This window comes from Mesoplodon densirostris, chromosome 3, assembly GCF_025265405.1.
Source record: "Mesoplodon densirostris isolate mMesDen1 chromosome 3, mMesDen1 primary haplotype, whole genome shotgun sequence".
Taxonomy (NCBI): domain Eukaryota; kingdom Metazoa; phylum Chordata; class Mammalia; order Artiodactyla; family Ziphiidae; genus Mesoplodon; species Mesoplodon densirostris.
This window is the reverse complement of record NC_082663.1, coordinates 142,838,346-142,899,293: the sequence shown is the minus strand read 5'-3', so window position 1 is coordinate 142,899,293 and position 60,948 is coordinate 142,838,346. Positions and strand designations below refer to the sequence as shown.

General features: G+C 41.4%; 1 protein-coding gene across 1 annotated transcript; it reads left to right on the top strand.

Moving 5' to 3' along the window:
* Window positions 1–10,460: 10,460 nt before the first annotated feature.
* On the top strand, window positions 10,461–28,887 carry LOC132486923 (zinc finger protein 709-like). Its single transcript, XM_060094465.1, has 6 exons — window positions 10,461–10,550; window positions 18,372–18,535; window positions 18,579–18,831; window positions 26,280–26,406; window positions 26,611–26,671; window positions 27,069–28,887. Exons 1-6 carry the CDS (start codon window positions 10,461–10,463, stop codon window positions 28,885–28,887), a joined length of 2,514 nt encoding a protein of 837 aa, XP_059950448.1.
* The last annotated feature ends 32,061 nt before the right edge of the window (window positions 28,888–60,948 follow it).

The window sequence follows — 60,948 nt, the reverse complement described above, 5'->3', positions numbered from 1 at the left end:
CTCTGGCCCATCCAACACAAATGTCCTCTTTTCCTACAGTTTACAATCACAGACTCATCGTCGTTGGAGCCCCTGGCACTGACCTGGGCACACATGATGTCATTCAACAAACATATCATTAATGCCAATCAAGAAATGTCAAAAACTTTCAAAATACATGTAGTAGTCAGCTAATGCCTCAGGTGTTTTCCATGAAGGACAACTCTCTAGTGGACATGGTAGCTGATGACCACTTGGCTTTGTGCTATTTATGAGCCAGAGAGGGAGAGTTCTGTTCCCTTAGGAGGGCTGCTTGCTGCATGTGGGTGGAATACACTGGCAAGGTGCCACCAGTAACACAGATGAGACAACAAATTAAAATAACATTATTGAAATATTTGAACAGAATTCCAGAACCATACTGGCACACTTTCCTGGATCCCTCAAAATACCTGGGGATGACAGGATTCCAATGTTGTTTTGAAGCTTCATCATCTTATTTATAATGTGTTGCTTGTGTCACGTGGCTTTTCAGTTAATATTCAAATTCATTTAAATGAGATGTGGCATCATTACGTCTATAAACAACAGGAGTGAACTTTCATAAAGAACTGAACTCGTTTTTGATATTTCACTCTTAAGGCTTTGGGTACCTGCTCACCTGTCTGGCTTACAACGGATAACTAAGTTAGGAAGGATGACACACGCTCCTTTTCTTTTTGTGTCAGCAGGTAGGAGGATCAAACCTTGAAAACCTGCAGCCTCCACTTGTACACACATTAAGGTGCCAAGCCATTCTTTGCACAAGCCTTCTGAACCAGCTACCTTTGCCCTATTGTTAGAAAGTACCTTTGAGTAATAAATATCTTTCTACTGATGCACGTGACAACATTAGTGTTGACATCTGATCCTGTTTTAGGTATGGGGTTGATCCTGCCCTCAAAAGGGCAATGATAAAATGAAAGGTAACTCATGGAAATCGTCTTCAGGGTGACAAACATTCAAGATAGGAAATTTTCAGAAGTGAGGAAAGAAATTCAAATACAGAGATACAAGCATGATCACAGAATAAAAACTTTGAAACCACCGACATGGTCACCAGCAGAGGAATGAATAAGTGAATTGGTGTACAATCTTATAAGGGAAAAATACAGAGCAACACAACTGAATGGATGGTTCTGCTCTGATATGTAAAGAGCTCTGAGTGATCATTAGGTTTACAACAAGACAAGAAGCTGAACAACCTGAAAAGCAACACCTGTGCTTAGAGTCATGAGAGAGTTGAGGTTACGTGGCAAACAATGCTCCCCATATCAGAGACAGACAAATAGAATTGTCACCCGGAGGTGAAGCAACTGGAGCCAGCAACCTCTAGGAACACTTAAACTGGTAACTTGAATTTGCTGGAGACACAGATTAGATTAGCTTGAGATTTAAAACCTCTAGTGAGTCCAGTCTCAGGAAACTCCCCCCAATTTATCAATTTTTCTGCAAGAGCCCAACCAGGTTCTCATCATGAATGATGGAAAAACACTGCCTCATGCTTCATGCAGGAATCTGGGGAAACCATTCTGATATGTACACAAAGAATTCTTTTCCCTGTAACTCAGGCTCTCTCTTAAAGAAAACTAATTTGTCAAAACCTTATCTGAAATAGGACAGAGCACGCAGACAACTCCCTGACCCTTCAGGTTTTCTCTGTGACAAAAGAGAAGGAATGAATACTAAGAACCTGTTCTGAGTTTCATAGTCCAGGGATTCTGTCCTGCCAAAACATTACAGGCTTAATTACAAGAGAACATTCTTCCACACCAGTACCTTCCTACCATACCAACAGGGCTCGGTATAAAAAGAGTGGACTAGAAAAAAGAGCTGGAAGCCACAGACTACTTAAGATTGAGTTTCTAGGGATACCCAAACACAGCAGGAGAGACATAAACAAGGACAGTTGTATATAGCTTAAGAAATAGTAAAAGTGAACCTTATAATCACCTATATTAAGAAAGACAGATACCAAATTAACGATCAAAATTTATACCTCAAAGAACAAGAAAAAGAACAAGCTAAACCCAAAATATAAAGTGAGTACTCTTGGGCTTCCCTGGTGGTGCAGTGGTTGAGAATCCACCTGGCAATGCAGGGGACATGGGTTCGAGCCCTGGTCCAGGAAGATCCCACATGCAGAGCAACTAAGCCTGTGTGCCACAACTACTGAGCCTGTGCTCTAGAGCTCACAAGCCGCAACTACTGAGCCCACATGTCGCAACTACTGGAGCCCACATGCCACAACTACTGAAGCCCACGCGCCTAGAGCCCGTGCTCCGCAACAAGAGAAGCCACCACAATGAGAAGCCTGTGCACTGCAACGAAGAGTAGCCCCTGTTGACCACAACTAGAGAAAAGCCCATGCACAGCAACGAAGATCCAACGCAGCCAAAAATAAAAAAATAAATAAAAAATTTAAAATAAAGTGAGTACTCTTAAAACTACAAAACATGGTGCGAAGAAGTGAAGACAAGTGTAAATAAGGGGGGAACCATCCCAATTTCATGGTTCAGAAGAGTTACCATCATTGAACTGGCACTACTCCACAAAATGATCTGAGGATTCAATGTAATAACTATTGTAATGTCAGCTATAATCTTTGTAAGAAATTGGCAAGTTGTTTATATATGGAATTGCAAGGGACCAGAATAGCCAAGCCACTCTTGAAAATGAAAAACAAAGTATTAGGACTAACAAGTCTTAATTTCAAAAACTTTAAGCAAATGTACTCAAGGTAGTGTGGGGCTGACACAAGGATAGATATAGAGATGTATGTATAGATTGAGATTTGAGAAATAAAACCCTACAGGGACTTCCCTGGTGGTGCAGTGGTTAAGAATGTGCCTGCCAATGCAGGGGACATGGGTTCAAGCCCTGGTCCGGGACGATCCCACATGCCGCGGAGCAACTAAGCCCGTGCACCACAACTACTGAGCTGGCGCTCTAAAGCCCAGGAGCATAACTACTGAGCCCGTGAGCCACAACTACTGAAGCCCGCACGCCTAGAGCCTGTGCTCTGCAACAAGAGAAGCCACCGCAATGAGAAGCCCAGACACCGCAACAAAGAGCAGCCCCCGCTCACTGCAACTAGAGAAAGCCCGCACACAGCACTGAAGACCCAATGCAGCGAAGAATAAATAAATAAATAAATAAATATTTTAAACTCTAAAAAAAAAAAGAAATAAACTCCTACATTTAAGGTCAGCTAATCTTTGACAAAGTTTTCAAAAATGGGAAAAGAATATTTCTATTCATAAATTGGTGCTGGGCCAACTGGATGGCCATATGCAAAAGAAAGAGATTGTACCCTTGTCACACCACATACAGTAATTTTTCAGTAAGGATCAAGGATGTTAACATAAGAGGAAACCTGTAAGAAACTTAGATAAAACATAGGAAAAATTTCCTGAACTTGGATTTGGCAAAAAATGTTGTCTATGACATCGAGGGCATTACATGAAGAAAGAAAATTGGTAATTTGAACTTCATCAAATTAATGAGTTTTGTGCTTCAAATGACACCATCCAGAAAGTGAAAACACCCTTTGAAATCCTTGTGTACTATTGCTGGGAATATAAATTGTACTTTTGTTATGGAAAACAACATGGCAGTTCCTCAAAAAATTAGGTACTGAGTTACCATCTGATCTTGCCATTCTACTTATGGGTAAGTACTGTAAAAGTAACATAAAATCCCCTAAGGAAAAGTAAAAATAAGAGAAATTCCCTAAGCAAAGAAAATAGTGGACCAGTGTTGCTAACGGGGACCCAGAATAAAGTGAAACCAGGTAGTTATGACAGACCTGGGGTTCAGTCAAGTATTCTGTGTTCTTAGAAAAATCACAAACAAAAACTATAAGGACTTTGATTCTGCTAAGGATCCTACCTGGAAGAGCCCCTAAGGAGAACCTCCAATGACAGCCAATTATTGAAAACTTTTTTGTCAGGCTGCAAGGACCATCCAGTCCCCTTACAAGTCTTTCAATTTTGGTTTCTGAGGTGTTTGTTTTTATTTTTACTTATAATTAAATTAATTAATTAGTTAAAATTTTACTTACTAGATCACTGATTTATTATAAAAAGATGTAAGTAACTCAGGAACAACCAGATGGAAGAGATACATAGGGCAAGGTATGGGGAAAGGACCAGGAGCTCTCTCCACGTGCCCCAGTCTCCCCAAATCTCCATGTGTTCACCAACGAGGAAACTCCTGAGGCTTTTTTTTTTTTTTAATCTCTCACCCTATCCCCCGTTCCCCAATGTACTTCCCCTTAGAGACACAGACTCTGTGTATCCTGGTTTGCAAACATTGGGAATAATAATGCTGTCCTTTTGCTTCAAGATAATCCTGATTCTTTTCTGGAAATTATTTCTAGTTTAGGACAACAATACACAAAAAATTGAAAACAGGAACTCAAATAGAGGTATTAGCATTATTTACTATAGCCAAAAGGTGGAAGTAACCCAAGTGTCCATCAGTAGATAAATGGATAAAAAATATTTGGCACATATATATATAATAGAGTATAAATCAGCTTTAAGAATAAAGCAAATTCTGACAAATGCTGCATCATGATTGAATCTCAGTGACATAATTGTAAGTGAAAGTAGCCTGTCAAAAATAGTCAAACACAGTATGATGCCATTTTTTTGAGGACATAGAGTAGTCAAATTCATAGAAAAAGTGGTTGTTGCCTGGGGCTGGGGGAAGTGGCTAATGAGTTTTCTAATGGATATAGAGTTTCAGTTTTGCAAGATGAAAATAGTTGGAGATTGGTTTCACAATGTCAATGTACTTCATACTGCTGGTTGCCCAGGGCTGAGGAAGATGGTGTTAAATAACAAAAATTCACCTAAGTAAATTTTCAAGATCTGATTGGCCTTATTCAACAATTTATGAATCGGACAGCATCCTATCTAACAAATAGAAAGGAGCTCCCAAGAGCTATAAAAAATGAAAGGTTTTTTAAAGGCAGAGAGGATGTGGACAAGGAAGTCATTAAAAAAAAAAAAAAAGGATTATTTCAAGCACAGTCATGTTCCTTAGGGCACAAAAGGAGTCTATTAGGCCAATTACCTCACTAGCGTTGACCAGGAAATTCCAGATTGACCAGTTAGGATTACATTCCTGGAGGAGGTTGAAACTGCAATTTGGTTAGGTATTAATTTTGATTTGGTTACTCTGGCTTAGCACAAGTGACTCCATTTTGGGCCTGTTGTTTCTTTTTAACAGTGGGAAGATTGGGAGTGATAGCTAAAGGGGAGAGGGATTTCTTTGTGAGGTGATGAAAATGTTCAAAAATTGTGGTGACAATAGGCATATCTGCAAATATACAAAAAACCAGTGAATTGTACACATTCACGAATTGCAATGTATAGTATGTGCATTACCTCTCAATAAAGCTGTTGGAATAAATAAATAAATGCATAAAGAGCTTTGCAATGTAAAGGAGTTGCAATTTAGTCTCTTAGGCATATTAGAGTTTTCAGGTTAATTAACACAACGATTTCCTCCCATAGTTACCTTTGTGGTGTCTGCTGAGAATGTTTATTCCACTCTCAGCAAATTTCAAGCATACGATGTAGTATCATTATATGTATATCAATCATCACATTGTTATCTTTAAATATAGACAGTTTTATTAGTTATACTTCAATAATGCTGGAAAGGAAGAGTTTCCAGGTGCATCCCGTATTTACATAATGATTTATTGTTTTTTAACTGGTGAAAATAGGAATCAATTGCCTTAGAGATATTCTAGTCCTTTGCATTTCAAAGTTCTCTAAGGACATAGGCAAAAACTGATCTAATATAAATTTTCTCCTGTGTAAAATGTACACATGAGAATTTAATGAACACATCTCATGCACTGTGATTGACTGAAAAGAGTCCTTGGGCCCAGGTAGAACTAGGGCTGCAGGGTTCAAACCTCCCAGCAGAGCCAAACGTCTGGGATTCTTTCTCAAGTACCAAATGAGTGGGGAAGGGTCAGGGATGGATGGAAGGCTCAACGCTGTCAAGGATCAAAGATTAAAATGGAGCCAGACTCTATAACAGTTAGTGAGGTCTCATTAAGTGTCTCTCTCTCTCTTTTTTTTTTTTTTTTGGCTGTGTTGGGTCTTCGTTGCTGTGTGTGGGCTTTCTCTAGTTGCGGCTAGCGGGGACTACTCTTTGATGCGGTGCGCAGGCTTCTCTCATCGTTGTGGCTTCTCTTGTGGAGCATGGCTCTAGGCGTGCGGGCTTCAGTAATTGTGGCACACGGGCTCAGTAGTTGTGGCACGTGGGCTGTAGAGCGCTCAGTAGTTGTGCCTCATGGGCTTAGTTGCTCTGTGGCATGTGGGATCTTCCTGGACCAGGGATTGAACCTGTGTCCCCTGCACTGGCAGGTGGATTCTTTTTTTTTTTTTTTGGCGGTACGCGGGCCTCTCACCGCTGTGGCCTCTCCCCGTTGTGGAGCACAGGCTCTGGACGCGCAGGCTCAGCGGCCATGGCTCACGGGCCCAGCCGCTCCGCGGCATGTGGGATCCCCCCGGACCGGGGCACGAACCCGTGTCCCCTGCATCGGCAGGCGGACTCTCAACCACTGCGCCACCAGGGAAGCCCGCAGGTGGATTCTTAACCAATGTGCCCCCAGGGAAGTCCAGCAAGAAAGTATCTTTAAATTTAGGTATGTACATTGTTTTTTAAAACATAATGCTATTGCACACTTAATAGATTACAGTATAGTATAAACATAACTTTTTTTTTTTTTTGTGGTACGGGGGCCTCTTACTGTTGTGGCCTCTCCCGTTGCGGAGCACAGGCTCCGGACGCTCAGGCTCAGCGGCCACGGCTTACGGGCCCAGCCGCTCCACGGCATGTGAGATCTTCCCGGACCGGGGCACAAACCCGTGTCCCCTGCATCGGCAGGCAGACTCTCAACCACTGCGCCACCAGGGAAGCCCTCACCTATTCTTAAACCTGGAAAAATGAATGACACCTCACAATGGATTACTGCAAACTTGAGGCTGTGGTTACATCAAATACACACCTATTTTTAGTTTCCAACATTATGGAAAGTACTAACTCCATCCAATCAGCAAATGGTAAATATCCTGCTGTCACAGGATTGGATAGAGCTGGCTAAGTCTTTTCTGTTAAGTGCCTGTTTCCACAGCCTGTCAGCTGCAGATAGCCTTCACCTCTAAAGGGACATGAACACCTTTACTGGTTACCCTCCAGTAACCTCAGTACCATTGCCACTGCACACAGTCTCTGCAGGCATAGTCTGACCTGCATCCACCAGGCTCCATGAGCAGAGGTATAACATTACATTAATGACATCTCTTTGAGGAAGTTTAGTTAACATTCATTCGGGACATACAGATATTGAAAAAGGGAGCTCATGAAAAGTGGATGGGCCATTAGCTCACACATACTGTGAGGCCCTGACACCATGGTTAAATTTCTAAAAGTTATTTGGTAAATTCCCTCCCTGACACCATGAAGAAGGATCGTCCTTCTCAGCACCCACAGCATCTCCTAGGTTGTTATGATGTTTGAAGGCAACATATTCCTTGTTTACCAATTTTACTTCTATTCAAGAAACTGCCCCGTCTTAGCCCACACTTTATGCCATTGAAGCTGTAATTTCCACCAGGTACTAGGCTCTAGTGGAAATATAAGCTGTCCTAGGACGTGACCATCTGACCCTCCACGCAGCTGCTCGTTGTGGCTTGGGTCCTGGAAACAGCCCCCCATGAGCTCAGCATGTCTACTGAGATTTGAGACATCATGGCAGAGTGCAACCTGAGCCCTCTGGCGTAGCCTACCTGCAGGAGGGGGCACCCTCCCCCTCAGTCCCTTTCTAGATGCCACAGTTCTGGAAGAGGTCTCTTTGCCATTCACTATGATGTTGTTACCTAGCATCTGAGAGGCCCAGGGGCCTGGTCTAGACTGTGGGGTTCATCCTCCCACCAGAACCAAGTGCCCCTGAGGTCCCACGGGAAATGATCAAAGATCAAAATGGAGCCAGACTCATTATTACATATGGTGAGATCACTTCTAAGTGTCCGTGTTTGTGAAGAAGTGGCAGAGTTCCGTGAGGGCCTCTTGGCCTCATGCTTCAATGCAGTGTCGGTGGAGGGGACAGTTCCTGTCCGCGGCCAGTACCAGCTCCGCTCTGAGACCTGACCTCCCGCTTGCTGTCACTCAGGCACGGGAGGGCGGGGCCTTGCAAACTGTCCAATCAGGGGAGTCACTGGTTACAGACGTGTGGGCGACGCTCCAATGACTACGTGGGGCGAGTGGTCTGCGTGTTCTGTTGATCTTCAGTCGGGCCTCAACCTGGGTACCTGATTTCTGCCCTTAAAGTCCTCAAGTGGCTCAGCAGCGTCCTCTGTTGCTGTGACCTGCACTTGCCACGAGAGTCGTGAGGTGGACAACGCAGAACCAGAGAAACTGGGAAATGGTGAGTTGGGGAGATGGGTGTTGGAAGACGGGGGCGGAAGGACCGGTTGGAACTGGCCGTGGTGGGACCCGGGCCTCCCCGCAGTCAACTCCGGAGTCTGCAGACCAGAGTCCACCCGGGGCGTGGCCGGCAGTTGGGACCCAGGGCGGCCTCTCCGCTCACTGCTGCGGCCGTGTCTACTCCAAATTGTGTGGTGTCCACGGGGAGGGTGATCACTGGACAATCGGGGATTCGGTGTCAGGGCTTCATGCATAGGTGGAGCTGTGGTCTGTGGGGTCCCCAGTCCCTCCTTTCTCCCTGGCAGGGGCGGGGACTCTTCTTCCCCTCACTTTATCGAATGTTTGAGGAACAGGGTCACAAATCCACGACCCTGTTCTTGCGCCCCAGCTCTTCCCAGAGCAGGCAGTAAATGCCTAAATTTCCAGATCTTTCCCCACGTTCCCAAATGCCATCTTCCCCTCTCCAGTTCATAGCTTCATTACTAATATTTGTCCTCCATGGTGCATTTTGAAGTACGCAGTATTGTTTATCATTCCTCCACAGAGCTGTGGATGGTTCTTTTTAAAGATATATTTTTTGCCTGTGGATGTTTTACATGAGAGGAAATCAGAGATTAACCGCCTGGAACTATGTTGCTTAAAAGCCTAGTGTCTATGTCCCCAGAATCTCCCTGGGCACAGACATTCTATGGGAATCCTTTGGGTAGAGTTTCCTCTTTGGTGACTTTCCTGGGTGATCTGTCCTTTCCTCACAGTTCCACGTCAGAACTGCCCCTGCGTGAGTTTGCCCCTTATTCACTTTTTAAACTCTGTTTTGAAGGAAACATTTAAATATTTAATCATAGATCTTGATAGAAAATATAAAATATTTCCAAAGAAGCAAGAGAGTCGTGAAGATAAGAAAAAATAAATATTTTTTATTACATTCCATTTGTTTACATTTTTGTTTCTTCCCCCCCCCCCCCCTTTAGCAGTGTAGGAACATTCTGAATTCTGCCCATTTATTTTGGGTGATTTCAAATTACAATATCAGGGCTTAGACTCGCAACACCTAGAAGTGTGTTCAATGTGATTGTTTTCCGAACAATTTCTTTTTTTCACCTTTTTCTTTTTCTAATTGAAGTATAATTGACTTACAATGTTATATTGGTTTCAGGTTTACAACATAGAGATTTGATACTTTTTTTTTTTCGGTACGCGGGCCTCTCACTGTTGTGACCTCTCCCATTGCGGAGCACAGGCTCTGGACGCACAGGCTCAGCGGCCATGGCTCACGGGCCTAGCCGCCCCGCGGCATGTGGGACCTTCCCGGACCGGGGCACGAACCCGTGTCCCCTGCATCAGCAGGCGGACTCTCAACCACTGCGCCACCAGGGAAGCCCTGATACTTTTATACATTACACAATGATCAGGGTAAGTCTAATTACCATCTGTCATCATATAGAGCCATTCTAGTATTATCGACTATATTCCCTCTACTGTACATTACATTCCCGTGACTTATTTATTTTATAACTGTAAGTCTCTTCATCTCCCTCACCTACTTCACTCATTTCCCACCCCCTTCCCCTCTGACAACCACTAGTTTGCTCTCTGTATCCAGGCATCTGTTTCTGTTTTGTTTGTTTTGTTTTTTACATCCCACATATAAGTGAAATCATACAATGTTTCCAAACAATTTCTTAGCATAGAAATAATTATTAACTGACATATTTAATTTCTGAAAGGCATAGATATTTGTGGGGTTTTTTTGAACTAGAAAATTGCCTAAAAATTTCCTTCCATGCTTTACACATAAACACTGGATTGAATGATTTTTCTGTATTGTTCAAACCCTGGGTTTCTGTATTTAAAGTATCAGTGGTGGTCCAGATCAACTATGTGGGAAGAGAAGCCCAAGGTCAGTTTCTCTAAGCTAAGGCCCCCTTGAGCCTGCAAAGGGAAGTACTTGAAGGCCCAGTTTCTTCCTGGGGAGCCCCCCTCTGCACATGTCCTACCTGCTCACACTCAGCACAGAAGGAAATTTTGTACCGAGAGAAGCTACAGAGACCTGGAAAGCTGGGGATGAGCACGGGATGGTGGGTAGGGGGATGGGGAGGTGATGCCCTTTCTGAGGTTCTAACTGTGGCTGTAGAGGTAGGCTTGAACTTTGCATCCACAGTGTAGGTGCACTTAGTAATCTGAGTACATTGAGAAAGTCTGTGAAGGTCAGGAGTTCTGTGTTCTAGACAAAGGGTTTATGAGTTGGGGAGTTCATTTGAATCATAACCTTAAATTGAATCTGGCCAAGAGTTTTCTCACTTGTGAGAACTGAAGCCTTAGAGAGGGAGTATTTTCATTATGCCCTGAGAAGAGGGTGTGCAGAACTCCCAGAGTTCGTTCCTGTGGTTGGTCAGGTGTCCCCCCCCCAACCATCCTCCATCACCAGGGATTGACTCTAGGGGTTGTATTCCAGCAGGCAGAGACTGGACTGCAAGCTTGGGAATCTGGGTTTTCTTCTGAACTATAGGGAAACACCTGATTCAAACATTTGCACTTCTTTCCTTGTATACCTTTATATATTGAATATTGTAGCTCTTAACTTTATTTTCCTTTGGTAATTTGTGATATTATTTCCTGTGAATGTATGAGGTTTTTCTTTGTTAGGCTTTGAAAATGTAGGCTGACTGAGAGATACAATGGAGGTAAGTCAAGAAATTCTGGAACCAAACAGAATTTTATTTTTATTTTAATTGCTATGAGAAAAACTACTTAAAACTTATATAAATCTTTGAGAGGTCTAATATATTTTATGGATTAGTCCCAAATCTTGTTACCAACCAGGGTTCTTAGCCTCCTTAACCAATAGAAATTGATAAGAGGCCAGACAGGAAATTCAGGCAAGGCTTTACTGGGGCCCCTGCTGTAGCAGGAGGGAGCGAAAACAAGTAACAGGTTCCCTTGCTCGCTCCCTGGGGGTTGGGGGAGTGGGCAGCTGGTACCTTATATTGGGGTCATCCTGGATGGGTGGCTTAGGTGGTCTGCCTTCTCCTTTGGTGGTGCCGTGTGGGTTTTTGGTTTTTTTGTATCTTATTGTTCAGAATTTGCCCCAACTTCACATACATGCATTTATGTTAGTCCCTTAAGTTTCTTTGTATTTTGTTGCTTGTCCCTTACAGTTTGTATTTTGTTGCTAGAGGTTTGTCCAGATGCAAGCACTGCAGCAAAGGGTCCCAGGTCCCAGCCTGTCTCAATCCTTAGTGCATTACATTACTCATAATAATAATGCACAATAATAATCCCCCAGAGTAAGATATAAGGAGAAACTATAAAGCTTCTTATGGTTTATAATGTTTATAAAATTTGTAGTTTATAGTGCTTCTTAGAAAGAGATTTGAAATTTTTCTCTTTTTTATGGTTAAAACTTTTTTAAGAGTTAGTGTTTAAAGGATTAAATCTTAGAATGGTGTCCTTATAGAAAAGTAAAAATTGAATGAATTAAAAATTGTTTTAAAAAACAAAAGCAAGTTAATTAAAAATAAAGTCTATTGAATAGACAAATATGGTTTATATAAATTACTCCGCTTATTTTAAATAATCGTGCAGCAGTTAGCAAAATTCTGTAAGATAAGTAGGTCTAAATTAGACTCAGTGTCTGAACATTTTGTTTTCCTCCAGTGTTGTTGCTTCAGCCACCCCGAAAAAACTAGTGGTGATCATTTCTTGAGTATCCTGTGTTTCTTTATCTAAAAAGAAGCATTTGTGAATGCATATTTTTCTTACCCATCTTTGTACTTGTAATGAGCCCACACTTTTTGATATTTGACTGCTCTCAGCTTAAGCCTCATTCCCCACCCCTCCCGAACCCCACCCTGTGCTGCTTGAGAGGCCTTCCCTGCCCTCACCTGAAACTTCAATTATGTGAGTCATAAGTCTTTTCCTACCCTCTGTGTGTGTGTGTGTGTGTGTGTGTGTGTGTGTGTGTGTGTATTTATGCCAATATGGCATCATTCAACATGGGAACCACAACTCTACAGGTGACCATACAGTTGGTGCAGTGAGCAATAGCATGTCCAGACATGACCACCACCCGTGGGTCTGTCTTCTCCTGCTCTGACTCCTGCTCTGACTTGCTCACCTGCTCTGCTGCTTGATGGGGGCTGGCATTGTGGGCTGCTTCTTGCTGGGGAGCTCAAGTTGTGAGCTGTGCTGCCCTGTGTTGCATTATTGACCATACCAAGCCTCAGTTCTAGGTTAAGTGGACCAGAATTGACAGTCGAGAATTCCTAGGCATCTGGGAGCAGCAGTATGGGATTTAGTCATCCTTAAGTTAATCCTAAATCAGTTTCTTTGCCCGAATTATCGGTGTGTTAGAGTGAATCTGTGACAGAGGATAGGTTGGTCCTAACCCATCATATCACTGATGAGAGAGGGAAACTATACCCTGTGCAAGAGATGAGCACATTGGGTAATTGCTCTGAAAGAACAATTATTTAAAGAAAGAAAGAAAGAAAGAAAGAAAGAAAGAAAGAAAGAAAGAAAGAAAACATGGGGGAAAGGCAGCCATTTAGATAGTGGGCTGAAGCCACACTCTTAATACCAGAGGACTTCCCAGGATGCTTCAGGACCTCTGCTGCTGCTGCCTCTGTTGTAACAAAGATCCCCACCATCAGGGTTATAGGGGACAACAACCGTGGCCTCACTGTGGCACAGCAAAGTTTAAGCAGTCCTTAAGCTTTATACTAAACAAAATTCAACTGATAAATTTAAAATATCTTATTGGCTTTATTCAGTGATTCATGCATCAGTCAGCATCTCATCTAGCGGAAAGGAACTTCAAAGTTCCTTAAATTTGGCATGTGGGATCCCGGACCAGGGATCAAACCCGCACCCCTTGCAGTGAAAGCACAGAGTCTTAACCACTGGAGCACCAGCGAAGTTCCACCTCATATCCTTTAATAATATTAAATATTAATATCTTAATATTAAAAATATTTAATAGTATTTCATCGAATGGATGTTCCCACGGTTATTTTTTCTGTTATTTATTGGAGGATATCTTGGTTACCTGTATGTCTTGGCAATCATGAATAAAGCTCTTATAAAAATTTGTGGGTAGGTTTTTTTGTGAATGAAAGTTTCAACTCATTTGGGGAAATAGGAAGGAACCTACTTGCTGGAGTGCCTGGTAAGAATAGGTTTAGTTTTAAGAAACTGCCTGTTTTCCAAAGTAGGCATATCATTTCACATTACCACCAGCAGTGAGTGAGGGTTCATGTTGCTGCACATCTTCTCCATCATTTGGTGTTTGTTCTTGATGTTTCGATTTGAGCCATAATAGTGTCTAGTAGTATCTCATTCTTCTTTTATTTGCAACTCCTGTTGACATATGATGTTGAGCATCTTTTCTTACGCTTATTTACCATTCATATATCTTCTTTGGTGAGGCACGTGTTCAGATATTTTGTCCATTTTTAATTGTTTGGTATATTGATTTATAAGAGTTCTTATAAATGGACATGTTGAATACCAGTCCTTTGCAAGAGAAGTGTTTTACAAAGATTTTCTCCCAGACTTCAGCTTGTGTTTTTAATCTCTTAACACTGCATTTCACAGAACAGGTTTTCATTTTAGTGAAGTCAAACTTATTTTTTTCTTTCATTGATCTTGCTTTTGGTGTTGTTTCTAAAAGTTTATCACCAAAGCCAAGATCACCTAGATTTTCTCCTATGTTATCTTCTAGGAGTTTTGTAGTTTTGCATTTTACATAAGATCTATCATCCATTTTCAGTTAATTCCTGTGGAAGGTTTATGATTTGTGTCTAGGTACATTGATTGATTGATTACGTGGTAGGGTTTTTTTTTTATGTTGTTTTTGTTTTTGGCAGGTGGCTATCTAGTTACCCTGGCACTATGTGTTGAAAAGACTTTTTTCCATTATATTGCTTTTGATTCTTCATCAAAGATCAATTGACTATATTTGTTTGGAACGATAGGAAAGCACTGACTTTTGTATATTAACCATTTATGATCTATAGGAAGGCATTGACTTTTGTATAACCATTTATCCTTCAACCTTAATCTACTCTCTTATTTTAGTTCAAGAGGTTTTCTTTGTTATTGTTGAATCTTTGAGTTTTTCTCCATAATCATGTCATATGTGACAAAAGACAGTTTTATTTCCTACTTCCCATTCTGTATACCTTTTATTTCCTTTCTTTGTATTTTCTTTCATTGGATTAGCTTAGACTTCTGGTACAGTATTGACTAGGACTGGTGAGAGAGGGGCCGTCATTGCCTTCTTGATCTTACCAGGAAAGCATCTAGTTTCTCACCATAAGTATCATGTTAACCACAGATTTCTTGTAGATGGTCTTTCTCAGGAAGAGGAACTTCCCTTCTGTTTGTTGTTTGCTGTCATGTATTTTGTCAAATGCTTTTACAGTTTTATTTTCTCCCTTTTTGTTCCTGATACTAATAATTTCTTTTTTCCCTCTTTTTTTTCCTCAGCTTATGTACACGTATCTTAATTTTATTAATATTCTCGAAGAGCCAGCTTTTGGTTTTGTTGGGTTTTCTCCATTGGCTTCCCATAATTTCATTGATTTCTTCTCCAACTTTTATTATTTATCTTCTTGTGCTTAATTTTGGATTAATTTGCTCGTGTTTTGTTTTGTATGGTATGTTTTGTCCATACCAAGCAGCATGTGGGATCTTTTTTTTTTCTTTTTTTTTTGCGGTACGCGGGCCTCTCACTGTTGTGGCCTCTCCCGTTGCGGAGCACAGCTCCAGACACACAGGCCCAGCAGCCATGGCTCACGGTCCCAGCCGCTCCGCGGCATGTGGGATCCTCCCAGACCGGGGCATGAACCCGTGTCCCCTGCATCGGCAGGCGGACTCTCAACCACTGCGCCACCAGGGAAGCCCAGCATGTGGGATCTTAATTCCCCGACCGGGGATTGAACCTGCTCCCCCTACATTGGAATCATGGAGTCTTAACCACTGGACCAGAGTCTTAACCACTGGACTGCCAGAGAAGTCCCCTCAACTATTTCTTACTGTTAACATGATACATCTTTACATATCTTAGTCTTACTCCATCTGTCTTTAATGTTAATGTCAGTTTGTTACAGACAATACATAATTGGGTGTTGTTTTTTTATCCATTCTGACAGTATCTGTCTTTCGATTGTTGTATTTAGACCATTGACTTTTAAAGTGATTATTGATACAGTTGCATTAATATCTACAATAATTTTTGTGGTTTCTATTTGTTGCCCTTGTTCTTTTTTTTCCCTTTTGTCTTCTGCCTTTTTTCTGTCTTCTCTGGCTTTGAGCATTTTACTTGATTCTATTTTTTCTTCTCCTAGCATATCAATTATACTTTACTTACTTTATTATTGGTTGCTCTTGAATTGTAGTATACATTTACAGTTAACCCAAGTCGACCTTCAAGTATCACTAAACCACTTCACTGGTTGTATAAATTCCTCATATTCCCAATTCCTCTCTTCCTGTCCCTTTCAACATTGCTGTCATTCATTTTGCTTATCCATAAGCTATAATTACCAAATAAATTGTTTCTGGTATTATTTTCAATAAGTGTTATCTATCAGATTAATTAAGAACTTTTTAAAGTGATATTTTCCCTTCATTTATTTTTTTCTCAAAAGCTCTTCCTTTATCACTTTCCTTCCTTTTGAAGAATTTCCTTTAACATTTCTTGCAAAGCAGGTGTACTGGTGACAAATTCCCTAATATGTTTGTCTCAAAGTCTTTATAAATTCTTTTTTTTAATAAATTTATTTATTTTAGGCAGTTTCTCAAAAATTAAATCTATAATTATCATATGACCCCCCAGTTCCTTTCCCAGCTATATGCCTATGAAAAATGAAAACGTGGTCAAACACAAATTTGTACATGAAATTTATAGCAATGTTACTCGTAGTAGCCAAAAAGTGGAAATAATCTGAATGTCTATTAACAGATGAAAGGGTGAACAAAACATTTTATCCATCTAGTGGAATATTATTTGGCCATAAAGATGAATGAAATATTGATCAATGCTACAGCATGGGTGTACCTTGTAAAAGCTATGCCAAATGAATGAAATCAATCACGGAAACCATATATTACATAATTCCATTCGAGAGCCCTGAATAAGGAAATCTATAGAGACAGATAGTAGATTAAGGTTTCCTAAGGCTGGATATTGGAGGAGGAAGATGGGATATTGGGAGTGAAAAAGTGAAGAGGAATTTCTTTTTGAGATGATGAAAATCTTCAAAGATCAACTGTGGGAATGATTGCATATATCTGGGAATATACTGAAAACCTTTGAATTGTACTCTTTAATGTGATGCATTGTATGGTATCTACATTGTCTCAATAAAGGTGTTCATATAAATTAAATACATTAAGAGTTATGCAATTCAATATTGTAGGCATATAAGAGTTTCCAGATTGATTAACATATCCATCAGCACACATGGTTACTTTTTGTGTGGGTGGTGAGATTACTTAATCCACTGTCTTGGCTGATTTCAAGTATACAATGTAGGATAACGTATATTAAATCACCACATTGTAATCTTTAAATACGGGCAGTTTTATTAGTCATAGCTTAGTAAAGATGGTGGGGGCGGGGCACGGATTTCCAGATACTTCCCTGTTTAGATAAAGACTTACTATTTTTCTTCTATCAGTGAAAATTGGAATCAGTTGCCTTCGGGACATTATAGTCATTTACATTTTGAAGTTCTCGAGAAACATTGGCAAAATCTGATCTAAAATAAATTTCCTTCCAATGTAAAATGTGAATTTAATGAAACCTGTGTTGACAAAAAAATTAATTAGTCGATCTAAGAAAGAAATGGAAAATTTTATTCGAACCAAATTGAGGATTATAACCTGGAAATGTACCCTCAGAAAGCTCCAAGAACTATTCTGCCCACTAGATGTCAAAGCACAGTTATATAAGATTTGGAGGCAGAGGGCTGTACATTAAATGATGTATTACTGACAGTTTACACAATCCAGGTCTATATGTACAAAGCAAGTATGAATAGTGGGTCATGGGTATTCGTGGCCCCTTACAAGATTAAGCAGGAAGGCTATCTCCTAAGGAGTTATCTTCTTGATACTAGGAGAATGTTGCTCTTTATGGTTGAGCAGGTATTTCTGCCGGTGGGGAGGTTTGGTTGATGCATAATGCTGATACACAATGCACAGTAGAGGGGAAGGAGGAGGCCAAAGGGCAGAGAAAATTTTTTATGTTTAAATTTTCCTTGACTTGCCTTAGAATATGAATTTTTACTTCATCACCTAATAGTTTAATGAGTACATCTCACACCCTGTGGTTAGACTGAGTCCTTGTGCCCAGGCTGGGGCTGTTGGGTTCAAACTTCCCACAGATCCACGTGCCCTGGGTTTCTTTCACTTAAGTACCAAATAAGTGGGGGTGGGAAAGGGATGGGTGGAAGGCTAGCTCAGTCCTTGCAAGGATCAAAGATCAAATGCAGCCGGGTTCTTTATTATTAGTGGTGAGATCAAATGCAGCCGGGTTCTTTATTATCAGTGGTGAGGTCACATTTAGTGTCTTGTGTTTCTAAACAAGGGTTGCAGTTCCCTGAGTGGTCTGACAGCCCTATGCCAATCCCTTGATCCCTAGAGACAGAAGACCCTCTTGTTCCAGTGTGGCCTGGGCCACCCTCATGCTGTGTGCTTGTTTCACGAAAACTCAAGAATTCCCTGTAAATTGTGACCACATGTTCACAAAGAGCTAGGAGAAAAAAACTGTAGAGGCAGCCCCAGGCCAGGAGAAAGTTTTTTCTCCATACAAACGATCGTGGCTGGGTCAGGTTCCCACCCACTGGCAGAAGGTGGTTCGGGTGAGTAGCGCATCCTCCCTCCTGTTGTAGCTCAAGCTGAGGGGCGTGGCCCTCCGAGCTATCCAATCAGGGGCGCCGCTGGAGCAGGTGGGTGGGGGCGACGTATCGCACCAGAGTGGGCGTCCCTATTGGCGCCGGCCTCGCCGGAGAGCGGGTATAGCCTGTGGTTCACGGTTCCTGGTGAACGGGCCGCGGTTTGTGTTGGGTTGTGACCTGCACTGGTCGTGGGAGCCGTAGGAAGGACTCAGGGAGACCCAGGAAACCTAGAAATGGTGAGTGTGCTGCCCCTGAGTGCGGAGTCGGGGCGGAGCGTCTTGTGGGAACCGGCTGTGGCGGGACTCGGACCTCAGTCCCCTCCCGCCCGCAGCGTGGACGCTGGGACGGCAGACGGACCCCGGGCGTCCTGTCCCGTTATTTAGCTCGGCAGCCGACCCCAGAGCTTCGCTGGGCAGCGCTGTGCCTACGTCCCCGCGTCTCCCCAGACTGTGCGGTAACCACGGGGAAGGTTATTAGTGACAGTCAGGCCTCGGTCTCTTGGGTTCGTGCGTGGGAAGAGCTGTAGTCTGCGGTGTTCCCGGTCCCTTTCTCCCAGGGGTCACCTGTTTTCTCCTGAGTTTTCCACATATTTGGGAAGCGGAGTCTCAAATCCCTGCTCCTGTCCCCCCGCCGTAGCTCTTCCTAGGACTGATAATAAATCCCTAAATGTTCAGATCCTTCACCTCCTTCCCAGAGCCAACTTCCCCTCTCTAATTCACATCATTATAATCAACTAACTGTTTGTCTTCCGGCTGCATGTCACACAGATCCAATATTTTATCTTTTTTCTCCAGAGCCATGGAATGCTGTTTTTAAAAGATTTATATTTGCCTGTGGCTGTTTTCGTGAGAGGAAAGCCGAGAATAACCACTTAGAACTAGGTTGCATCAAATCCTCTTGCCTCTCCCCCTAATCTGTCCTGCACACACACATCCTATGGGAAGTGCTTTGGGTGGAGGTTCTTCTTTGGAAATTTTCCTGGGTGTTTTGTCAGAACAGCCCCTCTCTGGGTTTGTCACCTCAGAAAGATTTTTTTCACTTATTTTAGTCTCAGTTTTTCAATAAAGGTAAAATGTATTTAATCAATAGAGCTTCAAAGAGAGTATAAAATAGTTCTAAACAGGCAAGAAAGAGGTGAATTTTAGAAGAAAATAATATGTTCCAGTATTACACGTTCCATTTGTATAGGATTCTTTCACTCTTTATTCCCCTGAGCATGTATAGGAAGTTCCTGAGGTCTATTCTTTACTTTTGGGTGTCTTCAAGTAAATTTCCAGGGCTTAGAATTGCAGAGTAGAAGTGTTCCAGTATGATCAGTTGTTTACAAGCCAATTTCTTTCCCTGGAAATAATAATTACCTGACACCTGAATAGATATTTGGGGTTTTCTATTTGAACTCGTCAAAGTGCCTTACAGTTTTCTTCCCTCTTTTCTATGTAAATGCTGGGTTTGAGTGACTTTTGGGATTGTTCCCACACTGGCTTTGTGTCATTTAAGATATCAACGTTGTTCCAGAGCAACTGCAGAGTGGAGCAGAGGCCTGGCCCAAGCTATGGCTCCCTTTTTGTCTGCAAAGGGAAATACTTAAAGGCCTGTTGGATTCTTCCTGGGGAACCTCCTTCTGCTGGTGTCCTTCCTGGTCACACCCACCACAGAAGGAGTCCTTTATACTGAGAAAAGCTACCAAACCCTTGGAACACTGGGGATGCCTGTGCACACGGGGGTGGGAGGTGTGTTGTGATGCTATTTCTGACTTTGTAGTTGTGGTTCCTTAGATCTAGACATTTTTAGGCCTTATGCTGAAGTTTTGCATTCAGAATGTAATTGGTGCACAATTGAGAAAGTCTGAAGGTGAGGTGTTCTGTCTCATGGACAAAGGGTTGATGAATTTGGGAGTTCATTTGGGTCAGACCCTTAAACAGAATCAGGCTGAGAGTTTCCTCACTTGTGAGAGTAGAAGCCTGGGGGAGGGAGAGCGTCCATGCTTACAGGGGGGAGGATGTATGGAGCTCCCCGTGTTCTTTCCTGTGGCTGCTCAGGTGTCCCCACCCTCCTTCACCAGAGGCTGACACACTGCAGGGGGTTACATCTCAACAAGGAGTGTTTAGGACCCAAGTTGCGATTATGTTCAACTTTGTGAATGTGGTGGTGTTTTTTTTTTTTTTTTTTTTTTTCTTTTTGCGGTATGCGGGCCTCTCACTGTTGTGGCCTCTCCCGTTGCGGAGCACAGGCTCCAGATGCACAGGCCCAGCGGCCATGGCTCACGGGCCCAGCCGCTCCGCGGCATATGGGATCCTCCCAGATCGGGGCACGAACCCGTATCCCCTGCATCGGCAGGCGGACTCTCAACCACTGCGCCACCAGGGAGGCCCTGTGGTGGTGTTTTTGTTTTCTGAATTGTAGCGAAGCATGCTGCTTATCTGTGTTGATTCTGGTTCTCATTGGCATTCGGGGTTATACTATATAAGTTGGTTGACACATATAGTGTAAGATAAGAAAATTGTGGAACCAGATAGAATTTTGGTTCCATTTTGGCAGGAGAACCTCAAGATGTGAGATATGGGTGTTTTTAAGTTCTCAGGTGCTTCTTTCATTTTTTTTTGCTGTGCGCGGGCCTCTCACTGTTGTGGCCTCTTCCATTGCGGGGCACAGGCTCCGGACGTGCAGGCTCAGCGGCCACGGCCCCAGCCGCTCCGCGGCATGTGGGATCTTCCCGGACCAGGACACAAACCTGTGTCCCCTGCATCGGCAGGCAGACTCTCAACCACTGTGCCACCAGGGAAGCCCTGCTTCTTTCATTTTTTAGGTCAGTGTCTGTCCATGTCTCTAGAGAACTTTGACTTTTAAGAGGCTATACTATTCCTAAGGCAAATGAATTCCTATTTTAATGCATGTGAGGAAAAAGCAGTTGAATTTCTTTTTTCATTGATATGAGGAAAACACCTCAAAGCTTATGGAAATCTTTGAAATTTCTAGTACATTTCAGGGCTTAATTGAAACCCCTAATGTATTATAATATGCTACTCATACTATAAAATATTTTATGTTAAATATAGTGGAGGGAGGAACTATTACAGATCTTACTCAATTTATGATGGGTTTACATCCTGATAATCCCATTGTAAATTTAAAATATTGATAGTTGAAAATGCATTTAATACACCTAACTTACTGAACATCATAGCTTAGCCTAGTCTGCCTTAAACATGCTCAGAACACCTACATTAGCCTACATTTGGGCAGAATCATCTAACACGAGGCCTATTTTATAATAAAGTGTTGACTGTCTGATGTACTTTATTGAGTACTGTACTGAATGTGAAAAATAGAATGGTTGTATGGGCACAGGATGGTTGTAAGTGTACCTGTTGAAAGTCGAAAAATTGTAAGTTGAAGCATTGTACGTTAGGGCTGTTGATAGAAATCCCCTGTTTTTTTAGTTGGAAAGGGATTTGTAAAGTTTTCATGGTCTGCAGTTTTATATCTGCTAGTGTTTAAAGGATTAAATTTTGAAGTAGTTTCTTACATAGAAAAGTTTAAATTTTAAAAAGCAAAAGCTAATTTAAAATAATGATTAATCATAGGAAAAGGCAGTGTATGTAAATTTCTCTCCTTGTTTTCAGTAACTAATGCATGGAAAGGTTGAATTTTTAAAAAATTCCTAAGATAGGAAACTAACTTACATATCCTGTTCTACTTCTCTGCTCTTATTCCAGCCACCCTGAAATAACCAGTTTTGATTACTTCTTTTTTTTTGTGGTACGTGGGCCTCTCACTGTTGTCGCCTCTCCCATCGCGGAGCACAGGCTCTGGATGTGCAGGCCCAGCGGCCATGGCTCACGGGCCTAGCTGCTCCGGGGCATGTGGGATCTTCCCGAACCAGGGCACGAACCCGTGTCCCCTGCATCGGCAGGCGGACTCTCAGCCACTGCGCCACCAGGGAAGCCCAGTTTTGATTACTTCTTGATCATTTTGTTTGTGTTTCTTTGTATAAGAACAAACCAGTGCTAATCCTTACTGGATTTGTTCTTATAATGAGCTGTCAGGGGTCCACATATTTGATGTTTGACTACTGAAAGTTAAGCCTCACCCCTCCCTCTTCCCCTGGTTCTTACCTGGACAGGCTGATAAGAAAGCCTGGAGGCTCCTGCCCTGTGAAAGAAAGCCTGGAGGCTCCTGCCCTGTGAGCTGCTGTTTGCTGGGGTCTCCTCCTGTGCGCTGAGCTGCCCTGTGTGGCATTGCTGACCCCACCAACCCTGGGTTCTATATACAGAGGACACCGAGTTGGAAGTTTTGGTAATTCGTTGTCCTCTCTGAGCAGGAGTATGAGAAAGGCTCCTTTGTTAAAGTGGTCCTCAGTCGATGTGTTGGCTGAAACCTATCTGTGTCTTTAAGTAAAAGTGTAAGTGAGGCTGGGATTGCCTTGTCTTTGGGGAGTAAAAGGCTGATTATATACCCTGTGAATGAGGTGAGCCCATCAGATGGCCACTCCTTAAAGAGCAGGTATTTCAGAGAGAGAAGGAGACTGGGAAAGGCAGCCAGAAGGTGGAGAGCTGAGTCCACTCTCCTAATATGAGGGCTCACCTCTGCTGCTGCTGCCCCTGCCTCTACTGCAATGAAGATCCTGACCCTCTGAGTTACGGGGGGGAACACCCATAGCCTCACTGTGGCACAGCAAGGGGATTAGTTCAAACTTAAACTAAAAACTCTATAAAATACCCGGTAGTTATGGAGGAGACCTCTGATCCCGATGGCACTAGTGTGCGCCCCCGGAGGAAGAATTTTATGAGTCCCAGGGTAGAGAGGACACCCTCTTTTCCAAAGTATATCCTGGGACTTATATAATATAGGGAAGGACGGGAAAGAAGGAACAAAAGGAAAAAGGTATTGAAAAAAGGCTCACAATTTTCCAGTTGGAAATCCAAAATATACTAAAAAATTTACATAACCAAAAAGATAAAAAGGGCAGTCCTTGCTTTTTGAGCCTCTTCAGAACATAGGTTTTGAATTAATGTTACAGTCTCCTATAATGCCGTAATTCACAAATCTTCCTACAATTATTGAGTGAGAGATCTCAAGTTAGTTATACCTAGGATCTCAGTAAATTTAAGCAAGGTGTACTGCATGATCTTAGAGGAAGTACTGAATATAATATAGAGGGCAGATTGGTATACTTCACCATAACCATCAGAACTCTTTGCCTCTCCTTACGGTCATAGCACCCATTGTCACAAAATGTCCCATAGTGAGCAGGAAAGCTCTGAACCAATAAATCATAAATTAAAATTAAGTTAAATTAAGTTCTTGCTACTTCCAAATTGGCTTCACAAAAGGAGACTAGATGGTCCTTACCCCTTAGTTAAATTAGTTATATGATCCAGTATAAGTTAAACAGGGCCTTTGAGGATTGAAAACTTTAAGAAACCTTTTATTTTGCGAAGAAGTGATTATCCCCAGGGCTTCTGCTTTGAACATCCTAATTTGACCTCTTATTAAACCTGGAAAGAGTGAAAAATACCTCACAGTGGAATGCTACAACCTTGAGGCTGTTGTCCCATCACAGAAACCCCTTATTCCTAGTCCCCAACATTACGGAAATTACTGACTCCATCTACTCAGCAACTGCTAAACATTCTGCTCAACATTCTGCTCTCACAGATTTGGCTACGTCTGTTCTGTTCAGTTCCTGTTTCAACAGCCTCTCTGCTGCACTTGGCATTCACCTCTGAAAGGACATGATACACCTTTAACTGGTTACCGTCAGGGAACCTCAACACCACTGTGAACACACACAGTCTCTGCAGGCAGGATCTGAACTGCATCCACCTGTGCCACGAGCAGAGATATGATATTAATGACATCTCTTCTGAGGAAGTTCATTTGATATTTAGGGCATACAGTATTGAAAAAGGTGGGCTTGTAAAAAGTGGATGGGCATTGCTCCAAACATATGAAGCCTTGATACCTTTAATGAATACAATAAAAAAAAAATTAATAAACAGAAGGCCACCCCTTCCTGGCACCATGAAGAAATACCAATAGTCCGTCTCAGCACCCACAACATTGTCTAGATTCTTGTGATGTTTGGGAGGCAACATATCCCTTGTTTATAAATTTACCGGAGCCGATTTATGCGGTTACTTGGAAATTGGGCCACCTTGAATGGACACCCCTACCATAGAAGGCTCAAGACTGTTGCCATACAACAGGCACACCTGGTAGTGTCCTCAGAGACTCCTTCACTATAATGAAGAGGCTTCAGCACCCACCTTCCATACCTTCTGGTCACCCCTGATGGTCTTGTGTTGTAATTTCTCTCTTTTTCTTAGTTATGATCACAAGATGTTTATCTTGTGGTCTTGTCATTGATCTTGTCAAAGAACCAGCTTTTTTTCTTTTAATACACTCCACTGATTCTTTTCCCCCAATTTTTATTATTTCTTTTATTCTGCTTACTTTGGGTTTAAATTGTTTTCCTTCCAAAGGTAGATATTTACATTGTGTTTTTTTTTTTTTTTTTTTTTTTGCGGTATGCGGGCCTCTCACTGTTGTGGCCTCCCCCGTTGCGGAGCACAGGCTCTGGACGCGCAGGCTCCGGACGCGCAGGCTCAGCGGCCATGGCTCACGGGCCCAGCCGCTCCGCGGCATATGGGATCCTCCCAGACCGGGGCACGAACCCGTATCCCCTGCATCGGCAGGCGGACTCTCAACCACTTGCGCCACCAGGGAGGCCCTTTACATTGTTGATTATAGATTTTTCTTTTTTTTCTAGTGTATTTGTTCAGTGGCATAAATTTCCCTCTAAGCATTGTTTTGCTGCATCCCACAACAATGCTTGATTAGTTGTATTTTCATTTACTTCAAAGTAATTTTTTATTTCTCTTCGGACTTCTTTTTTGATCCCACATATTATTTAGAAGCGTATTGTTGAATCTCCACGTATTTTGGGGAGTTTCTGACTATCTTCGTGTACTAGTGCCTGTGTGGTGTGAGAGCATATTTTGAATGACTGCTGTCCTTTCAAATTTGTTAAATTATGTTTTATGTCCCAGAATGTGTTCTGTCTTGGTGAATGTTCCTTATGAACTTGAGAAGAATGATTTCCATGGATGACAATTAAATCCATTTGTTCCATGGTGCTATTGATTTCAGTTCTGTCCTTCCTAATTTTCTGCCTGCTGCAATTGGTCATTCATGATAAGGAGGTGTTGAAGTCTACAACTAGTAGTGGATTCGCTTACTTTCTTGCATTCTGTCAGTTTTGGCCTCATATATTTTGCCCATCTGTTGTGATGCATGTACACATGAACGATTGTTATGCCTTCATGGAGAATTGACAGCTTTGTCATTATGATAAAGCCCCTCTTTATCTTTTTAAATTTATTTTATTGAAGTATAGTTGATTTACAATGTTGTGTTAGTTTCTGCTATACAGCAGAGTGATTCAGTTATGCATATATATACATATCCTTTTTCATATTCTTTTCCATTATGGTTTATTACAGGATATTACACACTCTGCGTCATGGAGTGTGTAAATGGTGGATAATAAGAAAAGGGAGGAAAGAGTTTTTCTCACCAATGGATGGTCTTAAATTGATAATATTTATTTCATTTGTATAGCATTTCTGACATTTCCCAACATGCTTTGGACCCTGCCATTAGACAGCAGTAGGATTTGTAATGTGATCACAGTAAAACTATGTAAATAATTTTCATGTGTTCCTGATGCTGTTAAATTTATGAGGAAGTAAGTATGGACAGAGAATTAGTTTCTGATGATCAAGTCAGAGAATAAATGTTGGGAGATAGCAGAATCATATGTAACTTATAAATGGAGTATAGATGTCCAGTGCTGTCAGTCTTACTCATCCTACCATACATATATATGGGATGTTGTAGGACGCAGTGGTCTTTGAGGATGTTGCTGTGAACTTCACCCTGGAAGAGTGGGCTTTACTGGATTTTTCACAGAAGAAACTCTACAGAGATGTGATGGGGGAAACCTTCAGGAACCTGGCCTCAGTAGGTAAGGATGACAACTTACCTTCACCTTGTCAGTCAAAGGTCAAGTTTTTCTGCCCTACAATATTATTCTAAGAGGTGGAATGTGTACAGGGAGGACATTGGTAAATAAACTAGGTATGGTCACAGCTCACTGTAGCACTAGAATCTAATAATTTTTCTATAACTTCTAATACTTTGGAATCATTTTTCTGTGTCTGCATTTTAGGAGAAACATGGAAAGATCATGACATTGAAGATCAGTGCAAAAATCAGGGGAGAAAACTAAGGTGAGTGGCACTCCCAGCAGAAAGCAGTGTTTCACATGAGAATTATATTATTGTACCAGATCTTAAAAAGAAACAAGACAATCCATGCTTCAAATTTATTGCTTCTCAGAAAATGTTCACCAAATTACTTTCTTGCCTATGACATAATGTTCAGTGTTTGCAAAATAGTTCACTTGGAAACAGTATTAATAAGCTTTATGTATAAATATCACCGTTTTGGTGAGCAAAGGTGAGTCCTCTTGCGGAGCATTCAGTATATTCAGTTTTGAACAATTCACCCGAAATAGAAAAATACCTATAGTTTTGCTACAAATAATAAAATTGTAGCTGAAATATTGTAATAAGTATGAAATCATTAATGAAGAGATCATTAATAATTCCTCCTTGTTTTTTGCAGAAGTCGTAAGGTAGGGAGAATATGTGACGAGAAAGAGGGTAGTCCATATAGAGAAAACCTCAGCCTTATTCCAAATCTCAATCTGAACAAGAAAACTATTATCAGAGTAAAACCATGGGAACACAAAGTATGTGGAAAAGTCCTCATACATCATTCATCCCATAATAGGTACACCAGAAGTCACGTTGGACACAAGCCATATGAGTATCAGAAAAATGGAGAGAAGCCATACAAATGTAATGTATGTGGGAAAGCCTTTAGTTATCTGCAGTGTTTTGAAAAACATAAAAGAAATCACACTGGAGGGAAAACCTATAAATGTAAGGAGTGTGGGAAAGCCTTCTTGCAGCTCAAAACTTTTCAGAGACACATGGTAACACATACTGGAGGTGCCTCTTATAAGTGTAAGGATTGTGGGAAAACTTTTAGTTCTTCAGCTTCACTTCAAATACATGAAAGAGCCCACACTGGAGAGAAACCTTATAAATGTAAACATTGTGGAAAAGCCTATAGATATCATCAAACTTTACAAATACATGAGAGGACTCACACAGGAGAGAAATCCTATGAATGTAAAAAATGTAGTAAAGCACTCAGTTGTCCCAGTTCCCTCCGAATACATGAAAGAACTCACAATGGAAAGAAACCTTATGAATGTAAACAATGTGGTAAAACCTTCAGATATTACCCTTCCTTCCAAACACACGAAAGAGTTCATACTGGAGAGAAACCCTATGAATGTAAGCCATGTGGTAAAACTTTCAGTTCTAATATAGGTTTCCAAATACATGAAAGAAATCACACTGGAGAAAAACCCTATGAATGCCAAAAATGTAGTAAAGCCTTCAGTTGTCCCAGTTCTTTTCGAAAACATGAAAGAACTCATACTGGAGAAAAACCTTATGAATGTAAGGAATGTGGGAAAGCCCTTAGAGCTCTCGCAAGCCTTCGAGTGCACATGATCACTCACACTGGAGTGGGACCTTATAAATGTAAGCAGTGTGAGAAAGCATTTATTTCTCCCAGTTCATTTCAAATACATCAAAGGAGTCACACTGGAGAGAAACCCTATGAATGTAAACAGTGTGGTAAAACCTTCAGGTATTACCCTTCCTTTCAAAAACATGAAAGAACTCACACTGGAGAGAAACCCTATGAATGTAAGGAGTGTGGAAGAGCCTTTAGTTGTTCAACTTTGCTACGACTACATGAAAGAACACACACTGGAGAGAAACTCTATGAATGTAAGCAGTGTGGAAAAGCCTGCAGAGATTACACTTCCTTAGAAACACACATAAGAATTCATACTGGAGAGAAACCCTATGAATGTAAACAATGTGGAAAGGCCTTCAGGTGTTATCAAAGTTTTCGAAGACATGAAAGAAATCACACTGGGGAAAAACCCTATGAATGTAAAAAATGTAGTAAAGCGTTCAGATGTCCCAGTTATCTTCGAACACATGAAAGAACTCACACTAGAGAAAAGCCCTATGAATGTAAACAATGTGGTAAAGCCTACAGAGGTTACAGTTCCTTGCAAACACATGAAAGGACTCACACAGGAGAGAAACCCTATGCATGTAAGGAATGTGGAAAAGCTTTCAGGTGGTATCAGAGTTTTCGAAGACATGAAAGAACTCACACTGGAGAGAAACCCTATGAATGTAAAGAATGTGGGAAGGCCTTCAGTCATCCCACTTCCTTCCGAAGGCATGAAAAGACTCACAGCATAGAACCTTTTGAATGTAAACAGCATGGGAAAGACTTCAGTTGGCCTTCATCGTTACATGTTAAAACTCCCACCAGAAATAAATTATAAATGTAAGTAACATGAGAAAGCTTGATGAAAATTAATCCATGTATAACGTTCCAAAAAACTTTCAACACAAAAGAATTGTTTTTTACAAATTGTAAATATATTGTTTATCAGGCCTCTTAAAGTATATCATTGGAGTGTGGGTTTCTACTAGTTTCATAAATGAATATTGGGGTGATATAATTCTGCAAGTCATCTTTCAACAGTAGTACATAAGATTAAAAGTCAGTGCTTTTTCCTTGAATCAGTTAATATTTTCTCTCCCCATTTTGAAGTCTGTTGGATCCATGGGTGAATTGAACTGTATTTCTGATATGTGCATAGTCAGGTTTAATTTTTTATAGTTTTATTCTGTGTTAAGGAACAATTGGAAAATGTGGTATTTGTTGGGATTTTCCTACTGGATATCTGGATACTGGACAGTTCCTGGATATCTTTATAGTCTATTTTATGTATTCTACCTTTCTTAATGACAAAGCTCCTTTTTTGGAGTTTCATGTGAATAATTGTTTTTATATTTGGGCCTTTGCTTGTTGTTCTTCCAATGACTGTTATTTGGTGAATAGATTTTAAGAAAAGAGACCTGTGATGGGACAGATATCTGAGCCTGTGGGTAATGTTAGAAACTAAACTTTTTTTTTATGGGAGTATAATTGCTTTACAATGTTGTGTTAGTTTCTTCTGTACAGTGAAGTGAATCCGCTATATGTATACATATATCCCCACCCTCTTGGACCTCCCTCCCCCCCCATCCCACCCATCTAGGTTAATACAGAGCACCAAGCTGAGCTCCCTGTGCTCTACAGCAGGTTCCCACTAGCTATCTATTTTGTACATGGTACTGTACTTACGTCAAACCTAATCTCCCAATTCATCCCACACTCCCCTTCCCCCTCTGTGTCCACACGTCTGTTCTCTACTTGTGTGTTTCTATTCCTGGCCTGCAAATATGTTCATCTGTATCATTTTTCTAGATTCCACATATATGTGTTAATATACAATATTTGTTTTTCTCCTTCTGACTTATTTCACTCTGTGTGACAGACTCTACGTCCATCCACATCTCTACAAATGACCCAATTTCATTTCTTTTTTTTTTTAAGGCTTATTTTCTTTATTCTTTTAATTAATTTATTTATTTATTTTTGGCTGTGTTGGGTCTTCATTGCTGCGTGCAGGCTTTCTCTGGTTGTGGCGAGCGGGGGCTGCTCTTTGCTGTGGTGCGCGAGCTTCTCATTGCAGTGGCTTCTCTTGTTGTGGAGCATGGGCTCTAGGTGTGCAGGCTTCAGTAGTTGTGGCACGCAGGCTCAGTAGTTGTGGTTCGCAGGCTCAGTAGTTGTGGCACACGAGCTTCAGTAGTTGTGGTTCACGGGCTCTAGAGCGCAGGCTCAGTAGTTGTGGCACACGGGCTTAGTTGCTCCACAGCATGTGGAATCTTCCCAGACCAGGGCTCTAACCCATGTCCCCCGCATTCGCAGGCAGATTCTTAACCACTGTACCACCAGGGAATCCCCAATTTCATTTATTTTTATGGCTGAGTAATATTCCATTATTTATATATATATATATATATATAGTGTGTGTGTGTGTGTGTGTATATATATATACACACGTGCGTATGCACACACACACCACATCTTCTTTATGCATTCATCTATTGATGGATATTTAGGTTGTTTCCATGTCCTGGCTATTGAAATAGTGCTGCAATGAACATTGGGGTACATGTGTCTTTTTGAATTATGTTTTTCTCAGGGTATGTGCCCAGCAGTGGGATTGCTGGGACATATGGTAGTTCTGTTTTTAGTTTTGTAAGGAACCTCCATACTGTTCTCCACAGTGGCTGTATCAATTTACATTCTCACCAACAGTGCAAGAGGGATCCCTTTTCTCCACATGCTCTCCAACATTTATTGTAGATTTTTTGATGATGATTGTTTTGACTGGTGTGAGGTGATACCTCATTGTAGTTTTTTTTTTTTCTCATTGTAGTTTTGAGTTGCATTTCTCTAATAATTAGTGATGTTGAGCATCTTTTCATGTGCCTCTTGGCCATCTGTGTGCCTTCTTTGGTGAAATGTCTGTTTAGGTCTTCCACCCATTTTTTGATTGGGTTGTTTGTTTTTTTGATATTGAGCTGCATGAGCTGTTTGTATGTTTTGGAGATTAATCCCTTCTCTGCTGCTTCATTTGCAAATATGTTCTCCCATTCTACGAGTTGTCCTTTCATCTTATTTATGGTTTCCTTTGCTGTGCAAAAGCTTTTAAGTTTAGGGGTCATTTGCTTATTTTTGTCTTTATTTCCATTTCTCTAGGAGGTGGGTCATAAAAGATCTTGCTGTGATTTATGTCAGAGTGTTTTTCCTATGTTTTCTCTTTAAGAGTTTTATAGTGTCCCGTCTTACATTTAGGTCTTTAATCCATTATGAGGTGATTTTTGTGTCTGGTGTTAGGTAGTGTTCTAATTTCATTCTTTTGCATGTAGTTGTCCAGTTTTCCCAGCACCATTTATTGAAGAGGCTGTCCTTTCTCCATTGTATGTTCTTGCCTCCTTTGTCATAGATTAGGTGACCATAGGTGAGTGGGTTTATCTCTGGGCTTTCTATCCTGTACCATTGATCTATATTTCTGTTTTTGTGCCCGTACCATACTGTCTTGATTACTGTACCTATGTAGTATAGTCTGAAGTTGGGGAGGCTGATTCCTCCAGCTCCGTTTTTCTTTCTCAAGGTTACTTTGGCTATTAGGGGTCTTTTGTGTTTCCATACAAATTATAAAATTTTTTGTTGTAGTTCTGTGAAAAATGCCATTGGTACTTTGATAGGGATTGCATTGAACCTGTAGATTGCTTTGGGAAGTATAGTCATTTTCACAATATTGATTCTTTGAATCCAGGAGCATGGTATATCTCTCCATCTGTGTAATCTTTTATTTCTTTCATCAGTGTTTTATAGTTTTCTGAATACAGGTCTTTTGCCTCCTTAGGTAGGTTTATTCCAAGGTACTTTATTCTTTTTGTTGCGATGGTAAATGGGATTGTTTCCTTAATTTCTCTTTCTGATCTTTCGTTGTTAGTGTATAAGAATGCAAGAGATTTCTGTGCATTAATTTTGTATCCTGCAACCTTATCAAATTCATTGATGAGTTCTAGTGGTTTTCTGGTGGCATCTTTAGGATTTTCTATGTATAGTATCATGTCATCTGCAAACAGTGACAGTTTTACTTCTTCTTTTCCAATTTGTATTCCTTTTATTTCTTTTTCGTCTCTGATTGCTGTGGCTAGGACTTCCAATAATAGTGAATTGAATAGTGTTGAATAATAGTGGCAAGAGTGGACATCCTTGTCTTGTTCCTGATCTTAGAGGAAATGCTTTCAGTTTTTCACCTTTGAGAATGATGTTTGCTGTGGGTTTGTCATATATGACCTTTATTATGTACGGTATGTTCATACATAGGTATCTTCCCTCTCTGCCCACTTTCTGGAGAGTTTTTATCATAAATGGGTGTTGAATCTTTTTCTGCATCTATTGAGATGATCATATGGTTTTTATTCTTTAATTTGTTAATACAGTATAACACATTGATTGATTTGCGTATATTGAAGAATCCTTGCATCCTTGGGGTAAATCCCGCTTGATCATGGTGTATGATCTTTTTAATGTGTTGTTGGACTCTTTGTTTGCTAGTATTTTGTTGAGGATTTTTGCATCTATGTTCATCAGTGATATTGGTCTGTAATTTTCTTTTTTTGTGATATCTTTGCCTGGTTTTGGTATCACGGTGATGGTGGCCTCGTAGAACGAGTTTTGGAGTGTTCCTCCCTCTGCAATTTTTTGGAAGAGTTTGAGAAGGATAGGTGTTAACTCTTCTCTAAATGTTTGATAAAGTTTGTCTGTGAAGCCATCTGGTCCTGGACTTTTGTTTGTTGGAAGATTTTTAATTACAGTTTCAATTTCATTATGTGTTATTCGTCTGTTTATATTTTCTAACTGTTCCTGGTTCAGTCTTGGAAAGTTGTATGTTTCCAAGAATTTGTCCATTTCTTCCAGGTTGTCCTATTTATTGGCATATAGTTGCTTTTAGTAGTCTCTTATGATCCTTTGTATTTCTGCGGTGTCAGTTGTAATTTCTCCTTTTCATTTCTAATTTTATTGATTTGAGTCCTCTCCCTTTTTTTCTTGATTATTCTGGCTAAAGGTTTATCAATTTTGTTTATCTTCTCAAAGAACCAACTTTTAGTTTTATTGATCTTTGCTATTGTTTTCTTCATTTCTATTTCATTTATTTCTGCTCTGATCTTTATGGTTTCTTTCCTTCTACTAACCTTGGATTTTCTTTGTCTTCTTTTTCTAGTTGCTTTAGGTGTAAGGTTACATTGTTTATTTGAGATTTTTCTTGTTTCTTGAGGTGAGCTTGAATTGCTATAAACTCCCCTCTTAGAAATGCTTTTGCTGCGTCCCGTAGGTTTTGGATTGTTTTCATTATTTGTTTCTCGGTATTTTTTTCATTTCTTCTTTGATTTCTTCAGTGATCTCTTGGTTGTTTAGCAGCGCACTGTTTAGCCTCCATGTGTTCGGGTTTTTTACAGTTTTTTTTCCTGTAATTGATTTCTAATCTCATAGCTTTGTTGTCAGAAAAGATACTTGATACGATTTCAGTTTTCTTAAATTTTTTGAGGTTTGATTTGTGACCCAAGATGTGACCTATCCTGGAGAATGTTCTGTGTGCACTTGAGAAGAAAGTGTATTCTTCTGCTGTCAGATGGAATGTCTTATAAATAGTAATTAAGTCTATCTGGTCTATTGTATCATTTAAAGCTTGTGTTTCCTTATTTATTTTCTGTCTGGATGATCTGTCTATTGGTATAAGTAAGGTGTTCAAGGCTCCCACTATTATTGTGTTACTGTCAATTTCCCCTTTTGTGGCTGTTAGCATTTGCCTTATGTATTGAGGAGCTCCTATGTTGGGTGCATAAATATTTATAATTGTTATGTTTTCTTCTTGGATTGATCCCTTGATTGTTATGTAGTGTCCTTCCCTATCTCTTGTAACAGTCTTTATTTTAAACTCTATTTTATCAGATATGATTATTGCTACTCCAGCTTTCTTATGATTTCCATTTTCATGGAATATCTTTTTCCATCCCCTCACTTTCAGTCTGTATGTGTCCCTAGGTCTGAACTGGGTCTCTTGTAGACAGCATATATTCGGGTCTTCGTTCTGTATCCATTCAGTCTGTCTGTGTCTTTGGTTGGAGCATTTAATTCATTTACATTCAAGGTGATTATTGATATGTTATGTTCCTATTACCATTTTCTTAATTGATTTGGTTTGTTTTTGTGGGTCTTTTCCTTCTCTTGTGTTTCCTGCCTAGAGAAGTTGCTTTAGCATTTGTTGTAAAGCTGGTTTGGCGGTGCTGTATTCTCTTAGTTTTATTTGTCTGTAAAGCTTTTGATTTATCCGTCAAATCTGAATGAGGTCCTTTCTGGGTAGAGTAATCTTGGTTGTAGGTTTTTCCCTTTCATCACTTTAAATATATCCTGCCACTCCATTCTGGCCTGCAGAGTTTCTGCTGAAAAATCAGCTGATAACCTTATGGGGATTCCCTTGTATGTTATTTGTTGCTTTTCCCTTGCTGCTTTTAATATTTTTTCTTTGAATTTAATTTTTGTTACTTTGATTAATATGTGTCTTGGTATGTTTCTCTTAGGGTTTATCCTGTATGGGACTCTGTGCTTTCTGGACTTGGGTGGCTATTTCCTTTCCCATATTAGGGAAGTTTTTGACTATAATATCTTCAAACATTTTCTCAGACCTTTTCTCTTTCTCTTCTTCCTCTGGGACCCCTATAATTCAAATGTTGGTGTGTTTAATGTTGTCCCGGAGGTCTCTGAGACTGTCCTCAATTCTTTTCATTCTTTTTTCTTTATTCTGCTCCTTGGAAGTTGTTTCCACCATTCTATGTTCCAGCTCACTTATTCGCTCTTCTGCCTCAGTTGTTCCGCTATTGATTCCTTCTAGTGTATCTTTCATTTTAGTTATTGTGTTGTTCATCACTGTTTGTTTGTTCTTTAGTTCTTCTAGGTCTTTGTTAAACATTTCTCATATTTTCTTGACCCGTGCCTCCATTCTCTTTCTGAGATTTTGTATCATCTTTACTATCATTACTCTGAATTCTTTTTTTAGGTAGGTTGCTTATTTCCTTTTCATTTATTTGGTCTTGTAGGTTTTTACCTTGCTCCTTTGTCTGTAGCATATTTTTTTGTCATCTCATTTTTTTGTGATGGGAGGGGCTGTATTCCTTTCTTACTGGTTGTTTGTCCTGAGGTGTCCAGCACTGGAGTTTGCAGGCAGTTGGGTAGAGCGGGTCTTGGTGCCAAGATGAGGACCTCTGAGAGACCTCACTCCAATTAATATTCCTTGAGGTCTGAGGTTCTCTGTTAGTCCAGTGGTTTGGAGTTGGAACTCCCACCACAGGAGCTCAGGCCCAACTCCCGGCCTGGGAACCAAGATCCTGGAAGCTGCATGGTGTGGCAAAGGAAAAGAGAGAAAAAAAAGGAGCAGTACAATAACAAAGAATAAAAAATTAAATTAAGCTTAAAAAATAAATAATATATTAGGAAAAATAAAAATATAAGTGGAACAACTACAGCAAGGTAAAACAGAACCACAACAGAAGGAAGAAAAAGAAAGGAACAGGCCAAAAGGAGCAGAACAATAACAAAGTATAAAGAATAAAATAAAATTAGAAAAATAAAATATTTATTAGAAAAAATAAAAATATAAATGAATCAACAAGAACAAGGTAAAACAGAATCACAACCTTAAAAAAAAAAAAGCTGGAAAAGGCCTTGGCTGTTGGGGGCGGAGCTTAGGTGGGGTGGGGCCTAGGCAGGCATGACATTTAAGCGTGGGCTGTGGCTTAGGCTCAGGACCTTTGCAGCTGGAAAAGGCCTTGGGGGTGGGGCCTAGGCTTAAGGGCCTGTGCAGTGGGGAAAGGAAGGACGGCCTCAAGGGGGTTTCCGAGTGCCTTGAAGCTAGAGTTTGGAGGTAAGGCCTGGATGAGGAGGTGGGGGTGGGGCTTAGGCTCAGTGGCAAAAGGGAGCCTCTGAGCGTGGAGGGTTAGGCCCAGGATCTCAGCAGGCTCCCCAGGGCCCAAGTGGGCAGGGGAAACGGTGGCCGCACTCTCTTCCTTTCCTCTGCTTCCCGAGGGTCTCCCCTGTCCCTGTTGATCCCCTAACCGAGGATGGGCTCAACTGGGTGTGGGAACCCCTTCCCTCTCCTAGCCACCCCTCAGGGACACTGGTCCCATCACTCTGGGCTTTACTTTTCCTCCCCGCCTCTCCCTCCCACTCCCTCAGGACCCAGGTGTTTGGAGGGGGGCTCAGTGGACAGAGGATCGGGCCTGGCACCTCAGCAGGCTCCCCAGGGCCCAAGTGGGCAGGGGAAACACTGGCCATATTCTCTTCTGATCCTCCGCACTCCTAGCATTCTCCCCGTTCCCCGTGTGGGTGTAGGAACCGCTCCCCTCCCCCAGCTGCCCCTCAGGGGTGCTGGTACCATCCCACCTCCACTGCTTCTCCTCCCTCACATCCTACCCAGTTGCTTGGGGGTTCTTCCCATCCCCTTAGGTGTCCATGGTCCCCCTCCAGTGCTGGTAGGTGCCCTAGTTGTGTGGAAACGCTAACTCCGTGTCCTTCTCATCCGCCATCTTGACTCTTGTTAGAAACTAAATTTTATAGAATCCATACGCTTTATGGTTCCACATTAAAATTCACCAATAGCCTCACTTGCCTGGGATTTGGAAAGCAGAAGTAAACAAGGCATTAGTCAGAGTTTGGAGGCACCATACCAGAAGTGAGACCAATACATAGGAACGTCAAGGATATCATCTTCCAGCCCAGTTTTTGGATTCTTTGACCTTAAAATCAAGAGTACTTCAAAACCACCACCAATGTTTGATTTCCATTTTCCTAGAGCTGTAGGTTTCCACTTTTGTCTTCCCAAGATTCACCTCAACGATGCATCAGAGTTTGGATTTTTCTGTAAGGCCTCTTGTATGCACCAGGAAGCTACTTTGGACTTCACTATTTGGGAGTATTGTCTGAGACCCCTCTTCTCTAGATTATATCCATTTAAAGTCTAAAATGTATAACAAACACCTTATGCTGTTAATGGTGCTATTGAGTATGTTTTCCTGATTCACCATGACACCTGCAATGGTGCAGTGAAAATACAACAGGGGAGTTTGTTTCTCTACTGCATTGTACATGGGCTGCCTTCACCTGATCCTTCCATGTGAAAATAAACTTCCTTGTGTTGGTGTGTCTTGTTCTTATAGTTGAATGTAATCTCTCAATGTGTTTTAAATTATGTTCATATGTAAGTAGAAGTATGTGAATATTTTTGTCACAGGAATGCTTCTGTAGTTGTTTCATAGAAACATTTTATTAACTGTTCTCTAAGCCATCGAGTGCTAACAAATGTTGGGTTTTTTATTTCCTGAGAGGATATATGAAAATACGCCATTATAATTATCAATTTTAAGGTAAACTTTATAATCTTCTTCATTTATTCATTATACATTATGAGTGAAGATTATGTGCATATGAGTTCAGGTATTTTCTCCTCCAGGAAATTTTCTTTTTTCTTTTTTTTTTTTTGTATTTTTTTTTAGTTGCAATTTTTGTCATGTAGCTAATTTCTTAATCATTCTTAATACCCAAAAGTTAGATCATGTTTTTTCAATGCCCTCTTTCCAGTGCCTCACAGGATTGCACCAGTAGTCAAAGAGAAGGTTGTAATGAATTCAAATAAGAATGACCACAAACTGTAAAGGACTGTGGAGTATAATTGTAATAGGATGTTCAAAAGGAATTCTTATAGCATTTTAGCTTGTGTTGGAAGATTTGACTATCACTCAAGGAAACAAGATTTTTTTTCTGTATTGAATGTTGTGAGGAGGGAAACTTTATCAGTGGTAATCATAATCATTTTCTAGAAGGCAAAAACAAAGGTGATAAAGCTAAACTTAATTCTTAAGAAGCCTCAGTAAGAAGAGGGGAATACTGGTCTTTTTAATGCTTTTGAACTTTATCTTTTACCATTTTTAGAGCTATGGTTACATAGCTTATAATCCCCTTATAAATGTCTTGATCCATCATGGTCACCAATTATCTTATTTGCTGAAGTTGTGTGGCGTTTTTCTCTTCAACAGGAAAAGACTTACCCTTGCAATGAATGCAGGCCAGGTCCCGGTCCTCTGGAACAGCTTTTGCCTTTCCTACTTGTTTTCTAAATACTGATGCATTTCCCTCAGTGTATTAGATGCTGTTTTTGTAAAGTTAAAATATGTAAAGTTACTTCTTCTTATACTATGTAATATTTTTTTTTTTTTCCTTTTGCGGTATGCGGGCCTCTCACTGTTGTGGCCTCCCCCGTCGCGGAGCACAGGCTCCGGACGCGCAGGCTCCGGACGCGCAGGCTCAGCGGCCATGGCTCACGGGCCCAGCCGCTCCGCGGCATATGGGATCCTCCCAGACCGGGGCACGAACCCGTATCCCCTGCATCGGCAGGCGGACTCTCAACCACTTGCGCCACCAGGGAGGCCCCTATGTAATATTTTTAATATCCCTTTTATGACTCAACTGGGGCCTGTAAGTTTAGATAAATTGTGAGAGAATGCAAACCTACCAAGGGAGAAAAACAGGACCACTATTTCTTTTTTTTTTTTTTGGCCGTGCTGTGCAGCTTGTGAGATCTTGGTTCCCTGATCAGGGATTGAACCCAGGCCCACAGCAGTGAGAGCACTAAGTCCTAACCACTGGACTGCCAGGGAATTCCCATGGACCACTATTTTAGTCAAGCATTTCTTTCTTAGATACTATAGTCTTGTTGCTAATTTTTCAATATTCCTCATTGCCATGCACTTTAAAGTACCAAATTCAGCACACATAATCAAGGCGCTGTAGGATTTGGATAAAGTAACATTAGAAAAACAGGTTCAGGCAGTGCGGGTGCTTACATTTTTGTGAGAAAAGAAAGACAATTAACAAATGGTAAAACTTTCGGTGTATAAGATAGATGAATATTAAAAAATACCATGAGGGAATTCCCTGGAGGTCGAGTGGTTAGGGCTCTGTGCTTCTACTGCAGGGGCACATGTTCGTTCCCTGGTTGGGGAAATCCCACCTGCTGCGAGTCGAGGCCCCCCACCCCCCAAAAAAAACCATTAGATCATAGAGATGCTGCAGTGTTAATAAATCTTTTCTGTGAGGGTAAGAGCCTCAGTGAATGATGATGTCAGTGATCACTTGAATTTGTGCCAGGTGGTACATCTTGAACACTGGTTGAGGAAAAACTTGGATGTGGAAGTAAATAGAGTGCAACAATAAATTCCTGCATTCTGGATTCACAGTCAAGATTACCCAAATGTATAGACATGGTTCATCTTCATTTTTGCAATTGTTATACTTTTTTTTTTTTTGCGGTATGCGGGCCTCTCACTGTTGTGGCCTCTCCCGTTGTGGAGCACAGGCTCCGGACGCGCAGGCTCAGCGGCCATGGCACACGGGCCCAGCCGCTCCGCGGCATGTGGGATATTCCTGGACCGGGGCACGAACCTGTGTCCCCTGCATCGGCAGGCGGACTCTCAACCACTGCGCCACCAGGGAAGCCCCTTGTTATACATTTTGTATGTAGAATATATAGTCAATGGATATTGTTTTCTAGGGCTTGGGACTGCCTATTGATTTGGGCCATAGATGTTTGTGGTATGTATTTGTGTTTAATGTCATTTGAGAGGATTTTCATTCCCTTTAAATTTTTTAAATGTTACAGTATTTGGCTTTTTCATTTTGCTGCATTAAACCATGGAGTTTCTCCCATTTAGGGAAATGGTTACATTCATCTACACAGTTCCAGCTCATTCTGAGTTTATTCTGTGAGTAGAGTGTTACCTGTGCAAACCTACTGTGATTTCTCAGTGGAAACACCAAAAAGAGCTGTTGATGCTTAGAGGCTATCATCTAAGGAATAATTGAAGTGAGCTGTGAAGAGAGGCTATTACAGCTGACCGTTGAACGACATGAGTTTGAATTGTGTGGGTCCACTTATACGAGGATTTTTTTTCATTAAATATGTACTTCAATACTATATGATTGTGGATGGTTGAATCCAGAGATGCAGAACCGCGGATGTGCTTTTGTATGATAGGAGAGTGTTTAGCTCCTGAACCTTGAATTTTATGTGTTCAGCTCTGTTTCACCACTGTGGGATCCTTAGGAAGAATTTCAGGACTGGAGAAGAAGAACATGGGCCACAATGGGCCTTTCTTGCAGCCCAGTCTGCACTGAGAAAACACCCTCTAGGGCTGCACCTGTCCACATCTCATCACATAAACTAAGAATGGAGTGAGAGTGCTTTTAGAATCTGAATTTAAACCAGGATCTTTGGACAGATCTTTGGAAATTCTGCAGTTCTGAAACATAAAGGTGAATCCCAAGTGGAATCTGCCTAGGGGTATCCTCATTCATGAGCATCAGCGTAATTTCTTTCCATTGCCATCTTTAGAGTATTTTCGGCAATTTGTTTTTAACTGAAGCCTACTTGTCTCTGCTTACTTTGAATATCTTTAAAAATCCATGTATACCCCATTCTGGAAAGTTTCTCTGAGGCAACACCATGGGACTATGAGCCGAGAGGGAAACAGAAGCAGTCATAACGTATTCATGGGCACAAGGCCATGTGCCCTAACAGGGCCCTATTTTTACTATGTTCCCCACACTGTACATTTCACACTCATTTATTTTGACACTGAAAGTTTGTACCTCCTAATCTCCCACACCTATTTCTTTCCTCCCTTCCCACTCCTCCCTTCTGGCAACCACCTGTTTGTTTTCTATATCTATAACTCTGTTTCTATTTTGTTATGTTTCTTCATTTGTTTTTTTAGATTCCACCTATAAGTGAAATCATACAGTAGTTTTCTTTGACTGGTTTCACTTAGCATAATACTCTCTAGGTTGATCCATGTTGTTGCAAATGGCAAGTTTTTTTATGGTTTAATAATATCCCATTACACAAACACACAAACACACACACATCACAGTTGCTTTATCCATCATCCATCAGTGGACACTTAGGTTGTTTCCATATCTTGGCTATTGTAAATGATGCAATGAGCATGGGCGTGCATATATCTTTTGAAGTTAGTTTTTTCATTTTCTTTGGATAAATTCTCAGAAGTCAAATGGCTGGGTCATATGGTATTTCTACTTGTTAATTTTTGAGAAACCTCCATACAGATCTCCATAGTGCCTGCACCAATTTACAGTCCCACCAATAGTGCACAGGGTTTCCCATTTTTCCTACATCCTTGCCAACATTTTTACTTCTGGTCTTTTTGATGATAGCCATTCTAACAGGTATGAAAAAGGTAATATCTCATCGTGGTATTGATTTGCAGTTCCCTGGTGATGAATGATGTAGAGCATATTTTTCATGTACCTTTTGGCCATATATATGTCTTTGGAAAAATGTTTATATCTTCTTCCCACTTTTTAATTGCTTTTTTTTGCTATTGAGTTGTGTGAGTTTTTATATATTTTGGATACTAGCCCCATATCAGATATGTGATTTTCAAATATTTTCTCTCAGTACATTGCTTTTCATTTTGTTTGATGGTTTCATTTGCTGAGCAGGTTTTAATTTGATGTATCCCCACTTGTTTATTTTTCCTTTTGCTTTTGGTGTCAGATTAAAAAATTCAGTGCTAAAACCTGTGTCAAGAAGTTTGCCATCTGTGTTTTCTTCTGGGAGTGTTCATGTCTTATGTTCAAGTCTTTGAACCATTTTGTTGATTTTTGTGTATGGTGTTAGTGTGGTCCAGTTTCATTCTTTTGCATATGGCTGTCCAAGTTTCCCAACATGATTAATTAAAGAGACTGTCCTTTCTCCATTGTATGTTTTTGGATCCTTTGTCATAAATTAATTGACCAGGTATATGTGTGGGTTTATTTCTGGGCTCTCTGTTCTGTTCCGTTGATCTATGTGTCTGTTTTTACCTGGATACCATATTGTAATTTTAATTAGTATAGCTTTAAAATTGGAATGAGATGCCACCTGCCAAGTTCTTCTTTCTCAGGATGGCTTTGGCTATTCTGGGTCTTTTATGATTCCATGCAAGTTTCAGGATTGTTTGTTCTATTTCTGTGAAAAATGCCATTGGAATCTTGATAGGGATTGCATTGAATTTGTAGATTGCTTGGGTAGTGTAGGCGTTTTAACAATGTTGATTCTTCCAATCCATGAACACAGAATATCTTTCCATTTATTTGTGTCTTCAGTTTCTTTAATTAATTTCTTGTATTTTTGTCTTGTCTTTCATTTCTTGGTTAAATTTATTCTGAAGTATTTTATTATCTTCGGTGCAACTGTAAATGAGATTGTTTTCTTAATTTCTCTGATCATTATTAGCATATAGAAACACAACAGATTTTGTGTTATTGATTTTGTATCCTGTAACTTTACTGAATTCATTTATTCTAACAATTTTTTGATGGAGTTTTTAGGGTTTTCTATACATAATATGTCATCTGCAAATGGTGACACTTTTACTTCTTCCTTTCCAATTTGAATGCCTTTTATTTCTATTTGTTGCCTAATTGCTCTAGCTAGGACTTCCAATACTGTGTTGAATAAAAGTGGCAAGAGTGGGGATCCTTGTCTTGTTGCTGATCTTAAAGGAAAAGCTTTTGGCTTTTCACCATTGAGGGTGGTGTTAGCTCTGAGCTTATTATAGATGGCCTTTATTATGTTGAGGTCTGTTTCCTCTATTCTTTGTTGAGAGTTTTAATCATAAGTGGATGTTGAATTTTGTCAAGTGCTTTTCCGATATCTGTTGAGGTGACATGATTTCTACCCTTCATTTTGTTTATGTGGTATATCATTTACTAATTTGCAGATGTTGAACCATCCTTACATCCCTGGAATTGGGATCATTTTAACGTATTGTTGACTTTGGTTTGCTAATATTTTGTTGAAAATCTCTTCATCTATGTTCATCAGTATATTGTCCTGTAAATTTTTTTTTTTTTTTTTTTTTTTTTTTTTTTTTTTTTTTGCCACGCCACACGGCATGCAGGACCTTAGTTCTCTGACCAGGGGTTGAACCCATGCACCCTCGCCCCCTGCAGTGGAAGCGTGGAGTCTTTTTTTTTTTTTTTTTTTTTTTGAGATTTTCTTTAATACTTACATTTTTATATATAACTTTTTGTGCTAAAAAACTCTGTAATGCTAGCCCTACTGCCATTCCCCTGATCTTGGAAACCACCCTCACCCCGCCTGTGCTGCTTGCTATAGCATCCCTACTGGCTTCCCACTGCTGCTCTTGCCTCCATGATCTGCTTGCTCTGCACACTACAGCTGGATGTGCTTTTTATTTAAACATCTTTATTGGAGTATAATTGCTTTACAATGGTGTGTTAGTTTCTGCTTTATAGCAGAGTGAATCAGTTATACATATACATATGTCCCCATATCTCTTCCCTCTTGCTTCTCCGTCCCTCCCATCCTCCCTATTGCACCCCTCTAGGTGGTCACAAAGCACCAAGCTGATCTCCCTGTGCTATGCGGCTGTTTCCCAATAGCTATCTATTTTACGTTTGGTAGTGTATATATGTCCATGCCACTCTCTCACTCTGTCCCAGTTTACCCTTTCCCCTCCCCATATCCTCAGGTCAATTCTCTAGTAGGTCTGTGTCTTTATTCCCATCTTGCCCCTAGGTTCTTCATGACCTTTTTTTTTTTTTTTTTTTTTTTTAGATTCCATATATAGGTGTTAGCATACAGTATTTGTTTTTCTCTTTCTGACTTCCTTCACTCTGTATGACAGACTCTAGGTCCATCCACCTCACTACAAATAACTCAATTTCGTTTCTTTTTATGGCTGAGTAATATTCCATTGTATATATGTGCCACATCTTCTTTATCCATTCATCTGTTGGTGGACACTTAGGTTGCTTCCATGTCCTGGCTATTGTAAATAGTGCTGCAATGAACATTGTGGTATGTGACTCTTTTTGAATTATTGTTTTCTATTATATGGAATTATGGTTTTCTAGTTCTATTTTTAGTTTTCTAAGGAACCTCCATACTGTTCTCCATAGTGGCTGTATCAATTTACATTCCCACCAACAGGGCAAGAGGGTTCCCTTTTCTCCACACCCTCTCCAGCATTTATTGTTTGTAGATTTTTTGATGATGGCCATTCTGACTGGTGTGAGATGATATCTCATTGTAGTTTTGATTTGCATTTCTCTAATGGTTAATGATGTTGAACATTCTTTCATGTGTTTGTTGGCAATCTGTATATCTTCTTTGGAGAAATGTGTATTTAGGTCTTCTGCCCATTTTTGGATTGGGTTGTTCGTTTTTTTGATATTGAGCTGCATGAGCAGCTTGTAAATTTTGAAGATTAATCCTTTGTCAGTTGCTTCATTTGCAAACATTTTCTCCCACTCTGAGGGTTGTCTTTTGGTCTTGTTTATGGTTTCCTTTGCTGTGCAAAAGCTTTTAAGTTTCATTGGGTCCCATTTGTTTATTTTTGTTTTTATTTCCATTTCTCTAGGAGGTGAGTCAGAAAGGATCTTGCTGTGATTTATGTCATAGAGTGTTCTGCCTATGTTTTCCTCTAAGAGTTTTATAGTGTCTGACCTCACATTTAGGTCTTTAATCCATTTTGAGTTTATTTTTGTGTATTTTTATGTATCAGGGAGTGTTCTAATTTCATTCTTTTACATGTAGCTGTCCAGTTTTCCCAGCACCACTTATTGAAGGGGTTGTCTTTTCTCCACTGTATATTCTTGCCTCCTTTATCAAAGATAAGGTGACCATATGTGCGTGGGTTTATCTCTGGGCTTTCTATCCTGTTCCATTGATCTATATTTCTGTTTTTGTGCCAGTACCATACTGTCTTGATTACTGTAGCTTTGTAGTATAATCTGAAGTCAGGGAGCCTGATTCCTCCAGCTCTGTTTCCCTTTCTCAAGATTGGGAAGTGTGGAGTCTTAACCACTGGACTGCCAGGGAAGTCCCTGTCCTCTAATTTTCTTGTGTTGTCCTTGTCTGGTTTTGTTACTGACTCCAAGCTCGCTCTGCTCACCACACGATGGGCCAATAAATCAGAGAAGAGGTGTTGAGGAAAGGAGTACAACTTTATTCAGAAAGCCAGCAGACCTGAGGCAGGAGATAGATGGGCCTCAAGCTAGGTGTTTACAACTGGCCTCCCATTTACATTTCATGGGTCCAGAAAAAGTGGGCTTCAGGCTGGATACTTACAACTAGTCTCCTGTTTATATTTCCTGAGATAGGAGATAGATGGGCTCCATGTTAGACATTTAAAATCAGCCTCCTGGTGGCATGGAAGTATATACACTACCAAATGTAAAATAGATAGCTAGTGGGAAGCAGCCGCATAGCACAGGGAGATCAGCTTGGTGCTTTGTGACCACCTAGAGGGGTGGGATAGGGAGGGTGGGAGGGAGATGCAAGAGGGAGGGGATATGGGCATATATGTATACATATAGCTGATTCACTTTGTGATACAGCAGAAACTAACACACCATTGTAAAGCAATTATACTCCAATAAAGATGTTAAAAAAAAAAATCAGCCTCCTGTTTGCTCTCCAGATGGAAGTAACAAAAGAAACAGGGTAAATAGGCAGTCTTTGTCTCTTGTGGATGCCTTAAGATAACAGTCATGGCAGGAACAGAGAGGGGCTAAGCCTTGTTTGAGGAAAAGGTCAAGAGGTCACACATTTCCCATCCTTGCAGCAAGGGAGACATTGCACATGCGCAGAAAGGCTCCTTGGGGGTCAAAAAGGAGGGGGCACCACCCCATAATATGTGATGCTAAGGCCGTCCCATAGGCCTCTGGGCTGAAATCCATCTTGGAAAAAAGGTGTGCACACATGTTAGGGAGGGTCCTAGGGCTGGTCAGGTGTGGAAAAAGAAACCAGATAATCGGCCAAAGGTAAAGACCCGAAGAACTGCCCTGTATGAATGACTTAACCGCCTCTTTACTGCACCACTCCTCCTCCTTAGAGAGGACCCCACACCCTTTCTCTCCGGGTGTGCATCTCTCTGCCTTGCTTCTATCTTAACTAAACAAACTGTTTCTCTGTGTGCTCTCCCACTTGTTGTTGTGCTGTGTCTCTAATAATAAACTCTGCACCTGTTTTTACAGTTTTTGCCTCTGGGAGAAGTGCATTTTTCACTGGGGGCAAGAGCCAGGGTGTGTGGTGGCTAGGATTCCTGGTTTTCATCCAGGCTACCCAGGTTCCATTCCTGGACAGGGAATTAAGATCTTGCTTCACGCCACCACTCACTGCTGCCTCTCCGAGATCAGACCGAGAAGATGGCAGACTAGTGTCTCAAAATAACCATCCTATTGGGGTCTGGATGCCAGTTTCTTTTATAGAATCAGAGAGGGAAGTAAAGTGAAAAGGCAGAATAGAGGGGGAGAGGTGGAGAGGAAGTAAAGTAAAAAGGGTAAACATCTCCTGGGATGGCCAGCCTTGGGGAGGGGGATGTGTTAATTTCTTCTTTCTTGAAGCCATTCACAGATGGGTAGGGTTCCCTGAGGCAGGCCATCATGTACGATTATAATAACAAAAGCAACGAAAAGCAAAGGCTAAAGTCAAAGAAACAGACCCAACACATAGTCAAAATTGGCTGTTATGGTTTCAGTATCAGGGTAACGCTGGCCTTGTAAAATGAGTTTGGAAAAGTTCCCTCCTCTTCTATTTTTTGGAAAAGTTGGAGAAGAATTGGCATTCATTCTTCTTTAAATATTTGGTAGAATTCACCAGTGAAGCCGTCTGGTCCTGGACTTTTGTTCATTGGGAGATTTTGGTTACAGATTCAATCTTTTTACTAGTAATCAGTTTGTTCAGATTTTCTGTTCATGATTCAGTCATATTAGGTTGTATGTTTCTAGGAATTTATCCATTTCTTCTGGATTGTCCAGTTAGTTTGTGTATAACTGTTTATAGTATGCTCTTATGATGCTTTGTATTTTTGTGGTATCAGTTATAACATCTTCTCTTTCATTTCCCATTTTACTTTTTTGAGTCCTCTTTTTTTCTCCGTGAGTCTAGCTAAAATTTGTCAATTTTGTTTATCATTTCAAAGAACCAGCTCTTAGTTTCACTGATGTTTTTTGTTGTCTTTTTAGTCTCTATTTCATTTATTTCTGCTCTAATATTTGTTATTTTTTCTATTAACTTTGTGTTTTATTTGATTTCTAGTTCCTTGAAGTGTAGAAATGTATAAACCCACATTACAAACAACTGACTATCATTAGGTATAAGTAACTAAATATTTTATACATACTTTTTCCAAAGTAAGGAAACAACTGTTGTTAAGATTTTTAATTGATGAGTTGAAACATTTTATTTGTTTTCTCTGAGCCCAGATGATCACAAGTTATCTGCTTTAGAATCTGTAGCATAAAGTTTAATTCATCTATTATAGAATTCTTGAATTGAAAGGAGACTTAGCTAGTTAGTAACCAACTCTCTTTTGATTATATTTAAACAAGATGGTTAAAAAAATAACTAAATGAAAGTCTAGAACACTCACTGACTAACTGTGAGATCACTTAAATGATTTAAATCAGAAATTGGCTTTATTGAGGTCTTTAGTGACCACAATTAAATAGCAATGTGTGTTGAGTCCACTTTTGTACATCTGTTCCTGGATTTTGGAGTTCTGATATTCCAGAGGGAATTAACCAGTCCCTGTAACTATACTTAATGCTTTTTTTTTCTTTTTTTTTTTTTTGGCTGCCTGGCATATGGGATCTTAGTTCCGTGACCAGGGATGGAACCCGCATCCCCTGCATTGGAAGTGTGGAGTCTTAACCACTGGACTGCCAGGGAAGTCCCTGTATACTTAATGCTTAATGGCAACAAAATATTGTTTTTCACAAGAAGAAGAAATAAATACAGAGTTCCCATGTGATCAAGCAATACTAATTCTGGGTATATAACCAAAAAAATTGAATTCAGGAACTCAAAGAGATATTCCTACCTCTGTGTTCATCAGTGCATTATTCATTAGAGCCAAAAGATGGAAGCAATCTACTTGATCATCAAAGAATGAATGAATCAACAAAATTTAGTAAATACATGCAATGGAATATTATTGAGATTTAGAAAAAAAGGAAATTCTGACATACGCTATAACATGGATGAACTCTGAGGACATTTGCTAAGTGAAATAAGTCTGTCAAAAAAAAGGACAACTACTAAATGAATCCACTTGTATGGGGTACCTAGAATAGTGAAATTCACAGGGGCAGAAATAAAATGGTGGGACTTCCCAGGTTGTTAACTGGTTAAGAATCTGCCTTCCAATGCAGGGGACACAGGTTTGATCCCTGGTCAGGGAATTAAGATCCCACATGCTGCAGGGCAACTAAGCCTGCCTGCCACAACTAGAGAGAAGCCCGCGTGCTGCAAGGAAAGATCTTGTGTGCCACAAGGAAAGATCCCACGTGCCGCAACTAAGACCTGATGCAGCCAAAAATAAATAATTTTTTTTTTTTAAAAAAGAAAATGGTGGTTGGCAGGGCCTGGGGGGAGGGGGAACTGGAGGATGTTGTTTAATGTGTACAGATTCTCAGTTCTGGAAGATGAAAGCAGTTCTGAGATTCCCAGTGTCAGTGTACTTCTCACTACTGAATGGTACACTTAAAATGCAAATTTTATAGTATGTGCATATTACCACAATTAAAAGTAAAAATTTTAGGGCTTCCCTGGTGGCGTAGTAGTTGAGAATCTGCCTGCCAATGCAGGGGACATGGGTTCGAGCCCTTGTCCGGGCAGATCCCACATGCCGCAGAGCGACTAAGCTCGTGTGCCACAAATACTGAGCCTGTGCTCTAGAGCCCGTGAGCCATAACTACTGAACCTACACGCCTAGAGCCCGTGCTCCCAACAAGAGAAGCCCACGCACTGCAACAAAGAGTAGCCCCCGCTCACCGCAACTAGAGAAAGCCCGCGCACAGCAACGAAGACCCAATGCAGCCAAAAATAAATAAATAAATAAATTTAAAAGTAAAAATTTTAAAGCAAGAGAGTGAAAACACAACCCATAGAATGGAAGAAAAATTTTCAAATCATGTATCTGATAAGGGATTTGTATCAAAAATATGTAAATAATTCTTACAACTCAATAATAAAAGTCAAATAACCCAGTTTTAAAATGTCAAAGGGTATAAATGGACATTCTTCTGGGAAGATGTATCAGTGGGCAAGAGAACATGAAAAGATGCTGAGTTTCCTCAAGGAAACTCAAAACCCCAATGAAATACTTTACTACCACTAGGATGGCTAGAATCAAAAAGTAAGATAATAACGAGTTTTGTCGCGGATATGCAGAAATTGGAACCTTTATCCACTGCTGGTGGGAATATAAAATGGTGCAGCCACCTTGGAAGACAATCTGGCAGTTCCTCAAAAATGAAACTTAGAATTAACCTAGGACCCATCAATTCACTTCTAGGTATATGCCCAAGAGAAATGAAAATATATGTCCACTCAAAAACTTGTACATGAAAGTTTATTGCAACATTAATCGTAATAGCCAAAAGGTGGAAACAAACCAAATACACATTAACAGGTGAATAAATAAAATGTGTTTTGTCCATGCAATGAAATATTATTCAGCCATAAAAACAAATGAAGTATTCATACATGCTACAACATGAATGATGTTCCTTGAAAAAATTAAGCTAAATGGCTGAAGTCAGTTACAAAGACAATGTATATGATTCCATTCATATGTAAATCTAGAGTAGGAAAATCTATAGAGACAAAATACATTAGAGGTTGCTTAGGACTGTGGCTTGGAGGAGGAAGATGGAAAGACAGCTAAAGGGTACAGAGGTTTCAAGGCAACAAAAATGTTCAAAAGTTGTAGTAATGATTGCATATATCTGTGAATTCAATGAAAGCCCTTGAATTGTACACATTAAAGGGATGCATTGTGTAGTATGTGTATTATATCTCAACAAAACTATTCAAATAAATAAATGCATTAGAAGTTTTGATACGTGTTAAGTATATTAAGAGTTCAGGTACATCTCACATTTACATAACCTTTTATTTTTCTTATATTGGTGAAATTTGGAATTTAGTTGCCTTAGTGACATCATAGCTGTTTCCCTTTCAAAATCTCTAAGGACACACTCAAAAACTATAGAAAATAAATTTTCCTCTAGTATAAAATGTACACCTGAGAGTTTTATTGAACACATATCATAGCTTGTGGTTGGAGGGAGAAGAGTCCCTGTGCCCAGGGAAGTGCTGAGGGTATTTACTCCCCACTGGAGCCAAGTGCTTGGGAGACCATGGGATTCTTTAGCTAAAGCACCACATGTATGGAGGTGGAGAAGGGATGGGCTCTACATGCTAACAAAGATCAAAACGGAGCCAGTTTCTTTATTCCACATGGTGAGGTCATTTTAAGGTGTTTGTAAACAAGGGTCACAGTACTGATCTCAGAGAGGCAGCAGTGAGTGGTGGCGTGAAGCAAGATCTTAATTCTCTGCCCAGGAATGGAACCTGGGTAGCCTGGATGAAAACCAGGAATCCTAGCCACCACACCCCCTGGCTCTTGTCCCCAGAGAAAAATGCGTTTCTCACAGAGGCAAAAACTGTAAAAACAAGTGCAAAGTTTATTATTAGAGACACAGCACAACAACAAGTGGGAGAGCACACAGAGAAACAGTTTGTTTAGTTAAGATAGAAGGAAGGCAGAGATGCACACCGGAGAGGAAGGGTGTGGGCGTCCTCCCGAAGGAGGAGGAGCCAGGAAAGAGGTGGTTAGGTCATTCATATAGGGCAGTTCTTCCGGGTCTTTGTTTACCCTTTGGCCAATTACCTGGTTTCTTTTTCCATACCTGACCTGCCCTAGGACCCTCCCAAACATGTGTGCACGACTTTTTTCCAAGATGGGTTTCAGCTCAGAGGCCTATGGGACGGCCTTAGCATCACATATTATGGGGTGGTGCCCCCTCCTTTTTGACCCCCAAGGAGCCTTTCTGCGCATGTGTAATGTCTCCCTTGCCCCAAGGATGGGAAATGTATGACCTCTTGATCTTTTAACAGGGTTTAGCCCCACCCTGTCCCTGCCATAAAAGTGTCCAGTGTCCGGTTATCTACCCTATTCCTGTTGTTTCTTACATCGAAGTGCAGATCTCAAAATATAGACAGGAGTCCGGTCATAAATATGTAGTCCAGGGCCCGTTTGTCTTTTACCTCAGGAAGTGTAATCAGGGGGCTGGTAATGAATGTCTGGCCTGGAGCCCATCTTCTTCTCACCCCAGGAAGTATGAACAGGAGGCCAGTTATAAATGTGTGGCCTGGAGTCCATCTATCTCCTGCCTCAGTACCATGAGTGGCCTTGCAGCCTATGCCAACCCCTGACCCGGGGAGGACCTCAGGCCCTCTTGGTCCAGTTGGCCTGACTTAGGGGCCCCTCTTGCTTTGGTCAATGGTGTCTCTCTATCTGGAAAATGACACTGGAATTCCCTGCGCACACCTGGGTCTCTAAGCTCAGGGTCAGGAAGGAGTTTTGTTTTAAACCAAAAGTCCCTGGAGGGGAATGGTTCCCGCCCACCAGGGTTCTACTCAGCCACCCGAGCTTCCTGCCTCATTGTCACTCAGGGAAAATGGGGGCGGTTCCTGGCGAACTGTCCAATTAGGGGCGCAGCAGGGGCAGATGAGTGGGGCGAAGCTCCGCAAACCTCAAGGAAGCTCCACTCAGGATCGTGTGTCACCTGTGCTTACCCGGCCCAGGTGTCTCTGCTGCAGCCTCAGTAATGCTGTGACCTGCACCTGCCTCGGGAGTCGAAGGGACGACTCCTGGGATTCCGGAAACTGGGAGTGTGCGGGTCTGGGTGTCCAGAGATGCGGAAAAGTGTTGTCGGAACCGGCCGTGGAGGGACCCCGGCTTCACTGCGCGGTCACCTCCGAAGTCTGCAGACCCGAGTCCGCGGGGGACGGTGCTCAGACCTCATTCCCCCCGGTTCGCAGCGTGGGGTCGGGGCCGACAGCCGGGACTCCGGGCGTCCTGACCCGTCACTGCTTGTTGGGACTTCGGCCCTGGCTCCTCCCTGGACAGCTCTGCGCCCGCAGCCCCGCGTCTCCCCGGATTGTGTGGTGAAGGTCTTATGAGGACAATCGTGACTCGATCTCCGGAGTGCGGGTGCTGGAGGAGCTGTGTGGTGTCCCCAGTCCCTCCTTTCTCCCCAGGGGGCACCCGTTTTCTCCTGAGTTTTCCAAATGTTTGTTGAACACTGTCTCAAATCCACACCCCTGGCCTCCCAGCTTAGCTCTTCCTAGGTCTGGGAATAAATGCCTAAATTTTCAGATCCTTTCCGCATTCCTAAACGCCAGCATCCCCTCTCAGATTCACAGGATCCTTATGAACAATGCGTCCTCCATGGTGCCTTTCAAACAGACCCAATATATTGTTTATCGTTTTTCCACAGCGTCTTGGATGTCTCTTTTTACAAGATTTATTGTTTTGTCTATGGAAGGAGGAAAAGCAGAGAGTAACCGGCTGGAACCATGTTGCATGAAATCCTTGTGCCTCTCCCCACAGGGTCTTTCCTGGGCACAGACATCCTATGGGAAGTCCTTTGGGTGGAGGTTCCTCATAGGAAAATTTTCTGGGTGATCTGTCCTGTCAGCACTGCCCCTCCCTGGGTTTGTCACTTTGAAAAGATTTAATCACTTATTTGAATCTGCGTTTTTCAAAAATTTATAATTTAAGTAATCAATAGAGTTGGAAAGTATAAAATATTTCCAAAGAGGCAAGAAATAGGTGAATAGCAGAAAAAAAGAAAATAGGACTTACCTGGTGGCGCAGTGGTTAAGAATCCACCTGCCAATGCAGGGGACACAGATTCCAGCCCTGGTCCGGGAAGATCCCACATGCCGCAGACCAACTAAGCCCGTGCGCCACAACTACTGAGCCCGTGCTCTAGAGCCTGTGAGCCACAACTACTGAAGCCCACGCGCCTAGAGCCCGTGCTCCACAACAAGAGAAGCCACCACGATGAGAAGCCCACGCACCGCAACAAAGACCCAATGCAGACAAAAATAAGTAAATAAATTTATTTTTTTTAAAAAAAGAAAGAAAAAGAAAATAATCTAGGAACTTCCCTGGTGGTCCAGTGGCTAAGACTCCACGCTCCCAATGCAGGGGGCCCAGATTCGATCCCTGGTCAGGGAACTAGATCCCGCATGTCTCAACTAAAGATCCCGCATGCCACAGCGAAGACCCGGTGCAGCCAAATAAATAAATAAACATTAAAAGAAAATAGTCTAGAATTACTTAAATTCTTGTTTCCCTTTTTTCCTCTCCTGAGTGTGTAGTAATAGGATTTTTTCTTTCTTGGGGAGGAGGGTGGTATTTTCAAATGGAATTCCAGAGCTTACACTTGAACAGCAGAAGTGTTCCTGCATGATTAATTCTTTATAAAACAATTTCTTGCCTTGGAAATAATATTATTTTCCAAAAGTAATGGATACTGTGAATTTTCTTGTTGAACTAGGAAAATGCCTTATAGTTTTCTACTCTCCTTTTCACATAAACATTGGGTTTGTGTGATTTTGCTGGATCCTTCAAATACTGAGTTTGTGTCACTTCAAATGTCAGTGGTGGTCCAAAGCAATGCGACTAGGAGCAAAGACCTGAGGTCATTGTCTCCAAGCAAAGCCCCCCCCCCGACTCGCCCCCGCACCCCGCACCCCACCCCACAGCCCCTCCAAGAGCCTGCAAAGGAAGTATTTGAAGGCCCAGTTGTTTTTCCTGGGGCGTCTCCCTGAACAGGTGTCCTTGCTCACACCCACCGCAGAAGGAGTCTTTATTTTGAGAAAAGCTACAGAGCCCTCGAAAGCTGGGGATATACATGCTCATGGTGGGGAGTGGGGTTGATGCCCTTTTTGAGTTTTTAGTTGTGGTTCTCCTGGGCCTGTTTGTAGACATAGGTTGGAGTTCTGCATCCACAGTGTAGCTGCCCTCAGAGTGTATTTGTTTACGTTGAGAAAATCTGTGAAAGTCAACAGTTCTGTGTCCTGGGTTAGGGCTCATGAATTTGGAAGCTCATTTTGGTCACAGCCTGAAACTGAGTCCTGCTGAGAGTTTTCTCACTGTGGGAATGGAAGCCTGAGAAAGGGAATGGTTCCATTATTCCCTGGGGAGGGGAGGGTGCATAGCGCTCCCAGAGTCCATCCCTGTGGCTGCTCAGGTGCCCCCACCCTCCTTCACCAGGGACTGACCTGGTCCAGCGGTTCTGTCTCAACCAGGAGAGCCTAGCGTGTGTTAAACGTGCTGAATGTGGCTCCTGCCCTGTGGAGCTCAGGCTGCTTATCTGTGCTGATTCCAATATTTGTGTTTCTTTCCTTCGGATTCTTTTACCGTTGAATAGTGCAGCCCTTTGGCTCTTGTTTCCTTTAGCACTTTGTAATTAATCCCCTACGTGAGAAATAACATTGTTTGTTTCTTGAGCTTAAAAATGTAAGTTGATTGAGAGAAATGATGTCATCAAGGCAAGAAAATTATGGATTTGCTGACTTTAAAAAAAACGCACAACGTGAAAGTTGCGAGTTATGTTTTATTGGGGGCAAAATGAGGAGTATAGCCCAGCAGACAGCGTCCCAGATAGCTCTGAGAAACTGCTCCAAAGAGGTAGGGGGGAAGGTCAGTATATATGTGATATTGGTGAAGGGGGAATACATGCAATCAAGCACGTATTTTTTACAGAAGGTTTCTGCTAGTCACGAGGAGCAGACGTCACCATGAAGGATTTTAGTACTTTTCTAGATGTGAGGAGATACAGAATTGGGCTCATAAAATCATCTCCTGAAAATATCTAACTATCTGAAGACTTGTTCTGCCAGTTTTTCCCAGAGCACAGAGTTGCTCATTTCTGCTCTCCACCCTGAACTCCTTTCAGGGGGTGTTGAAAGTCAGCAGCTGCAGCGGAGCATGACTTAATCCCTGTAGAGGCAGATGGCAAGTGCCAATTTGTAGTCGACAGAACTAAGAAGCATTTCTGTTCCTTTTAGGCAAGATAACTTCAACTTGTGAGATGAATATATTTAAGTTCTCTGATACATTTTTCATTTTTAGATCAGTGTTTGTATATACATGTCCCTAGAGAACATTTAAATTTCAAAGACTAAAGTAATTGAATTTCTATTTTAATTGATGTGAGGAAAACTACTCAAAGGGCTAAACTAAAACCACTATTGCATTATAATATTCTACTCATTCCTGAAAATACCCCCGTGTGAGAAATAGGGAAAGGAGAAACTAGTATGCTGCATATCCTTTAAGTTGGAAAGAGTTTGAAAATTTTCTTTTCTTTTTGTATGCTTTATAATTTTGTAACCATTAGTGTTTAAAGGAATTCAATCTTAGAATGATTTCCTATGTAAAAAAAAGTTAAACTTAAAAAAGGCTGTCAGATAATAAATCTAGCATGCATAAATTTCTCTGTTAATTTTAAATAAATCTGTAAAAAAGGAAAGTCTAACTTAAGAAAATTCACTGCCCACATATCCTGGTCCCGTCTAGCACTGTTACTCGTCAGCCAGCCCCAGTATACAGTTTTGCTCTTTTTTTCTATGGCCGCATGGCTTGTGGGATCTTAATTCTCTGACCAGGGATCTAACTCAGGCTCCCTGCACTAGAAGCACAGAGTCCTAATCACTGGACCACCAGGGAATTCTCCAACCTCCCAAGGGTTTCTGAGGCCCCACTGCTATCCTCAACTTAGGTGAGGCAGAGAGGATAGAGGAAGCTCAAACTGACAATTTCCCTCCCACCGTGTCAGTTTGGCTAGTAAAATCCCAGGAGTTAGATTTTAGTGAAATAGAATCTTTTGAGGACAGGCCTTGTTAAGCAAAACAGAATATTTTGGGCCTATTTCAGAAGAGCTATTTTTCTCTCTTTCAAATTTTGGAGGCAGCGGTTTACCCTGCAACCTCATTCTTTGATAGATCTAAGAAGAGCGGTTGCTTTTAAGTTTGTTTGCTTTTTTTAATAGTGAAGATGGGAATGTCACCTTCTAAGCTTCTTACCTGGAAAAACAAAAACCCAAGGTCTCTGACTCCATTTTTTTAATATTTGACTGCTGGTGTGTTAGAAAAACCAAGTAGTCTTCCTCAGTGGGCAAAATCCCAGTTCTTTCCTCCTGTGTGTCTCCTTTATACTCATCCAGAACAATCACTTCTGACATTTCTGATACCAAATGTGTGAGGGGTTTTCTCCACAATAAACAATTCTCTGTGACACTCGCCAGGTATCCTGCAACTTAATCCTAGCAGTATCAAGGCAGAGATAGCATCCTGTCCCACTGGTTAAGGGCTCAGTCCAACAAGACTCCTTCCTCCCTACTTCTGATGCCAGTTGCAAGTGTAGGTTCTTAGGTTACTCACAACTTCTGGCTGACTTGCCTATAAATCCGAGGTTCCCACAACCCCCCCTCCTTGGGTCTGATTAATTTGCTAGAGCAGCTCACAGTACTCACAGAAACATTCACTTAATTTACCAGTTTATTAAAGGACATGATAAAGGATACAGAAGAACAGCCAGATGAAGTGATACATAGGGTGATGTCTGAGAGGGTCTCTGTGGAGTTAGGGTGCATCACTGTCCCCATATGTAGATGTGCTCACCAACCTAGAAGCTCTCTAAACCCCATACCAGGCGGCTTCTTCACATAGGCATGATCAATTATTAACTCCATTTCCAGCCCCTCTCCCCTCTCCGGAGGATGGGGTGTTGGGCTGAAAATTCCAAGCTCCTAATCATGGCTTGCTCTTTCTGGTGACCAGCCCCCAACTGGGAGCCCAAGCAGAGTTGCTTCAGTAGAACAAAAGATGGTCTTAGTGCTCTTATCAATTATGAATTTTCAAGCGTTTCAGGAGCCCTGTGTCAGGGACAGGGTCAAACACCAAATATTAGAACTAGAGGTGTTCCTAGTGCTCTTATCGCTTAGGAATTTACAAAGGTTTTAGGAGCTCTGTGCCAGGAACTGGGGGGCAGAAACCAGTATATATATTTTTATTATCTGACAGCTGACAACTTTATGGTCCATCCCTCCTTCTTCCCCTTGTGCCCCACATCTGTACAAAGTGATAAAAAAAAGTGACAACTGGCTCTGTCAGTGCTGGCAAGAGATTCACCACCGTGTGTGTGAATTCCCATCCTAGCTCACCTCTTAACCTCAATAAAAACCCAGGCTAGGCTCCTTTCCTTGCTCTCTGAAGGCATTTCCCACCTGCTTGAGAGGCCTACCCTGCTCCCCCCAGAGTTATCAAGTAATTAACCCTTTCATATATTTCTGGTAGGTGTGTGGTAGTCTCCACTACTCAACCAAACCTTGGGCGGTGGTCAGAGGTCTACCTGTCTCAGCAGGTTATAGAAAAGGTAACATGGTACATATATTGCAATATACTTTGCTTATTTGTTCTATTGATAAATCCTCCAGATCTTTTCATATCCATACCCTTTGTCTTTTAAAAGTGCATATGATGACGAATTTATGTAAAACATCCTTTCTAAATACACACTGGCTTGTTACCAGTTTTTGCTGCCCAAACCATGAATTGCTACATTATAGGACAAACAAATATACACAAGGTATGTTCTTTTCCAACCTTAATTACTTCTTAAAATTTTTATCATCAGATATATTCGAGGAAAAACGTACAAGACGTTTTGTGGTAAGATTTAGTAATAATATAAACATCCTTGGAATCATCAAGAAGATTCATAAATGGCCTGTGGGCAGTGGTGAAAGTCTATTGATATTCTTTATCCTTCATACCTTCACCATCTGTTATTTTTTACTCAGCAGTGTTCTTTCAGTTTTGCCTCCTTTGATCTTTCAAAAAATGAGTATTAAAGGAATTTCATTGAAAAGGTTTTCCGGTGGTTCCTCTTTCTCAGTGTTTCACACATGCTAGTGTCTGAGGCTTCAGGGCTGGTCTCGGACTGCGGGGTTCATCCTCCCACCAGAGCCAAGCGCCCCTGAGGCCGGCGGGCTTTATAAAGCACCGAACGAGTCCGGGTGGGGAGGGATGGACGGAAGTCGCCCACAGGAAATGGTCAAAGATCAAAGTGGAGTCACACTCATTATTACGTATGGTGAGGCCACTTTTAAGTGACCGTGTTTATGAAGCAGTGTCACAGTTCAGTGAGGGCTCGCGGCCTTTTGGGTCAGTGCGGCAGCGTCTATAGAGGGGAAAGCTCCCGCCTACTGTCAATAAGAGCTCTGCTCAAAGACCCGACCGCCGGCCTGCTGTCACTCAGGCAGGGTGGGCGGGGCCTTACGAACTGCCCAGTCAGGGGAGTCGCCGGTTACGTACGTGAGGGCGACGCTTCGCTGGCGGCGTGGGTGCCGTGGACTGCGAGCTGGAGTCAACGTGTTCTCGCGGTTAGATTGCCTCTCGGTACCCGTAAGTAGAGATGGCTCGGCAGCATATTCTGTTGCTGTGACCTGCACTTGCCGCTCGGGAATCGTGGGGTGGACCACCCGGAAGCCAAGAAACCGAAACATGGTGAGTTGCGGGGCTCGGGGGCCTGAGTATGCAGGTGGCGCGGCGCAGCGTGGCGGCTCGGCAGGCGGCCGTTTCTCCTCTAGTTTGTGCGCTGATCACGGCGAAGGTCATTGAGACACTCGTGACTCGGTCTCCGGGGTTCGTGCGTGGGAGGAACCGTGGTCTGTGGGGTCTCTCCTATCTCCCCAGGAGACCGTTTCCCCCTCACTTTTCTAAGTTTGAGGAGCACGACCCTGTCCCCCCAGATTGATTTTCCTAGGGCTGGCAATAAATGCCTAAATTTCCAGATCTTCCCTCTCCAGTTCATAGCATCATTATTACCTCTTATTCTCCGTGGTGCGTTTTAAACTACGCAGTATTTTGTTTATCATTTCTCCACTGAGCCATGGATGGCTCTTTTTAAAGATTTGTTTTTTTTGCCTGTGGATATTTTCCATGAGAGGAAATCAGAGATTAACCACCTGGAACTACGTTTTATAAAAGCCTTATGCCTTTCCTCCCCAGGACCTATCCTGGGCACAGACATCCTGTTTGAGTCCTTTGGGTAGAGAGTCCTCTTTGGAGACTCCTGGGTGATCTGTCCTTTCATCACGGATCCAGTTCAGCACTGCACCTCCCTGAGTTTGTGTCTTTATTCACTTTTTTTTTAAGTTCCCATTTTCCAAATAAATATAAAATGTACTTAATCAATAGATTGGAAGAGTGTATAAAATATTTCCAAAGAGGCAAGAAAGAGGTAGATTTCAGAAAAAAATAAAGTATTCCATTATTCCACTTTCATTTGTTAAAATTTTAGTTTCATTTTTTTCTTCCCGTGCTGGAGTGTAGTAACATTCTGAGATTTGGTTTTTTTAAAAATATATATTTATTTATTTGGTTGCATTGGGTCTTAGTTGTGGCAGGCGGGCTCCTTAGTTGTGGCCTGTCAACTCTTAGTTGTGGCATGCATGTGGGATCTAGTTCCGCAACCAGGGATCCAACCTGGGCCCCCTGCATTGGGAGCTCGGAGTCTTATCCACTTCGCCACCAGGGAAGTCCCTGAGATCTGGTTTTTTCTTTTGGGTGATTTCAAATGCAATATCAGGGCTTACGCTTCCAACATCTAGTAGTGTGTTCAATTATGATTGTTTTCCACACAATTTCTTCCCATGGAAATAATAATCAACTGACATTTATTTTCTGAAATGAATTGATGTTTGTGGGGGGTTTCTATTGTTGAATTAGAAGAACGCCTTACAATCTTCTTTCATCCTTTATACTATATATACTATATATAAACACTGGGTTTAAGTGATTTTACCGGATTGTTCAAATACTGGGTTTCTGTGTTTAAAGTATCGATGCTGGTCCAGAGCAACTAGCTGGGAAGCAGAGACCTGAATTCAGTGTCTCTTAGCTAAGCGAGCCCCCCCACCCCCCATGCAAAGGGAAGTACTTGAAGGCCTAGTTGGTTCTTCTAGAGAGCCTCGCCTGTGGGTGTCCTATCTGCTCACACCTACTGTGGAAGAAGCCTTTATGCTGAGAAGCTACAGAGACCTGAAAAGCTGGGGGTGTACATGGTAGGAGGGGTTTGTTGGGGGCTAGAGAGTGATGCTGTTTCTGAGATTGTAATTGTCTTTTCCTACGGCCTGTTTCTAGATGTAGGCTTGAACTTTGCATCCGCAGTGTAAAGGCACTGGGAGTAATTTGTGTACATAGAGGAAGTCTGTGAAATCAGGAGATCTGTCTTCTGGACAGAGTGTTTATGAATTGGAGAGTTCATTTGGGTCACAATCTGAAATACTTTCTGCCCAAGAGTTCCTCACTTGTGAGAACAGAAGCCTGAGAGAAGGGAGTATTTCCATTATGTCTTGAGAAGAGAGTGTGCAGAGCTCCCAGAGTTTGTTCCTGACACTGCTCAGGTGTCCCTCCCCTCCATCACCAGCGACTGACCCACTCTAGGGGTTGTGTCCCAACAAGGGGAGTATGGACCTCAAATTTGGGAAGCAAGGCTGCTTCTGAAATATGGGGAAGCAGGCTGCTTCTCTCACCTGATTCGAATATTTGCATATCTTTCCTTGTATGCGTTTACATCTTGGATATTGCAACTCTTAATTCTGTTTCCCTTGGTAGTTTGTGATATTATTTCCTGTGTGAGTGTGTAAGATTTCTCATTCTTGGACTTTGAAGATGTAAATTGATTGAAAGAAACAATGAGAGGAAGGCAAGGAATTCTGGAACCAAGCAGAATATTTGTTCCTTTTAGGCAAGAGACCCTCAAGATAAGAGATGGGTGTATTTGAGTTTTCAGGTGGATTTTACATTTTGTAGGTCATTTGAGTATATGTGACCCTAGAGAGCTTTGAAAATTTAAATACTGTGATATTAGTAAGGCAATGAGTTCCTATTTTAATTGATACGAGAAAAACTACTCAAAAC

Coding starts and splice junctions, on each gene's coding strand:
- LOC132486923 (XM_060094465.1), top strand. CDS start 10,461: ATGTCCTACCTGCTCACACTCAGCACAGAAGGAAATTTTGTACCGAGA. Junction 10,551..18,371: donor CTGGGGATGAGCACGGGATG/GTGGGTAGGGGG, acceptor CTCCTGTTGTAG/CTCAAGCTGAGGGGCGTGGC. Junction 26,672..27,068: donor AATCAGGGGAGAAAACTAAG/GTGAGTGGCACT, acceptor TGTTTTTTGCAG/AAGTCGTAAGGTAGGGAGAA.